General features: G+C 32.5%; 5 protein-coding genes across 7 annotated transcripts; 2 read left to right on the top strand and 3 right to left on the bottom strand.

Moving 5' to 3' along the window:
- Positions 1–21,588: 21,588 nt before the first annotated feature.
- On the top strand, positions 21,589–24,171 carry LOC113874881 (myb family transcription factor EFM). The gene is made up of 4 exons (XM_027513116.1): positions 21,589–21,947; positions 22,335–22,946; positions 23,127–23,203; positions 23,431–24,171. Exons 1-4 carry the CDS (start codon positions 21,758–21,760, stop codon positions 23,905–23,907), a joined length of 1,356 nt encoding a protein of 451 aa, XP_027368917.1. The 5' UTR covers positions 21,589–21,757; the 3' UTR covers positions 23,908–24,171.
- Positions 24,172–25,430: 1,259 nt separating this feature from the next.
- LOC113874882 (serine/threonine-protein kinase prpf4B) lies at positions 25,431–29,240 on the bottom strand. Of its 2 annotated transcripts, none has more exons than XR_003506101.1 (9): positions 28,983–29,240; positions 28,725–28,823; positions 28,159–28,613; positions 28,003–28,069; positions 27,811–27,864; positions 27,438–27,531; positions 27,254–27,319; positions 27,072–27,140; positions 25,431–26,372 (listed from the first exon to the last, which is right to left on the bottom strand). XR_003506101.1 is itself a non-coding variant. In XM_027513117.1 (9 exons), the coding sequence occupies exons 1-9, from the start codon at positions 29,091–29,093 to the stop codon at positions 26,286–26,288; spliced, it is 1,077 nt and encodes a 358-aa protein (XP_027368918.1). In that variant the 5' UTR covers positions 29,094–29,240; the 3' UTR covers positions 25,431–26,285. The 2 variants fall into 2 exon arrangements, 1 of the variants encoding a protein (XP_027368918.1); XM_027513117.1 differs by having other exon boundaries at positions 27,438–27,506.
- Positions 29,241–44,039: 14,799 nt separating this feature from the next.
- LOC113874880 (protein argonaute PNH1-like) lies at positions 44,040–53,746 on the top strand. Of its 2 annotated transcripts, none has more exons than XM_027513114.1 (23): positions 44,040–44,123; positions 46,918–47,455; positions 47,570–47,778; positions 47,891–48,037; positions 48,155–48,288; positions 48,491–48,600; positions 48,808–48,914; positions 49,005–49,143; positions 49,234–49,350; positions 49,745–49,852; positions 49,939–50,010; positions 50,118–50,240; positions 50,415–50,574; positions 50,854–50,975; positions 51,135–51,272; positions 51,342–51,484; positions 51,834–51,896; positions 52,025–52,088; positions 52,177–52,312; positions 52,519–52,592; positions 52,840–52,934; positions 53,015–53,046; positions 53,353–53,746. In XM_027513114.1, the coding sequence occupies exons 2-23, from the start codon at positions 47,216–47,218 to the stop codon at positions 53,517–53,519; spliced, it is 2,700 nt and encodes an 899-aa protein (XP_027368915.1). In that variant the 5' UTR covers positions 44,040–44,123; positions 46,918–47,215; the 3' UTR covers positions 53,520–53,746. The 2 variants fall into 2 exon arrangements, with proteins under 2 accessions (XP_027368915.1, XP_027368916.1); XM_027513115.1 differs by lacking the exon at positions 44,040–44,123 and adding an exon at positions 46,651–46,684 and having other exon boundaries at positions 47,198–47,455.
- Positions 53,747–56,267: 2,521 nt separating this feature from the next.
- LOC113874782 (DELLA protein GAI1-like) lies at positions 56,268–62,151 on the bottom strand. The gene is made up of 2 exons (XM_027512996.1): positions 62,090–62,151; positions 56,268–57,517 (listed from the first exon to the last, which is right to left on the bottom strand). Exons 1-2 carry the CDS (start codon positions 62,149–62,151, stop codon positions 56,353–56,355), a joined length of 1,227 nt encoding a protein of 408 aa, XP_027368797.1. The 3' UTR covers positions 56,268–56,352.
- Positions 62,152–62,597: 446 nt separating this feature from the next.
- LOC113847303 (GDP-fucose transporter 1) lies at positions 62,598–66,669 on the bottom strand. Its single transcript, XM_027476315.1, has 2 exons — positions 65,365–66,669; positions 62,598–62,681 (listed from the first exon to the last, which is right to left on the bottom strand). Exons 1-2 carry the CDS (start codon positions 66,416–66,418, stop codon positions 62,605–62,607), a joined length of 1,131 nt encoding a protein of 376 aa, XP_027332116.1. The 5' UTR covers positions 66,419–66,669; the 3' UTR covers positions 62,598–62,604.
- Between the last annotated feature and the right edge of the window lie 5,420 nt (positions 66,670–72,089).

Genomic DNA, 72,089 nt, shown 5'->3' with positions numbered 1-72,089 from the left:
TTGATTTCGAATGTACGTCATTAATTATAAATATGATATATTGCTTCTTTCTTCTTTTTTTAAACCATGTCCAACAATTTCAGTGCACTAAATTCCAAATTTACGTTATACTTGCCATATGTTTTAACAAAATACATTTCAGTTTTTTCATGAATGTAAATGGTAAACATATTAAAGTTGGAGAAAATTAATTTGGATTAATAGGAAGCTGGACTAAACTTATAATTCTGTTTAGTAGTTTGTTATTTTGTTAATTATTACTTAACCATATTCTGGTAGGATCTTAGGACTTAGTATTATATATAGGTTATTCTTGTTTTTGTTTGTACTAAGTTTTTTATTCAACAAATAAAGTATTTTTTAGTTTCTTCTTCTTCTCTCTTCTCTCTAACATGGTATCAAGAGTCTTATTGTGACCATGACTTCTGCTTCTGCTCAAAAATCTCTCGTCCAAACTTTCTTCACTCCTATTCTCTAGAGTCTTAATGAAGACAACTATCTCACATGGAAACATGAAGTTGAATCTACCATCAAGGGATACAGATATAAGAAATTCATTCATGAAGATGCATCAATCCCTCCCAAATACGATTCTATAAAGCATAAGGTCAAAGATAAAGTGAGTGAAGCTTTTGAAAATTATGAGCAACAAGATGCTCTTCTCAAATCATGGCTTCTTGAATCCATGGAAGCAGAATTCAAGATTTGAATGGTAGGTTGTGAGTGGAGCTATTAGATTTGAAAAACCCTTGATACTTATTTAACTTCCCAAACGCGTGCTCGGATCATGCAACTCAAGATTCAGTTGTGATCTATTAAGAAAATGTCCTCGATCACTCTGTATCTTCTAGAAATCAAAAAGGTTGTAGATACCCTTGCAGTAATTAGTGCTCCTTTGAGTGTTGAAGAACATTTTGATGCAATTGTCGATGAGCTTCCTAATGAATATGATGGCTTTGTCACTTCTATTCTATCTCAAAAAATCCTTACACCATTAAAGAAATAAAGGCTCTGCTAATGGCTCAAGAAGACAGATTAGAATCGCGAAAGAAAGTTGATGGCACCAACATGCAAGCCAATCTTGCACATGGAAATCACTCAAATAACCATGGTCGTGGTAACAATCAAGGTCGAGGTGAAAGATTTCAAAGTCGTGGCCATGCTCGAGGAGGTAGATTTCAACATACTGGTGGAAGGAACAACAAAATTCAATGGCAACTGTGTGGCAAAATAGGCCACTCAGCTTATAATTGTTGGCACAGGTATGATAAAAAATTACTTGATCCAAATCAAAACTTAAATACATTTGTTTCTTAGAATATAAGTCAAAATTTGGTTGTTATGCAAGCCATGAATACTTTGGCCTAACACTTCCTCTATGATGATAGTTGGTATCCTGACTTAGGAGCCACTAATCATCTAACTCCTAATGTCAATAATTTTCAATAACGAACTGAGTATTCTGGCTCCGAGAAGATACATATGGGTAATGGCTCAGGTATAGGTATTTCTAATATTGGTACTTCTTATATTCAGTCAGATATTACTGATCAAAATCCTATCTTGAAAAATCTCTTGCATGCGCCTTTAATTATAAAGAATTTATTAAGTGTTTCTCAGTTTGCTCGGGAAAATAATAATTTCTTTGAGTTTCACCCGGACACTTGTCTTGTTAAATCTCAGGAAACCAAGACTACTCTTCTTCAAGGGAGACTTAGCAATGGTTTATATGAATTTTAGCATGTTAAACTTGCCAATCCTTCAACATGCTTCTCTACAAAGTCACATGGTTTAGCTTCTAGTAATAGGCCCGTAAATAATTCTGAAATTCTTCCTATACAATCTTGTGTTTTTAATGTTGAAAATAGAGGTACTGTGTTTGATGTTTGGCATGGTAGACTTGCTCATGCTTCGAATAAGATTTGTGCTTATGTCATAAGATAGTGTAATATCCCTATAAAAAATCTCAATAAAACAAATATTACATGTATTTCTTGTTGTATTGGTAAGTCTTATGTTTTTCCCTTTCTTAATTCTTCCACTGATTATACGACTCCTCTTGATCTTATTTATACTGATGTTTGGGGTCCCTCACCTTTACCTTCTAGACTAGGATATAAATACTATGTAAACTTTATTGATGCTTACTCTAAGTTCACATGGCTCTACTTTATGCATAATAAATATAAAGTTTTTACACACTTTAAACATTTCAAAACTCTTGTTAAAAATTAATTTCAAAGAAAGTTTAAGAGTATGACAACACTGTATGTAGACTTCACAAAGCTCTTTATGGTCTGAAACAAGCACCACGTGCTTGATTTCAAAAGCTTGGCTAAACTCTCCATAGACTTGGCTTCAAGGAAACCAGAAGTGACACCTTTCTTTTCACTCTTTGAAGAGAATCAAAGAGGACCTATTGAAGACAAAGACTTGAAAGCATTGGGAGGACTTCAAGGGCCAATGACAAGGACAAGAGTAAAAAAATTAAATAGAGATTTAGAAAAGATTGTTGCTGTCTTATTTGAAAGGGAACTCAATTTAGAGTTAAAAAAGTCCAAGATGGTCAATTATATATACTTAGAAAATTTGAACTCTAACAAGTTTTATTATGATTTATTATTATGTTTAGTTTATTTATTTTAATATTAGTCATTACTTATTTTGAGTTTTTATCTAGGATAAAATCTTGTTATTTTATTTAGTTTATTTGAATTTAGGCTTATTGGTATAAGAAGCCCATTAAGATTTGCGTTAGTATTAGTTTACAAGCATTAGACATATATAAGCTCTTGTAGACACACTTTTAATTAGTTTTGAATACAATTTGAGATTGAACACTCTTGTGAGAGTGTGTGGCTCTAGTTTCTTGAGTAAGTCAATTTTCTTTGATCTTATCAAGAGGCCAAAACTCTTATAGTGACCGTTCCTTGGCTTATTAATCTTGCGATTGTGGCGCCATTTTTCCATCTCTATTCTATTTTCACTTTTTATTAATTTTATTCTTATTTCAATTCCTATTTGTGTCCTAATAATTTTATTTTTATTATGTGAAATCCAATTCAAGGTCGTTTAATTCGGCGACACAATTTGTAGTTGTCAACAATTGGTATTAGAGCTTGGTTAGAATTGGATTGAAAGGTACTGTTCATCGTACACTATTAACGTAGTGCTCATTAAAAAAAAAGAGAGAGAGAGAAAATATATACTACAAAAAAAAATTGTAACATACAAAAGTGTGTTTTTGATATATTTCTTCCAATCTTCTGTTTATTTTGCTTGATTCCATAAAAAAAAAAGGTTGTTATTTAACGTTCCATAATCTTTTTTAAATTCTCCAATTTTGTCTTATTTGCAATCTACTTTTGAGTGTGTTTACTTCTTATTTAGTCCTTTTTTTTCCTATTGTCTTGTTGGCTTCTTTAGTTTTGTCTTAGAATTTTCTTTTGTTAGCTTCACTTGTTTCTCATTGATTGATTATCTCTTGGTTTTGATTAATTATGTGGATTGGAGGTTGACTTCCTTAAGAACTCTTGAGAGCACTTGAGGGAAAAAAAGGCAAGAGAGAAATCCTTATACAAGAGCCAATTTATAGTGAAACACGAGTGAATATCTACTGAGTGAAAATACTTAGCAAGTGGAGAGAACCTTTTCTTTTTGTATTAACTTTTATTGTTTTGTAGAATGTCTCAAGAAGGAGGATCAAGTAGAGAGCACTTTTGTCTCGCAAATTGAAAGACTTGCTCAAAGATTTGAAAGAATGTATGAGAGGCAAAATGAAGTAATAAAGAATGTTCAAGAGGCGTTGGCAAATAATGCAAGAAAGCAATCACGTGATCGTTCTCCACATGTCTATGGAGACTCTAGTAATTTTTCAAAAGAAAGAAGAAGAAATAGGAGAGATGATGAAGAAAGGAGGTATGATAGGTGGAGAGATAATAGAGAGAGGAGGAATCAAAGAAGGAGAAGAGAAGGTGTAAGAATAAGAAAAAATGAGAGAATTGGTGGAGTTAAAATAAAGATTCTTAGTTTTCATAGAAGGAATGATGTTGAAGCATATTTAGAGTGGGAATTGAAGATAGAGCAAGTATTCTCATGCCATGATTATAGTGAAGAAAAGAAAGTAAAGGTGGCTTCCCTATAGTTTCATGACTACGTTTTGGTGTAGTGGGATCAAATTCAAAGGGAACGAAGGAGATATGATGAGGAACCTATAGATACATGGATTGAAATGAAGAACCTAATGCGCAGGAGATTTGTTCCTACATACTACAATAGAGAGCTTCATACAAAACTTCAAGGTTTGAGGCAAGGTGGCAAAAACATTGATGACTATTATAAAGAAATGGAAGTTACCATGATAAGAGTTAATGTATTTGAAGAAAAAGAAGCGACAATGACCCGTTTCTTGAATGGGTTGAACCATGACATCAGTGACATAGTGAAACTTCATCCCTATGTAGAACTTGAAAATTTGGTTCACCAAGCTATTAAAGCAGAAGCATAACTAAAAAGAAAGGGTATTTTGAGGAAGAGTGTCTCTTCCTACAATTTAAAAGGATGGAAAGTAGAAGTAAAGAAGGAGGAAATATCAATTAAGGATATAGTTGTGCAAAGTGGTAAACCTTCCTCTAAAACTTCTTTTAATTCTACTAATACTTTTATTTCTCTTACTTCTCAGCATAGAGCAATCAAATACTTCAAATGTCTTGGAAAGGGTCATATTGCATCCCAATGTCCAAATAAGAAAACTATGATTTTGAAGGAGAATGGTGAAATCTCAAGTGCAAGTTCATCTCAATTATTATATGTTTCAAGTGAAGAAGATAGTGAGTTTGAAGTTTTATGCCATGAAGGAGATTTGCTTATGATAAGGCGTCTCTTGGGTAGTATAGCTAAAGAGGATGATACTACACAAAGAGATAATATTTTCATTCAAGATGCTTGGTACATGGAAAGATTTGTTCTCTTATTGTTGATGGTGGTAGTTGTACCAATGTAGTTAGTGTTAGACTTGTTGAAAAATTGAATCTTACTATTACTCCTCATCCTAAGCCCTATAAGTTACAATGGTTGAGTAATGAAGAAGAGTTAGTTGTTAATAGACAGGTTTTGATTACTTTTTCTATTGACAAGTATGAGGATGAAGTCTTATGTGATGTAGTGTCTATGAAAACAAGTCATATCCTCTTGAGAAGACCTTGACAATTTGACAAGAAAGCTATTCATGATGGTCATTCTAACAAGTTTACTTTTGTACATAAAAGGTGCACAATCACTTTAGTGCCCATGAATCCTAGTCAAGTACATGAAGATCAAAAAGTCATGAAGTCAAGAAGAGAGCAAGAAAAAAAAAGATGAGAGAAGAAATGAAAAGAAAAAGAGTGAGTTTGAGGGTAAACTTAAAAAGAAAAAGGGAAAAGTGAAGACACTTACAAGTGAGAAATATAAGAGTGAAAAGAAAGGTGAAGAGAAAAATCAATGTGAAAGGAGAGAAAATTTATTTATGAGAGGAAAAGAAGTAAATAAAGTTTTGTTGGCCTCTCGGCTTATGTGCCTACCTTTGTATAAAGAAAGTCTTCATAATAAATTTATGGATTCCTTTGCTAACAATATTTTGCCTAGTGGTGTTTCCTCTCTTCTACAGAATTTTGAAGATGTCTTCCCTAAAGAAGTATCTTACTGCCTACTTCTAATTAGAAAGATAAAACATCAAATTGAAAAGAAAGTGGAGCAACAAGCAAAGTATATCAATAAGAGAAGGAAGAAAGTATAATTTGAACCTGGAGATTGGGTTTGGATACATATGTGCAAAAAAAAGTTTCTCATGCAAAGAAATTCAATGCTTCAAATAAGAGGGGATGAATTATTCCAAGTCTTAGAGAGGATTGGAGATAATGCATACAAAGTGAACATACTAAATAAGTATGGTGTTAATATTACTTTTAATGTATTTAATTTATCTCTTTTTGATGTAGGTAATAAAGAGTCAAATTTAAGGACAAATTCTCTTGAAGAAGTAGGGATTGATGAGAATCAAGGAAGGCTCATTGAAGACAAAGACTTGAAGGCATTAGAAGAACTTCAAGGGCCAATGACAAGAGTAAGGGTAAAAAAAATAAATAGAGATTTAGAAAAGATTGTTGCTGTCTTATTTGAAAGGGAGCTCAATTTAGAGTTAGAAAAGTCTAAAATGGTCAATTATATATACTTAGAAAATTTGAACTCTAACGAGTTTTATTAGGGTTTCTTATTATGTTTAGTTTATTTATTTTAATATTAGTCATTACTTATTTTGAGTTTTTATCTTGGATAAAATCTTGTTATTTTATTTAGTTTATTTGAATTTAGGCTTGTTGTTACAAAAAACCCATTAGGGTTTGCGTTAGTATTAGTTTACAAGCATTAGACATATATAAGCTCTTGTAGACACATTTTGAATTAGTTTTTAATACAATTTGAGATTGAACATGCTTGTGAGAGCGTGTAACTCTAAGTTCTTAAGTGAGTCAATTTTCTTTGATTTTATCAAGAGGCCAAAACTCTTATGACAATCGTTCCTTGGCTTATCAATCTTACGATTGTGACGCCATTTTTCCATCTCTATTCTATTTTCATTTTTTATTAATTTTCTTCTTATTTTAATTCCTATTTATGCCCTAATAATTTTATTTTTATTGTGTGAAATCCAATTCAAAATCGTTTAATTCGGCGACACGGTTTGTAGTTGTCATCACTCTTCATATACAACAATTTACAATATTCATATTATTATATGTAGATGATATTATCATCACCAGCAGCTCCGGTCAAGCAATTTCCAACTTAATAGCTAAACTTAATGCAAAATTTCCCCTAAAAAGTCTAGGCAAGTTGCATTATTTTCTTGGTCTAGAAGTTCAACTAGCTTTAGATGGTGGCGTCCAACTCTCTTAAACAAAGTACATTTCAAACTTGTTAACAAAGATTAATATGTCAAATGCAAAGTCAATAAAAACTCCTTGCTCTTTCAACTAAACTTCTAGCTGATGGCACTGATCAAGCTCAAGATCTTGAATTATACATATCTGTAATAGGAGCTTTGCAGTATGCTACAATCACTCGACCAGATATTGGTTACTCTGTCAATAGATTGTGTCAATTCATGCATAATCCTCTTGAAGTTCATTGGATTGTTGTAAAGAAGATACTTAAATACTTAAATGGCACCATTGATTATTGTCTTCATTTTAATAAAACAAATTATCTCAACATTTCTGCTTTTTGTGTGTTTAGGCAATTTTTAACGTGTAGCAAGTAGACCAAGTCTATTGTAGTAAGGATAAAATGAGGGTTGTCAAACCACAAGGACTTATAAGATAATAGTAGGGTTTAATATCCTATTTAAAGCTTAAGAAAAGAACTATATACGTTATATATGCACATTTTAACATAAATTAAGTTAAACAGTGTAAATAAAATTAAGAAACAACAAGAGAGAGAGACTGTTGAGATTGAATTTCATCTATCTAACTCAATTAATTTCTAATGTCATATAAATATGATTCAATTAATCAATACTATTGATTTCTCTTAAGTTACTCTAAATTAATTTCTTGCATTTAGAGTTACTAAGGATTATAATATAACAACGATTTCTCAGTTTATTAAATCATGATCCTTGCATTAAGTTCAAGAAATAACCAACTAATAACTCCAAATCTATTCCTGGCATTTAGAGCTATTAGGTGATATGATTCAAATTGGACTTAGAAAATATTTTTCAATTACAATCAAAGTCAAAAATAAAAAAATGCTAAAGCATTAAAAGCAGAATTACAATCACTAACACTGAATAATAAATATCATAAATATAATAAAAAAGAAATACAAGAGATTTTGATGGATTACATTCAATCTCAACAGAAAAGTGGTTTAGCTACTCATTGTGATGAGTGCTAATCTCAAAATACAAAAGAGAATGGAGTAGAACGAATCTCCCTCTTTCCCAGCTAAAAAATCCAAATTCGCGACCTCTATCTTCGTGTTTTTCTATTTTTCTTTCTCTCTATCGTCTTTGTTCTGTCTCTGTTTTCTATTTATACTACCTAGAGAGAGAGTGAATCGCTCAGCGTTTAGGGAACGGCTGAGCGGTTGAGAAAATTCTTCATGGTTAAGAAACCTAAACCACTGAGCACTTGGATAAGCGCTGGGCACTTTAAAGGCTGAGACTCCATCATCTTTGGAACCAATCCGCTCAACATTTGTCCATAGACTGAGCGGTTGAAGGACTTCAAATCTTGCAAACATCTTTTTAAGTCCTGCAAGGTCAAAATAAAAGAAATTAGTTCCAAAATCCAACAACTCTCAACAAAAGACAGTGTTTACATATCTTTTTAATTTCTTAAAGAAAAAGAGTCAAAAACAAAATTTTCATTTAATTCAAGTTCTTAAGTGTCTAAATACTTAACAGAATTTATACAAAATAGACACTTAACACTGTGACAGTGATTGGGCCTTAGATCCCAATAACTTGAGGTCAACTTCTGGTTACTGTGTGTACTTAGGAAACAACATTGTCTTCTGGAGAGCAAAAAGGCAAAGAGTGGTATCCAAGTCAAGTACTAAAGCTGAATTCCGATCCTTATCAGTAGTAGCCTAAAAAATTACTTATATCTAAAATTTGCTATTGAACTGCATATTCTCATGACTAGAGTTCCACTAATTTGGTATGATAATCAAAGAGTTGTGCTTCTTTCTGCTAATCTAGTTTTGCACAACAAAACCAAACACTCTGAATTGAATTTATGGTATATCCGAGAGAAAGTTGCTAGAGGAGAATTGATTGTTAAACATGTACTAGCTCGTTTTCAAGTTGCAGAGATTTACTCACCAAAGCACCTTCATCAAGCATTTTTTTGGAGTTAAGACCCAAACTCAATGTGAAACAAAAATCCACATTGAGTTTGCAGCGAAATAATAGAGAGCAAGACCAAACTTATAATTCTATTTAATAATTTATAATTTTTTTAATTAGTATCTAACCATATTCTGTTAGGATCTTAGAACTTAGTATTATACATAAGTTATTCTGGTTTCTGTTTATACTAAATTTTTTATTGAGCAATAAAAGTACTTTTTAGTTTCTTTTTCTTCTCTCTAACATGGACATAAAAGATTAAAAACTAAAAAATGTAAGTTTATCCTACCGAATACTTCCTAAACTTTTCCTAAAAAAAAGCCTAAATACATGACAAGTGTAAGATGTTACTCACGCAACTCCAAAACACATAATACCCCATTCATCGTCATTTGATGCTCCTCTGTCCTGTTTGAAAAAAGGGGTTTTGAGGGCATCATCAACCAAGACAGTACAGTAGCTTTCTTGCCGTTCAAGTTCATGTTTTAGCAACATAGACAATAACGGTTTTGAAGTTTGGCTATCGGGATTGGAAAGGCCATATCTGAGTAAAGTAAATTCGAACTAGAAGGATTAGTAGAAGGAAATACACGGAATTATTAAAAATCAAACCCGTAATTGTGCTTAGTAATGTGTTGTATGGTAGTTGAATTTAATACATGGTAGAAAAGAGAACCCTTAAATACAAGGAATCTATTTTAGTCATTACAATATGATTATCACGAAAACATGATGAACATTTATTTTATAGTAACATACTAACAGCATAACAACCAAAGTAGCATATAGGGTCATCCTACGTTTGAAGTGTGTATTAGTGTAAGTGTGCGTGAGGTTTGTGGATCTCGGGAAAGTTCAATGCCTGGATTGAACAACAGCCAATGATTTGCATACAGAATTCTTGTATAAATTTAATGGCTTTTAATGTATATGTACTTTAAGTTAAGATCCGATACAATTTTAAAAGTTTAGAACCATAAATGCCAGCCTGTGGACTTTGCTTGCACATGAAACAACCTGCTCGCTCAAATTATTGGTGGACCTTACTGAACAAATTTTATTTATTTTTAAAAAGTATAGGGAAAGGAGGTATTATTTCATTCCAAAATGCTGAATACTTGTGATTTGATCATGGCAGCAAAAACACGTGTCTTGGTTCACCACCAGGCCAAGTCTTTGTTCGTGCAACAAATACTATTTCATACGATATATCACTTATCTTATAATTTTCTTGATATGGTGAATTTAAATCAATATTTTAGATTTTTATTAATCCTTAGGCTTGATATATGTTGTATTTTGTAACTTGAATGTAAGATATGTATTTTGTACAAGATACTACTTTTATATATAGAGAGAGGGACACACACACACAATACTCATGTTATATGTTTTTTTCACATAGTTTCATAAATCTATAAAATACAGAGGTAGGTAATCCCAAAAAACAAAAAAAGATTTGTATGTACAAAATTAGAAAATTCAGTAAATTTATTCTTGAAATGGTATGGGCCAAACATTTTTTCTATCGAGATTTTAAAAATTATGTTAATAACTCGTTTTAGTTATTTTTTATTGTTATTTTGTATTAAATTAAACAAAAATGAACAAAATTTACAAAGCCGAGACTTAATTAAGAGTTTTTACAGTCTAAAAAAATAAATAAAATATGTAACTCGTACAGTTTTAAAGATTAATTTAAGACTTTGCACAATTCTCAACCTTGGTGCAAATTTTAAATCTAAAACAACCCTTTTTTACCAGTTCAAAACTTACAATTAAAAAATATTTATATACTGTTTGGTTTAAAAGAACAAAAAATTAATTCAATTTTAAACCTTATCTTTGCTAACTGATTTGTTAGAGAGACGAAAAAAGAGTAAATTTATTTATTTATTGATTATATCTTTGCACAATTTATAACTATATAAAATAACATATTTATAATTTAAAAAGAAATCAAATTGAAAAAGGGGACGTGGCCAGCATACTTTCGGAAGGTGTACATGCTCTTCAACTTCAACACTTTAGATAATACTAATTATGTCAAATTTATACTCATGGCATATAGTGCTAAACATTATGAATGGGTAACCAAAGGGTTCATATACTTTATATCAACTAACTTGTTTGAGACTCTGTGTAAGTTTTGTTATATATCATTTTAGCCTATTTGGGATATATGTTATTTTTAATCGACATGTTTTGTGAATTTTAGATTTCATATTTTGACATTTACTTTAGCAATATATCAGTAATATTATCGTGTATTGCATTTCTATTTTTAAATACATGTAAAACGTGAAAATTATAATTTTTTTAAAATAGTTAAAGAAAATTTATGTCATTGATAACGAAAATACAAATCAAAATATAAAAATATAGCACTTGAAATCTTCAATTTTTTTAAAAATAGCCTAATTGATAAATTATTTCAAATGTGATTTTCAAAAATCTACTTATTAATCCATGTTTTGTTAAGTCATCCCAAACCCATATAAATAAGAGCAGTAAATTAAGTTAACCATTGATAAATAAATAGATAATCAAGATAGTAAGGTGGAATTTGATTTGGATTAAGTTCAACCGAAATTAACTTGGGTTAAAAATTTTCAAACCCAACTCATATTTTACAATGGGCTAAAGGTTCAACTCATAACGAAAATGCTTGTGCATCATGTTCATTCTCATATAGAATTCTGGGTATCAATTACAGGTTACGAGCATACAGCAAAATAATGCAAGTGAATCGAAAACAAAATGTGGGTAGAATTTCTGAACATCACATAAGTGGCACGATAAGTTAACTTAAATTTGACAATTTTAGTCACTAGAAGAAGTCAGAGAGACAAAGGATGGGACAAATATGTATATATTTTAGGGAATGTTTAAAATTCAGGCATGTCAAGTCGTCAATTTCAGAAAACTGCAAGGTTTTGTCCCTACCCATCCGTTTGCAGTCACTTCCGAAAACCAATGCTTTGCAAAACAGTCTTTTTCTGCTTGAACATGTCCTTTTCTCCGGTGTAGCTAGATCACCTTCTTTTTCAAGAAGACATTGTCATTGTGGGCCTAAACTGCATTATAATTTATACCAAGCAATTTTGGAGACATAAGATTCTCTCAAAGGGAAGGAAGGATTCTTAATTAGGGTGTTTGGATTAACATTTATGAGTGTGTTTGATTTATGATATGTATATATGTACTTTATAAAGGTGGTGATATGAGGAGAGAGCAAGAGACATGTCAAGCCATAGAATTTATATCCATGAATTGCTTTTCCTATATTGTGGCAATAACATTAACATATTTGTGCAAATGTAATCCATTCTTTCACATCTACTTGAGACAACTAAATCCCAAGTTGTTCTAATGCACTGGCTAACAAAGATGAGAGGGCAACAATTAATCACACGCATCCTCCTAAAAACAAACTATTTCAGCCCCACAATTAAACTAACCGTGGAATAGAAGTTTACAATGCAATTGCAAGCATTCATATTCAGTGCTCACTGGTTGAGATAATAGAAATGCGGAAGGAAATAAATGGCAAAGATGAAAGTATGTAGCTTCTTCATAGAAACAATGTTATGAATTATATGCACAAAGTTAGATTTTTATTTTTATTTTTTTGGTCAAAACAAAGTTGGAATGTAGAAACTAGACTTCAACGAGGGCATTTTTTTTATGGTCAGTAACGACTGCATAGTTTGAGACCAAAATTTCTGCTTGCGGCCTGTGTAGTGTCGGCCCCAGAAAATGACTCAATAATATTTGATTCTATTCATAGGACATTCTTTGATTTCATGGGCCTTACTATTTTTGTTTTTGCTTTCTGAGTTGGACCAAGTCGCGTCAGTTTAATGGACCCATTTCAAATATCTAACAATGCAATCTATTAAGATATCAGTAAGTTGGGGGATTATTTATTTATATATGAGATTTAAAAATTATATATACTAAAATATGATATTTTTGAAAAAATTATAGAAATATAAAATTCAAAATTACTAGTAACAGTTTTTGTTGCACATGATAATGAATAACGAAAATTTATAAAATTTTTAATTTTTTTATATGAAAAAAATATCTTAAGTTGGGTATTTCAAAGAAAAAAAAAAAGATGCTTATTATGATACTCATAAACTTGAGAGAGTATTTTAATACTTTTTTAAATTAACAGTTATGATTCATTTAATACTATAAAGACTAAAAGATATTAGCTTTTTTTAAAATTAAATCATTAACTTTATTATCTATTAATATAAAATTAACGGTTAGTATTATTCTACATATAAAAGAGGTACTAAAGCTTCTTAGTTATTCGGAATATTGTAAATTTTACCAAAAAAATATTATGCACAATAAAGTTTACTTTTCTCTCTTAATTAACCTAATAATAATTCAATAAGAAGAGCAACAAACTATCACGGGTCTAAGTAATAAGGAACTTGATTTTCCGTAAGTTTTAAGTAAGATGTTAATTCAAATGAAAAAAAAAAAAAGTTAAGAGAGTTTCGGAAATCTCTCACCAAAAGAAAAGAAGAGCAATTACCTGTAATTGAAAAATAAAAGAGTAGCTATAACCATTTAAATATGCTATGTAATGAATGAACCTCCTCAATATGAAAAGCATATACTTTTAAATATCAACATTTTATTGTATCATGATTGAATATTACTGGCGAAAACAAAAATGTGATTTTCAACATGCGCTTTTATTAGCATCCCAGCTTTATTATTTTTAAATGACGGGATTACAAAGAATTACTACTTGTTCTTAAGGGTTTTCTTTTTATCCACCTAAATATATTATCGCATGATATGATTTTTCAATCCATCTATGCTACTATCACACGAAACCTTTCGTTAATCATTCTGACCTTTACCCATCTAAGGATAGGGTATATATAAGAAAACTTTTTATCTTATCCTAATCATATTCATATTTACAGCTTCAAAAAACACATCAAGATTGACAATAGATGCACTCAAAGCTCCTAAATACAAAGGGCTAAAAAAGATACATGAACTTTCCCACAAAACTCAACCTCATTGTAAGTGCAGAATTTTGTTTTGACAATGATGTTGGATGTAGGCAGTTTACTTTCTGTTGACACAAACAATAATGGTGAGTCAACAATTATTTTAACACAATGTTCAAAATTCCAGTCTTCGCCAATACTCTGAATTAGTGTAGCTTTTCTCTTTACAACAAGTTCATCTTTTCAATAGAGGCCGACCAACGTGATTCTATTCCATCCTCCACTCTCTCTTATGCTTCAGATGCTATATATTTATTTATGTGCTCATTTTATTCTTATCTATGGTCAAACTTAGGAGCTCATTCTCTGTACAACTATGAAAGATACGCTGGTTTTCTGTCGCCATATTTGCCGTGTGATTAATTCCTCTGATATGATGTACAATATTCATCTAATTTATCCACCGTATATAGTTTTTAAAGCATTTTTGCTAGTTCTTGATAATTAGAATCAAAATCTGTCGATGGATATCCTAATAGAAAAACTTAAATACTTCCTACTCTTGTAATTTGCATGTTTTTGAAATCTTTTTTTTTTTCCGAAGTATTCACGAATTGAATCTCAATAGTTTGGAAGGAAGTTAGTAAAATGTTCAAATATTGTCTGATGATAAATTTTCCAATTCAAATATCGCAGACCCAAATTGATTTGGTGGGCTATTTATCATTTTATCAAATCAACAGCAAACTAGAACAAACTTCATGCTCTCTTTTTTTTGTTTATGATAAAAACAAAATTCTTTTTTTTTTAATGGAACGTTTTCTTTTTCATTTTGGTCAATTAATGGAAGGTTTCAGTGACGCATAATTTGAATCTTATGTCTGATTGGGCTCTAAAATTCCAAAACCTTCAACGGGCTTTGTTAATTAAATTGTGCTTGAATAATATTTTAAAAGTGACTTTAGAAGAGCTTATTTTGTCTGAATAGTAAAGCAAAATTATTTAGAGAGTAAATATAAGTGTGTTTTTTTAAAAATCAATTCTGATTAATAAAATATATATAACTTTTCTCAAAAACAATTGTAATCACTGAAACGGATCAGCCTTCTGAAATGTGATTTGAATGGCTATATATCCAAAATAGTCACTAATTAATTTGAGGGGTTATTCGAGCTAAGAGGGTTTGAGCTCTAATAATCCAACACTGACCTTAAATAGAAACAGATGAAAATGAGGTGATTAAGAAGCAGAAAAAAACGGGGTTGAAGATCAATGATGCAGAAAGTTATGCACTCTCCCACATGGGAGCATAAACAAAATATGCAAACAGCTGGCAAGGATTATAAAATAAAAACAGTGAATAATAATTGAGTTAGTTTGTTTTTAAGATGCCTAAAAGCGCTGAGAATCAATCCTCAAATGAAACAGAGAATTTTTAGTAGAACAATTCTGTTGGTAATATACTTTTAATTAAATCAACAAGTTCAGTACTCAGTGATTCTCATCTCACATATATGCAAAATCCTTCGACCCGTAGACGTACCTTTCCTCGGCTTTCCGCAAAGCCCATGAGAATATCTTTCTTTATATAATGTTTACTTAAAGTCCATTCGCTTATCCCTTTTTTAGTTCTCATATTCATATAATACCATTCTCTTTTTATCCAAGTTGAATAGAATTTTGAAATTGAATATGTTGATCATTTGAAGACTATATTGCATGAATTATAACTTTTGATAAATAATTGGATTCAAGAGAATAGAATCTCTTATTTTCTAATATTCATGCTTCTAATTAATCAACTTTAATTTGTTTCTTATTCCAGTATCTTAGACCGCACTTGCATTTGCAATTTAGTTTCAGTTAATTTATGAGCATACCTGTTTATTTATTTTGTAGGCATGAAACAATGGTTTAGGAGGCTTAATGTCACTTTATAGGTGCCTGTTATAAATACACATGTACTTGTGTTGATAAATCAATAAAAAGAAATATAAGATGAAAAACGAGTCAAACTTGAAAAATGATCGCAGACCATTTATCTTAATTGGTAGCACTATTTTCTTCTTAGTTATTGCACGAAAATTAGATAATATTAGATCACGTGACGAGTCTCTTCTACAAGATTTGGAGCAATTCTTACACCAAATTAGAATGATGTGAATAACCAAAAATTATATATATATATATATATATATATATATATATATATAATTTTCTATCAAAATTCTCACTCAACCTTAGACAAATAAAGCAAAAATCATACACCAAAAGTAATGTGCAAAGATCAATATTCCAAATCAAAATATACAAAGAAAAAGCATGTGGGGTGCGTACTATATCTAAATATCAACTTATATTATCGTGTTTTCGTTCTAGTTACACTTTTTTATTTTGTATGTCTGCCTGCATAGTGGGTGTAGATTGTAGAAAGGAAAGCATATATTTTAAGTAACATTGTAAGTGCTATTCTTCTTATTATTTTAAGCTTTAGAAGTGTAACAATTGTCGTTAAAAGGTAGCATCCCTTCGTTCACCAGTAGTCATTCAGAGACTTCATTCGTTACTATGGACCGATGATCTATCTACACCATTCTTTGTCTCAAACTTGCTGTTATTTCGCCTTTCTTTTTTTTATAAAGCTTTTGACGCAAAGACAAAGCATCATTCCCATCTCTCTCTCTCTCTCTCTCTGTTTTGCTAAAATTTAAAGAAAAAATAAAAAAATTTCATACAATATCTTTTCTATTTTTTTTGCCAATTTGATTGGAGGAGAGAGAGAAATTTTGCAGAGGTTAGAATATTTTTTATTTGGAGGGGTCAAGAAATTGGTTAAAGATTGAAAGTGGTGTATGGTGGTACTGATACTACTACTACTACTGTTTCACATTTGAGAAAAGCACATCAGATTAGATGCGGTTGGAGAAATAGAATGTGGGTCCACTACTTATGGCTTGTGTTTGGGCTTCCAAGGCCCATTTATAATTTCTATATAATAACAGTAATTAGCCGTTCGGCCCAGCAACCTGGCTCAGTGGCTGAGCCACCGGAAGGGGTGGCTGAGATGGTGGATAAAATAATTCTTTGATACCAATTTTAATGTCAAATGGGTAGAAGAGAAGGGAAATAAGAAGAAAAGAGAGAAATAAAACAAGATATGATGGATGATGTGATATAATAAGCAAAAAAAAATATAAAAGAAAATGAACATAAGAAAAATAAAGATTAAAAAAATTAGCACGTAAGATCCAAGATTCAATTAATCAGGATTCAGCGTAATAATATAAATAAGTTGTGCATGGAAGGATAAAAATTAAGATTGAACTTGAATTTTTATAATTCAATTTACACCATAGTAGTTGACTTATCCGAAAAAGTAGCCTTGACTTAAAGAGTATAAAATGTCATGTGAAAAATAAGAAAAAAGTAATCAAATAGACATGTATTACTAGGATTAAATTTGCAAAACTATTTTATAATATTTTTTATGTCCGAATTTGTAGTCAAAAATTAAAAGGAGATATTAGAGTTTTAATATGAAAAAGAGAATAGATGAAGAATTATGTATATCTATCATCAAGTAGTGACTTCAAATAGAAAATATAATTTTAATTAACTTTAAATTATTAAGACTTTTATAGCTATAGGTTGGTTTTCTTATTGCTGAGATTACGTGTAAAGGCAAGTAAATTACAAAACTCAAGCGTAAACTTAACAAGGCCGGTTCTATTATTTGGACTTGTTGTTTGGTTCCCTTTTATGGCTAACAGTTGATTAATTTAACACAAACGAAAAATAAGGAAATTGAGTAGAAGTTATATTTGATAAGCATAATTAAAATATATATTTAAATTAATATTAATAATAAATCTTACATGACATAATAATCCGAGGCATAACCATACAATACAAATTCTTAAATTTGATTCTTGAAGTTAAACTAAGCAAAAATAAAGAAAAAAGGGTGAAATATGAGATGTATAGTAAAAGAATATCGTGATACAGAGCGATAAGAAGAATGGCAGAAGGGAGGAATATTCTGACAAGTACTGCAAATAGGCAACGCAAAAGGGATATTCAGAAGAAGGATGATAGGGAAGAATATTATGGACACGTGTCTCGAGGATAATCCCTCTTTGTTATTATGTGTTTTTTCCCCCTCTTCTCTTTATTCATTTTTCTTTTTTAACAAAATAAAAGAAAGAATCCGAAGAAAAGTTGTGGGTTGGAGTGTAGCTTCTACACCAAGACTCAACTTAGAAAGCAACCAGCCATTTTTATTGTAGGCTCAGGGAATTCGATGCACTCTTCCTCTCACTTTCACACACACAAACACACATTGCTTTTTCCTTCTTCTTTTTTATTTTTAAATTGAAAATCACATAATCTTTTGTTTGTGCATCCTATGAAGCACGAGATGTAGACATTTTTATCGTATTATTTGCAAGATAATATATATTACATATTCTCACATAATATTTCGGATTTTGAGGATAGGTTTTTAAGTTTTTGAAAAATTCGCGGTAGAAGTTTTATACTATATTGATCAAGACAATCTCACTAATTCATTCTATAATGTTCTCGGCCATGTGCCAGAATGATATTCGTATATACGGGCAACATGTATGCATATGTATCATCAACAAATTAAAGGAAGTTAAAAGATGTTAATGAAGAATCGAGACAATTTATGAACTTGCTACTTTTATTTTATTTGTTGTATGTTTATAATCACGAGGGGTAGTTCATCGACCAAGTGATTTTTATGCAAACTTTATGAAATATATGATGACTATCGTTTTGCCAAAACATAATTAATATGAACCCAAATAAAATATACATTATTTAAGCTAAAATAAGTTGTCTTTTTTTTTTTTTTTGTTAATTAATGTCCGTGATCTATTAATTGAGGTGTAGTGAATGTTTGGTTCAATTTATTTTTTAAAAAGATAGGTACTTATTTTTACAGTTTTATGAAAGAATTATTAAAATATGAGCAGTTATTTAAGGCATGTATTTGCTTGTTGAAAAGAACCAAAATACATTTTGTATGCCTACTTTTAGATTAATTCTTGCATTAGGCACTCAACGCCCTGTTATTCATTATAGATTACCATTGATTCTGTAACTTCTCTTAATATTTTATTTTTGAAAAAAATGCTATATATATTAACTATATCATGATATTTAATGATGACAGAAGATCAAAGTATATTAATACAAAATCACATATGTTTAAAAAAGAGTGTAAGTACCGGAACTCACCCACATAGTAGCATCTATTATGTATTATTCAATATATAAAAGCTAAACTGCCGGTTGTGACATTGATTGATTGATTAACATCTTAGCTGTCGAATTGAATCAAAAATTTTTCAATGTTTTACTTAGCTCATTGATTTTTTAGCACGAGTTGTCTTCTTGTAATAATTTATTTTTCATTTATTTTATACTTTGTGGGTGAGTATAGTTACAAAATTTACTTTATTACCTACATTTATATACACTACATTAATTTATATTATGGATTTAAAACAAACATCATACATTTCATATTCCTTTATCTAAACTTGTCCAAACACATTGATGAAATTTGTTCAGCGTATTGTCGAGGATGTGATACAAAAACTGACTTAAAACATCTGTATCATTTTAAAAATAGTTGACTTCTTATTATATGTCACTAATTAGTCATTTGTGGCTTAAATAATTCATTTTTTTCATAAAGTTATGACATATATTAGATGAAAGATTTGAAACGAAACAAGTTTCATAAATTCTTTTGTTGAGAAACTCGTGTTTTCTTTAATGAAAAAAATAGCATAATAAAAATTACAACTAATGCACATTTTAAATATCACTAAATCAAATTCACACATACCATAAAACATTAAGTAAGTTTTTGGATATTTTCAATGGTAAACTTACTTACTATATACAGATACTATATACAGATATGTGACTTGAGTTAATCTGAATTAAATTAAATGAGAAAAAAAATTAAGTAAAAACATGGTATATTTTATACTTGTAATATTTCTTCCTATGTATTAAGGTTAATTTTATAAAAAGGCATTAAGGTGAGGCAGTCCATATCTATTTACGAATGATTTTGGGGGAAAAAGTACATTGATCTTAATTGCTTGAGTGAAACCCGGAAGGAATCAAGTAAATTAAACGTGATCCAATCAATAAACTAGATGGAATTAAAAACTTTTCATCGATCAAACCCCTCACTGGACCCTATTGTATTTGATATTTTTGCAACTGGCTTTCTAACCAAAATAACGAAAATTCGCTTAACATGTAAAAGAGAATCTTCTTAGCTTCTTACCCACTTCACTAAAGATAGTAGCAGAAGAAGATTCTCCCCTGCTAGGCTCCTTTATCACTCTTTTGGAGGGTGATTTATTTTTTTTCTCCCCTTTAAGCTTCGTGGGTTGTGTTCCCTTAATTTAGAGTCGCAGAATTGGAACTAAGATATTCCTTTCTTGGAGGCAAATATTTTATTCTATATGGTGAATGTCTCGTCTTTTAGATTAGATATTCCTCCCCTTCGCTGAATGCACTCAAATTCATGACAATTATGCAACTTTTGGACTCAAAGAGAAAGTTGCAAGGTAGATTGATACTAAAACCTATTTGAATATGTGCTTTCCCTCTCCCTCTTTCTCCCTTTCTCTTTATTCACTGTGTTGGTAAAAATTATGTTGATGGTATATGCTCCCCCACAATTCGAAGTCTTCCAATTAATTAATCATCATAGAATCATTAATTATTGCTGCTGCAACAGCAATAGCATACACTGCTATGTACACACCCACAAAAACTAGCTTGCACAACACGTGGCCAACATCTGCATCTATGTAGATTTCATAAAATGATTTTTTTGGTCATTCCTTGAGCATGAGCTATATATATCAAGTGCAACCAATAATATGCCATAGTTACTCCCTATACTCCTTTCCATCCATTTAAGAACTATATTTGATCCTAATCTTTCCCCAATCCATAAAGGCATTCATATAGATAAATGATAGTACTGGAAGCCTACATAAAAATGAACCCTTGTTTTCTCTGTTGAAGATGGGGTAAGTAAGACCATTGGGTAACATGACATGTATGCATCCTTATCCTTGTACTTAATTCCAAAGACTTTTGAACAAAAAATTCATGAATATATCCGGTAAAAAGCAAAATAAATCCCATCAAACTAAGAAAGTTTAGAGCGGAAGAAAAGAAAAGGAACAAAGATAATACACCGTTAATGAGGTTTTGATTTGAAATGGTTGGAGAATCTGAGTCTCATTTGCACATAGCTCTTACGAAAAGAAAGCCAAAAATAAAAGGGGTAAAAAGAGAGAAAGGAGTAAAAGAAAAAAAAAGGGGGGTAACAGTAAGAAGAATCGTCTTTTGTAGTGATTTTGAATTCGTACAAAGAACACTGAGATGTTCTAAAACCAGGCTCTAAGCACATGACCCTCTAATGTCAGACTCTCTGATTCCTTCTCTCTCATTTTTTTTTACACTTTTTTAGCATTGGTTCTTTGTAGGAAGTTACTTCCCTCTGCTTTATCCCATGCTTTTTCTTTTTTCTCTCTCTTAAACCCACTTTATTCCCATTGAACTCACCTCTAAAAAGAAGACGATCCTCCCTCGATCCTCCTTGTGTTTAGAAACAACATTAGCACCCTTTCTCTGTCTCTGTCTTTCTCTCTCGCCCCCACAAGAACTAGAAAGGAAGAAGCCAAACACCCTCTTTTGCTCTTGTTTGTTCCCACATACCACCCTGTTCCTATTTTGGCATGAACATATCTTAATCACTGTGCTTGTTAGTTGTTATAGTTATTTATTATTATTATACGGGAAAACAATGGCTTCACCGTCCGAACTAAGCCTCGATTGCAAGCCACATAGCTATTCCTTGCTACTCAAATCATTTGGAGATCAAACTGATCAGACCTACAAGCTTGAAGAATTCCTTTCTCGCTTAGAGGAAGAACGTCTCAAGATTGATGCCTTCAAGCGTGAACTTCCTCTCTGCATGCAACTCCTCACCAACGGTACTCCAAATTATATCATCCTTTAACAAATAACAACACCCCGATCGATGTATAAATTAATTCAACATACAGAATCAGAAACCTTAAAGATTCAAGCTAGCCATGCTAAATTAAATATATATATATATATATATATATATATATATATATATATTATATTATCGAACTCGATCATTTTTTTTTTGTTATTCTGATTTTCCTAATAAACTCTGATGTTTGTGAATAACCTTTATCATCATCTTCTTCTATTATTATTTCTTTGAATGCTAATTAGGTAGTGATTCAAAGTAATCGTTCAGTGTAGAAATAGCATGCAATATGTAGTAATTTTTTATCAATAATCATTTTCTCACACCAAACAATATATTTCATTTTGCGTTGGAATAGCGATGGAGGCTTCAAGGCAGCAACTTCAGGCCTTCAAAGTAAGTCAAAGCACAAAGCCAGTTCTTGAAGAATTCATACCCATGAAACACTTAACCTCTGAAAGCTCTGAGAAAGCAACAAACATGTCCGACAAGGCAAATTGGATGACAACTGCACAACTGTGGAGCCAAGCAAGCGAAGGAACCAAACAACAAGCTGCAATCACGTCACCAAAAGAAGCTGACATGGGCTTCAGCATGAGCCCAAAGCTAGCTCTAGACAACAAACAAAGGAATGGTGGAGGAGCCTTTCTCCCATTCTCAAAAGAGCGAAACTCTTGCCAAGGCTCCACATTGCGACCTCTCCCTGAACTGGCTCTTGCTTCTGCAGAGAAAGAAATTGAAGACAAGAAACGTGGAGAGGGAGAGAAGGGTGTTTCATGTCAGAATAAGAAGGAGAATTCAGCAAGTGATGGTGCTGTAATTGATCAAGGAAAAGGGAATAGTCCAGTTGCATCATCTCAGGCACAAACAACCACAACTACACAAACTCATAGGAAAGCAAGAAGGTGTTGGTCACCAGACCTGCACCGTCGATTTGTTAATGCTCTCCAAATGCTTGGTGGATCTCAAGGTATATTTAACAATCTATGTTCAACTAAAATTTATTAGGTGATTATTTTTTTAAAATAAATAATCAAGCATGCACTAATATATAAGGTTGGGCAGACTCAGAAATAACAAAAAACAACCCTTTTGAATCTCATGTATAATAAAATAAGTACTTATAACTTTTTATGTTTTTTTTACTCAGTGGCCACCCCAAAACAGATAAGGGAGTTGATGAAGGTTGACGGTTTGACCAATGATGAAGTTAAAAGCCATTTGCAGGTAAATGTTTCCTATTTTCACCACTCCACTGTCTGCATGTATGTACAAACAGAAAGGCATGAAAGAGAACCTTTGTTATTGTTATTGTACCATGATCATTGCGACCTGACAACCTAAACGTACCATGCATTGCCATACCAACTTTTTGTAGTTTTGTTTTATGGTTTTATATTATTTATTTTATAAAAAAGGAAATTTTATGACCCCATTTTCTATTTTGTTAACAGAAGTATAGGCTTCACACCAGAAGACCAAGTCCAAGTCCTCAAACAGGTGCAGGAGCACCACAGCTTGTGGTCCTAGGAGGAATCTGGGTCCCACCGGAATATGCCACGGCGGCTGCCGCCCATACAGCCACTCCTACTCTCTACGGTGCCCACCCTACCTCCCACGCGCCGCCGCCACACTATTGTGCCGCCACCCCAGTTCCCCAAGAGTTCTACACTGCAGCGCCGCAGCAGCCGCTGCTTCCGCCGCCTCCGCCGCACCACAACGCTCTCCATCACCTGCACATGTACAAGGCGGCGCACCACGGGCACAGCTCGCCGGAATCTGACGTTCCGGGAGGCGGGAACCGGTCGGAGAGTATTGAGGATGGGAAATCGGAGAGTAGCAGCTGGAAAGGGGAGAGTGGGGAGAACGAAGGGGAGAGAAAAGGGTTGGCTGAGGAGAGTAATGGGAGTGAGATCACTCTCAAATTCTAGGGTTTTTTATGAAAAGTGTTTTTAGAATTAGGGTTTTTTCCTTGCATGCTCCATATTATCTCATGCATGTTCATTGTTCAACGAGATTGGGGAAAAAAACAAATTAAGAAGAACAAAATATCCCTGGCTGTACTTTTTGCATATATTTCAGTGGTAAAGACTGTACTGCAGAGGGTAAAAAGGGCATAAAAGTGGGCATTTGTTTTGTTTTGTTTTGTTTTTATTGCGTATGCAATCTATTGATGCTGTTATATATGTATCGGATCGGTATAATAGTGATAAGGAAGCAATGCAATTTTAATTTTTAACACACACCCATTTTGGATGTTAAAATAGAATTGTTCAGTGCTCTGCTATGGAGGGAAGAACTCGATTCTCACTCTTGAAATTTTCTCAGTTACATATTTGCCCTTATATTTCATATACAATAACAATGTCGAAGAGTATTCTCTCCAAAAGTGTTACGGATGATTTAAATGCCGAGGGAAAAGCCTCTAATACTAAAGCGGAAATAAATAGTGGCTGCCGAGACCAGCAATTTTTGCCCTCTCATTCTCTCCTCTTCAATCTTTTGAATTAAATAAGTGATTTCTATTAAGAACAATGTTACTTGTACCATTAGTAATGCATATTTAAAAGCGCCCTCTTTTTATATTTAGATGTATTTTTAAAATATGTATGTATAATAAGATAAATAAAAAGAAATATTATCAATTCCTAATGCTCAATTTAAGTACTTATCAATAATTATATTTTATTAAAAAGTTATTACACTTTTATATCTTGAATATAATAAATATATTTTTTAATAAAACTTACTGCCTTTAAATACTTAAACTTAATCCTAAGGTTAAAATTAACCAAATCTAAAATAAAAATAAGAATTATGTTAACCTTAGTTTTTAAGATTAAGTTTAAGCATAAAAGTAATAAACTTTTATTAATTTTTATTAAAATATAAAAGTATGATAAATATTGTTTATTTTTAATAAAATTTTATTATTATTAATTATTTAAACTCAACTCTAAAGATTGAGATTAACATCTTCCTAAAAAATATACGATATTACACATAATCAATTTTTAATGTTTCAATTGTGAAACTGTTTCAGTAAATATCTACTCGCCCTCGAACCAAGCAAAATTAACGATGCAGTCCCAGTTCGTTGGTCATTAATATTTAACTGGGATTTTCGGACTCCATTGGAGTTAACGACACATTGACAGTTTAATGTCCAGCAATTCTAATGTCACTAATCATTTTTTGGTAACATACAATTTGTAAACTGAGCCCATACCCACTATGAGTGAATTAGAATATCTAAATTAATTAAGTATTTGTTCAATAAACTCTTCCTGAATAATAACATATTATAAATTTAATTATTAAATTTATTAAAATAATTAAACTGTACTAAAATCTTGATAATAAACTACTTATAAACTCTTACGGTTAGCACTATATCTATTTTGTGCAGTGAAATATAGAGTTTCAAATTTTAACCAAAACGTAGAATGTGCCACTAAACCAGTAAACTAGGAAGGCCCAATTTATAATTCGCCCCAAATCAAGCAAATATTTTACAATCGTCGACCCAAAACAAAAGAGTTATACTGATTCAAAATTCAGATTACGTCTTAGAATAACGTTCCAGGTTTGTGACGGTAATTTACATGTTTCAAGTTCAACCTTGAGTATTACCGTTGTATCATAAACACACACAAGTAGATCGAAAGAGTTAGAAAAAAGAAAAAAAGCAAATATCTTTCTAGATTGGACAGTATTCTGCAAACAAAGTTTTGAATGAAGGGCATATTAACTCGATCTCTATTTTTCGTAGTGTCCGAAATCGCTGATGTGTAGTCCATGCCAAGTAGCTAACGGACTCGGAACCAATGCACCATTCGGAAGGAGGGGGGCTTTGGCAAAAGGAAGAAAGCGGGATAGTCAATATATGATCAGTACTGCGCAAGAGAGTGAACTAGATGGCCCCAAATCCCGACCACAGAAGAGCACAGATGGCAAGTGAGCTATATGCTAATCTGTACGTCCTTTAGGCCGAGATCCAAGCTGGTGGATAAGAAACATCAGGTTATGCAATAAAGTCGAGTGAAGGAGCTTAAAAAGTACCACGAGCAGCTTGGTTTTCTAGTGAAATTTTTTTATAAGTTACAATGACCAGGTTTACCATCAAGTTAACAATATAAACAAAACTCTATTGATGTTATTCAGTAGAGACTAGAGAGGAGTTGAAAGGAAAAATAAAAGAAGATCCTTAGGCCAGCCCTTTTTCCTTCTTCATATAAGATAAGCTACTGTATGCTAAACCCATTTTTAAGCATCAATGACACAATCTGAACCTCCCAAAGATAAATTACTATCTACCATCAACACTTCCATTTGCAAGTTGTCCATCCTTTAATCTATCACCATCAATCTCTGACATTGCTGCATCAATTAGAGCCTGGAGACACCAAAGAAAAATAAACTTAGCGCATGCTGCCAGCACTACTTCATCATATCCATTTGGGACACATCGAGATGGAAAAAAAAAGCATGAAAGCAACGGGAATTTTAGGAGCAACTTAACTCACTAAATTTAGACACTCTCCAAACCAGACTATATTCACACCTGCATTTTAATTACCCCATTTTTTAGCTACTGCAATTTATGGGACAAAATAGCTTTCTATAGATCCCACTATGAAGCTTAACTAATAATGACTATAGTTTAAGTTTATGTTTCTTGTTTTTTCTTGCCTTTCGCAGCATGACATATCCTCTACATTTGTACTTCTCTAACTTCCTTTAATAAAATTTCCCTTTTAAAAATAAAAGCACTTTGTTAGCTTTGTGGAGGTAAATATCCAGTGCAACAACTTAAAAATAGTAAAAAAAACACCTAAAAGAGAAATACTGAATTTAATTTTAAAGATACCTCCCCCCACCATGTAATTCTATGTTGAGAGACAGAAATGAAGGAGGCACAACAATGTCAACATAAAATTTTTAATGGGAGCATTAGTCACACAAGTCTACATAAAATTCATTTATCAGCATGCACAAGTTGTAAAAACGGAATCCAAAATCCCAATGTATAATGTAATTATTTTTAAAAAAAGAAACTGAAGAAAAATCAGAATTATAGTGTTAAGACACAAACCTGAAGCTCTTTTTCACTAGTCTTAAGTCTTTCTGTGTAATCTTTCACTTGCAGAAAACATTTATGTAGCTGAAGATAAATCACCCAAACCCAATGTTAGCAATAGCATTCATGAATTTGATATTAGTATAGAGACAACAAGTACCTAATGTATGATTGAGTCTATGACAACTATTTAGTACCTTGGTCAACTGCATCTGACGATATGAAGTGTGTTTTTTCGCATTGATCAGCGCATCTTCCAGTTTCTGCAATAAATATCTTCTAGGTCAGAATAAAATATAAATTGTGTTCAAAGTGAGAACAAGCGAAGAACTATGGTAAACAAGTTGAAAATGTGATGCATGGAAACAAGAGAGAAGGTACCTTAGATTGCTTTTGTAACTCCATGACCTGAAGCCTTTTCTCTTCCAATCCCTCTTCCATCTGAGAAACCTGACATGCCAAGAAATTCCACTCTCTAGCATCATCAACACAAAGCAGAGGTAAAAATATCATATAAAGAGGTAGAGGACTTGTTAGTTGGAACGGAAACTTTTAAAGTGATATTCTAACTCAGCATTTAGTAAACATCGGAATTCTTGCAAGCCTTTGTATGTAAACCTATGCACCTCCAGAAAATGCAGTTCTTCAGAACAGAACATTTGTCACACTATCATGAACTAGCATACAGATGCAGATTTTATCATTTTTAACAACTTTCAGTATTCATTCATGTTAGCTCAAAAGAGATACAAACCTCCCCTTTTAGTTGATCAATCTGTTGATTTGACCTCTCTAATTCATCTTCTACCTGAAGTACACAGAAACAATTAAAAACAAAATAAAAAATGTAACACAATCAGCTTCAATTTATTATATGCCATTTTGCTATCTGAACAAGAAATTCGGTAATGCTCACATTTCACAAATTCACACATGTTCACATTACCTGATCATTGTCAGTACCATTTGAATCCGATGCAAGATCCATGCTATGCTGATTAGTGACATTCAAACTGCAGGTAGAACAGTAATAAGTCCTGAACCAAAGAGGAAAAGATGAAAATTAACTAATGTCAAAGAAAACGGATGGAGGAAATCATACTCATTGTTTCTCCTTGGCTGTTCTTCTGTATCCTCATCAAAACTTCTATCAGGATCACTGACCCTATCCATCTTCCCGTCTGTGTCCAAATCTAAGTCGTGGTCTCTATCCACATCTCCATCATGATCCCTGCTGTTTTCTTGTTCAGTTTCAGCCCGATCATCCTCTCGACCCCAATCACTATCTAACATAGGTTCTCTTGTTTGATCATAATCATGCATATGTTCAAATCTTCTATCCCTGTCCTGGTCACGAGACCTATCACGGTCTCGAGTCCAATCACTGCTCCGATTTCTATATCCATCCTTATCGTTATTATCATGATCATAATCTCTGTCTCGATCTCTACCACGATCCCAATCACCATTATGATAATAATAACGTTCTCTGCCAAAATTTGACCTGCCCCCACGACTCCTCACCCCATTAACTTTAACTACACGCCCATCAATGGTCTGATTCAGAACAACGATGATAATTGATAAATGATAACCAAATATTAAACACCCGTCTTTAATAACACCACAACAAAATAACAAACATGTACAAGAAGATAAATTACATACTCTGCCATTCATGTCGTTGATGGCATCAATTGCTGACCTAGGATTAGTGAAAGTAACAAAACAATAGCACTTGCCCCTAGTGCGTTGGTCATTGATAATCTGCGAAAACAAAAAAACCACTTGGCGGTTAAAATGGAATCCCAATGATGGAAATAAAAAAATAGTGAAATGAAATAAAAGAAAAAAAAAAGGTGGCGAAACCCTAAGTTGGTTAAAACCCTAAAAATGATAAAATTAGAAAAGGGAAAAGAGAGAGACCTTGACATCAAGAATGGCGCCATACAAATTGAAGACAGTGCGAATGGTATTTTCGGTGGCGTCGTAGGGAAGACCCCCAACATATATGGAACTATCGTCGTCCATCGTCATTTTCCCTTTTCTGTTATCGCTCTTAGCTTTCTCTGCTTCAACTCTTTGCGTCAAGACTCAATCGTGAAACCTCACTTCTTTCCTCTCCACTCCCCTAATCCTTACTCTGTCAACCCCAACTTTCTACTTCACTAAATTTCTATTTCAAATAATCGGCTCTCTTTAATTAATTAAGAAAACAATTAACATTAGCCTTTCAAATTAATTTTAAATAATTTAAAACAATATTTATTTATTTAAATATATTTATTAAGTTAAAAGGATAATAAATATTTTTTAATAAAAAATTCTCTCTCTTTATGTAATAGATTTTAAAAACACTGTTATTAACCAAACTAAAAAATTAATAATGCCTTCAAATATCATTAAAAAAAAATACTTTATACTGGTAAATAAACTTTGAACACGTGTTTTTCAATCAAACGTGTTATGAAGTGCGGTCAAAAATTAATATAAGAAATTATATACGATAAAGAGATGAAATGATTTAGATTATACACAAAAGTTATGTTTTTTTATTACATAGTTTAATAACATTTCATTATATATTTTTATTTTAAAATTATTTATTAAATTAAAATTTTAAAATAATTTATATTTTATTTGATATATTTTTCTATTCAATTATTTGATATTTTATTTATATATCAAAATTAATAAGATATATTTTAAAAATTATAAAAATAATTAATATTTCATTACATTTTTTAAATGTTTATCTTTTATAAAGTTTGATGCATAATATTATTATTTAAATATAAAATTTGATATAACTTAATTTTCAACGTATATTTTATTCACGTTATATTAAGTTTTAAACTTCGTCTTTTAGATTATTATTAAATAAAATGTGAATATAAGAGCAACTTTGTTATAAAATGTTTGTATGATATAATATTTTTTGGACTATATATATATATTGATTTTGGTCAGAATATCTACATCTTCGTTTGGGGTACAAGATAGGTGAAGGTCTTAACTGATGACAATGGGTATCATTTTTGTGCTGATGGACTCTGTATATTTTTTGGGTCCAAGATGGACTGGGTATCAATTCCTGGTAAGATTGCTCTGCAGTATGGGCTATAGCCCGTTTGTCCAAAGAGAATAAAAATGGACTCAAGAGAGCTGGGATTTGTCGACCAAAAACAAAAAGAGAAGATCACTGTCCAACAATAAAAGCTCTCTATCTACCAAATAAAAATATATATATTTTTTCGTTTGCTTGAAAAAAAATTCTCACTAAAATAAAATATGGATTTTTATTTTTTAGTGAGATTTTTTTTTTCATTTTTTTTCCCATCTATTCTTCATCTTCATCTACCTTAGTTATCATCTTTTCAATTTTCTCACCCAAAGTTCAGCCATCTATTCTTCATGACTTTCTTCGCTTCTCGTATGTGAATTATATACTACTTGCTTGTTTCTCCAGGACAAAGGGAGTGTTGAGTAGAAATTAACTTGTTGCTTATTTATTTTAATGCTGTATAAATATAAAGTTTAATGTTTTGGTTTTTTTTTCATTTATTTCAAGTGTTTATAATATTTATTTTCCAATGCATTATAGAATTTCTCTTCTTTCACTCTCAATTATTTGGTTAAAGTGCATTTAAGCTGTTTCTTTCAGATCTTAATCCAATAACCTTCTAACAATTTCAGGAGTGTGTTTTGATATTACAAAATACTATCTAAATAACTGATTATAAATGTCATAATTAATATATGAAAATGATTATTGTATTTAAATATATTAAGTGAAAGGTAATTCTAAGATATTTTCACTAAATGTCTTAAAATTTACTTTTGAATAATAAATTTAAAAATATAAAATTATTTGTATAATTTTATTTGTATTTTAAATATTTAATCGCTAGAAATAAATAAAAAGTTAGCGAAATAATAGTATAATAAATGTTAGTTATAAACATCAAAGTTTTAGTTATGACAGTGAAGTTTTTTAACATACATGAGAATCTTGCCAAACACTTTAAAGGTAATTTAATTAAAATACAGTGTAACATTTGGTACATTTTCATCTAATCATAAATTATTATATGAGTCTTCTACTTTTGACACAATTAATATAAAAATTGTATTTATCATAAATTTTAATTGATTGATAATATAAATACATTGACAATATATGAAATTTATTATTTGTATGTCCTATACTGTATTCTTTTAAACCCTTTTTATCCATTCTAAATGCTTTTTTTATCCCAACAATAATCATAACTAAACACACTCTAAACAAGTTAAACTATTAAGCTTGTTGAATGTTCAATCAATACAAGTTGCAAGTAATTCATGTTTATGGGAATTATCTAAAAATTTATAATTATATTCCTTATATTTGTGTAAAAATTATTTTTTTAATATTACTAACCTAATTTGAATTTTCAATAGTAATATTTTAAATAAGAGACTGTCACTTTAAAAAAAATCTATCATCTTCTTCATTAAAATTTTCATCTTGTCTTAAGTCAATTTGGGAATATTAAATATTTATTTATCTTTTTACTTCATCTTTTAGCATGAAATATATGTTTAATATTAAATTAACGAATTAAAAAAAATAGAGAAATTTTAAAAAATAATTGAATGCACTTAAAAAGAAGTTTATTAAACTATAAGTCTTTATTGAAGTCTCAAGTCTACTGTATATATAGTTAAATAAGAGCTTATGGAAATTAAAATGATTTTCATTTTGAATTAGTATATAATATCAAAATTTAGAGTAGATATGATATTAGGTCACTGTTGATTGGAAAAGAAATTCAATGCAACTTATATTTATAATCCAGGATTATATTGTTAGATCCATCGGCCTATAATCTTAGCCACACTATTCCACCTTCTAAATTTAATGTCAGCCACCCAAAGTATAGTAACCTTAAATTTGGAATATTGTTTTTGGTGAAGAGAAAATCATGGGAAGCCTTTGTTGATAATTGTTGCTATGCATACACACATGAATCCAGCTTCTATAAATACTCATTAGAGCTGAAGGAAAATTCATTCTAACGCAATGAGTGCATTTGAGAGTTAAAGAAATTTTCTAGTGTGAGAAAAATTTATGAGAGAGAAACTCTTGGTTGTAATTGGGTTGTGGGTTTGTGAGAGAGTGTGAGTGTATGTAAACACAGTGGATATTTCTCCTTTCTATAAAAGTTCTGCAGCAGCCTGGAGACGTAGGCATAATTGGCCGAACTCCGTTATCAATTTGTGTGTGCTATTACTCCTCATTTATTGTTTCCACTAATCTAAACATGGGAAAAATTTGTGTAGTTTCCTAACAACTGGTATCAGAGCTAGTTGGTACTTTATGCTAAACTTTGGCAAGAGTACTGTTCACGTGAATAGTATTTTTTGTGAATAGTAAAAATTGGCAGACGTTACCAATTTGTTCACGGTGGTTTGCAGAAGTTATCAGAAGCGATTCAAGAAGTTAGAATCAAGTGGGAGCTATGGCGGCAGACGAAGGAAAGGTGAAAATTGAGAAGTTCGATGGTGTAGACTTCGACTTTTGGAAGATGCAAATAGAGGACTATTTGTATAAGAAAGACATGCATGAACCTCTAACAGGCAAGAAACCAGAGTCTATGAAGGAAGAAGAAGACTGAAAACTTCTGGACAGAAAAGCTCTTGGAGTCATCCGATTAACATTATCCCGTAATGTTGCTTTCAATATAGCAAAAGAAAAGACTACAACGGATCTTATGAAGGCTCTTGAAAGCATGTACGAAAAGTTGTCGGCCTCAAACAAAGTTCATTTGATAAGGCGGTTGTTCAACTTACGAATGGTAGAAGGCGCCTCAACGGCACAACATCTAAACGAACTCAACACTGTCACAACCCAATTGAGTTCAGTTGGAATCGATTTCGATGATGAAGTATGGGTTTTAATTCTCTTATCTTCCTTGTCTGAGAGTTGGAATGCTACTGTCACAGCTGTGAGTAGCTCGTCGGGAAGCAATAAGTTGAAATTTGATGATGTTCGTGATTTAGTTCTCAATGAAGAGATCTGGCGTAGAGAGTCGGGTGAATCATCAACCTCTTCAGTATTGCATATAGAGTCAAGAGGCAGAAGTTCAACCAGAGGAAGAGGACGCAGTAAATCAAAGGTGAGGTGTTCCAAGTCCAAAAATCATCATAGCTCCAACAACTCAAAGACTATTGAGTGTTGGAATTGCGGGAAGACGAGACACTACAAAAACCAGTGCAGGAGTGCACTGAAGAATCAGAAGGTGAAAGAAGAGGCAAATGTTGCTTCAACCTCAGAAGGAGATGTACTGATATGTTCTTTGGAGAATAAGGAAGAGTCTTGGGTGTTAGACTCTGGAGCATCCTTTCACGCAACTTCGCAGAGAGAATCCTTCGAGAATTATGTCACTGGAAACCTCGGTAAAATCTACCTTGGTAATGAACAATCTTGTGAGATTGTGGGAAAATGTGTAGTAAAGATCAAGTTGAACGGGTCTGTATGGGAACTGAAGAATGTCAGACATGTTCCTGACCTAACGAAGAACTTAATCTCAGTAGGCCAGTTGGCCGATGAAGGCTACACAACAACCTTCCATGGAAGTCAGTGAAAAATCTCAAAGGGTGCGATGACGATAGCTCGTGGCAAAAAGAGTGGTACTCTTTACAAAGCAGCATGTCATTTGATTGCAGTTGCATCAAATGAAAATCCCAATCTATGGCACCAAAGACTTGGTCATATGAGTGAGAAAGGGATGAAGTTCATGCATTCAAAGGGGAAACTTCCAGGTCTTCAGTCAGTAGAAATTGACATGTGTGAAGACAACATATTTGGAAAGCAGAAGAGAGTCAGCTTTCAGACAAGTGGAAGAACCTCAAAGAAGGAAAGACTTGAGCTTGTTCATTCTGATGTTTGGGGTCCAACAACTGTCCCATCCATTAGTGAAAAACGATACTTTGTGATTTTTATTAACGACCACTTTAGAAAGGTATGGGTATACTTTATAAAACAAAAGTCTAAAGTATTTGAGGCTTTCAAAATGTGGAAGGCCATGGTGGAAAATGACACAGGGTTGAAGGTCAAAAAACTTAGAAGCGACAATGGTGGTGAATATGTAGACACCAGATTCAAGAAGTTCTGCTATGAGCACGGGATCAGAATAGAGAGAACTGTGCCACGTACGCCTCAACACAACGGTGTAGCTGAGCGTATGAACCAAACGTTGATAGAGAAAGCCAGAAGTATGCGTGTGTAATCAGGCCTACCAAAGCAATTCTGGGCAGAAGCAGTCAACACAGCAGCTTACCTGATCAACCGAGGCCCATCGGTACTATTGGAGAATAGAATACCAGAAGAGGTATGGAGCGGAAAAGAGGTAAAACTCTCACATCTCAGAGTTTTTGGTTGTGTAGCATATGTGTATATTAGTGATCAAAACAGAAACAAACTTGATCCCAAATCAAAGAAGTGCACTTTCATCGGTTATGGTGAAGATGAGTTCGGCTACCGCCTTTGGGATGATGAAAAGAAAAAGATGATCCGCAGTAAAGATGTGATCTTCAACGAAAAAGTGATGTACAAGGACAAGCAAAATACAAGCGCCAGCAACTCAGAACCGAGTGCGCCAGTTTATGCAGAGGTGGACGATGTCCTAAAAAGTCCTACAGTTGAGAGTCCTCAAGAGGAAACAACTGAAACAGGCAGCGGGCAGCAGTCTGACAAAACAGAGCATCATACTCCAAACCCTGAATTAAGGAGGTCTTTTCGAATTCCTGTGCCTAACAGGAAATACATGAACTACATGTTGTTGACAGATGGAGGAGAGCCTGAAGATTATGCAGAAGCATATCAGACTACAGATGCAAGCAAGTGAGAGCTTGCCATGAAAGACGAGATAAAGTCTTTGATCTCAAATCAAAGATGGGAACTAGCAGAGTTACCTATGGAAAAGAAGGCACTTCACAACAAATGAGTGTATCGAGTGAAGGAGAAGCATGATGGCTCTAAGAGGTATAAAGCTCGACTAGCTGTAAAAGGATTCCAGCAAAAGGAAGGAGTCGACTACACAGAGATTTTTGCACTAGTTGTAAAGCTCAATACTATCAGATCTGTGTTAAGTATTGTTGCCAGCAAAGAGCTATACTTGGAGCAGTTGGACGTGAAGACTGCATTTCTTCACGAAAATCTAGATGAGGAGATCTACATGCACCAACCTGAAGGTTTCTTAGAGAAAGGAAAGGAGCATATGGTGTGCAGATTAAAGAAGAGTTTGTATGGCCTAAAACAAGCGTCAAGACAGTGGTATATGAAGTTTGAAAGCTTCATGCACAAGGAAGGTTTCAAGAAGTGCAATGCTGACCACTGTTGTTTCTTCAAGAGGTATAACTCCTGTTATATTATTTTGCTACTTTATGTTGATGATATGTTAGTAGTAGGTCCAGACATGGCCGAGATCAGAAACTTGAAGATGCAGCTGTCAAAAGAGTTTGACATGAAAGACTTGGGTCCAGCAAAGAAGATCCTTGGAATGCAAATCACGAGAGATAAGCAAAAGGGAACTTTGCAATTATCTCAAGCGGAGTACATCAACCGTGTTTTGCAAAGATTCAACATGAGCAATGCCAAACCGGTTAGTACACCTTTGGCTAGTCATTTTCGCTTATCAAAGGATCAGTCCCCTGAGACGGATGAAGAAAAAGAATTAATGGCTAAGATCCCTTATGCTTCAACCATTGGAAGTTTGATGTACGCAATGGTCTGTACAAGGCCAGACATTGGCCATGCAGTGGGAGTTGTAAGCAGGTTCATGTCAAATCTAAGTAAAACTCATTGGGAAGCTGTGAAATGGATTTTAAGGTATCTACGAGGCACTCAAGAAAAATGTTTATGCTTTAGTAAATGTGAGTTAAAGGTACAAGCTACGTAGATGCAGATTTTGCAGGTGAAGTTGATCACCGAAGAAGCACCACTGGTTACATATTTATTGTTGGTACTACAGCTGTTAGTTGGATGTCGTGAATACAAAAAATTGTTGCTCTATCCACTACAGAGGCTGAGTATGTCGCAGTAACAGAAGCTAGCAAAGAATTGATATGGCTTCAAGGATTGTTAACAGAGTTGGGATTCATCCAAGAGAAGAGTGCTTTGTACAGTGATAGTCAGAGTGCAATACATCTGGCAAAGAATTCCTCATTTCACTCCAGAACAAAGCACATTGACCTCCGTTATCACTTCATCAAATCTTTGCTTGAGGATGAGGTACTAATGCTGAGAAAGATTCTAGGAAGTAACAACTCAGCATACATGTTGACAAAGGTGGTGACTATTGACAAACTGAAGTTGTGCTCAACTTCAATTGGCCTGCTAGAATGACAAACCGGAGAAAGCTGTTGCATGATCGAGGTGTGAAGACTGACTGAGTCTTCAAGTGGGAGATTGTTAGATCCACCGGCCTATATTCCTAGCCACACTATTTCACCCTCTAAATTTAATGTCAGACACCCAAAGTATAGTAACTTTGAATTTGGAATATTGTTTTTGGTGAAGAGAAAATCATGGGCAACCTTTGTTGATAATTGTTGCTATGCATACACACATGAATCTAGCTTCTATAAATACTCATTAGAGCTGAAGGAAAATTCATTCTAACGCAATGAGTGCATTTGAGAGTTAGAGAAATTTTCTAGTGTGAGAAAAATTTATGAGAGAGAAACTCTTGGTTGTAATTGGGTTGTAGGTTTGTGAGAGAGTGTGAGTGTATGTAAATACAGTATATATTTCTCCTTTCTATAAAAGGTCTGCAGCAGCCCGAAGACGTAGACATAATTAGCCGAACTCCGTTATCAATTTGTGTGTGCTATTACTCCTCATTTATTGTTTCCACTAATCTAAACATGAGAAAAATTTGTGTAGTTTCCTAACATATATTTCTTTTGCCTTAACCATAGCAAAGAGAACATGATACCCAATACAAATAGATACAAATGGCTCAATTCATAGATCCCTAAAATTGTAGAATGTACCAGACCAACACTTGCGGCCTGTCCCACAAGTACTCTTGATTTTGTTGCGTTGTATCTCTTTTCTAAAAGTGAGAAATGATGAGCTTAAAGAAAGGCCAACAAGTTGAGGTAATCAATGCAAAGCAAGGCTTTCTTTAACTCCATATGTAATTCAAAGCATGACATTACCAGAATGATTGCAAATATGAAATGGATAACCACTTACCAGATACTGAGAGCGATTTTACATAGATGCATGTTGCCTTGTTCGTATGCTCGATGTAAATCCGAACACACTTTACACATAAATTAATCAGGACAAAAAGTTTAAAAGATCAGTGCCTTTAGCATTTGTCCTTTATATAAGTACATCTTTCGTTGCTCTCTTACTAGTGTAATATTGACATGATGTTGGTAGGGATGGTTTTAAAACTTGATCCTAGTGGAGGATGAACCAAAATAATTTCAATTAACATTACAACTTTGCAAAAAGTAGCGAACTTAGAGGGCCATAGTAAATTGAACACCAAAAATTAATTTTGTTTAATCCAGTCTCTGAATGTTTTCCATAGCTAGCCATCTCATAATAATATTACAATAAAGTAAACTCTAATTTTGCACCCTCTTATTTATGTTACCTGCTTTTACTTTTGACATCTCAAGTTTTTCTCCACGTCTAGCCAGTATCCTTTATGTTTATTCTAGGTACACGTACTGAAGATAGTTGGTAAATATGAGCATAAAAATGTTGGGGACAAGAGTGAGGCTTTACCAAATTCAATTTTCCATGAAAACCAAGTCTACAAGTTTTCATTACCAAACTTCTGCAGCAACTGACTTTACATCATATATAGTCAGTATCTCTAGCTAGTCAATGGCAGTGCCATCATTTCATCATGATCAGTTCTTAGATTTTAAACTACAGATTCGGTTTGTGTTTATAGTTTCTTGTTTTGCATTTAAAATACTTTATAATTATTTTTTTTAATTTTTTCTGAAAAAAATGATTTGCTTCCTAAAACTTAAGTGTATTTTTATGTATTTTAGTATTCTTTTTACTTAAAATTAGAGTTACACTTAATTAAGTGTGCTTAAGCAACCGTACGTATCCGAGTTTTTTTCTTTTTGAATAGTTTGCATTATGACAACACTCGTGTTTTTGTTAACATTAATATTTAGTGCTAATTTTAAGCATTTAAAAGTAAATTTTTAAAAAAATATTTATTACATACTTATACTTTTAATAAATAAATATTTTTAATAAAGAATTATAACTTTTAATTACTTAAAATAAACTTATACTTTTCAAAAATTAATAGACTAAATATACTACCTCCTATGTTTAGTTGACCAGCTAGGAGGCAAACAAAATCCAAGTTTATGAAGAGATGTGCACTTATAATTCTGATATGATCGCCAAAGCAATGACCCATCAACATTCATTAGTTAACACAGAGGTGCCCCGACATCATCGAAAGGGCGAAAAGAATGTCGGTGAAAAGGAAAACGATTAAAAAAACTATAATTATTTGTCTAAAATGTAGGGATATATGTCAATTAACTCCAAATCTGATAGATATTCATAAAAATAATATATGAATAAGACTGAATAATATATTGCTTATACCAGCATGATCAAGTATATGTTACCACTGTAAATAGGATGTTTTAAAATATTTTTAATTAAGTTAAAAATATTGTCTATAATATTTTATAATTAAGAATTTTATTATTTTTAAATGTTTTAAAATTAATATGATAGTTTTATTTTTAATTTATTAATTTTCAATATTAATATTATGATTATGTTTATATTTTATTAGTTCATAAAATAAATACAAAATAACAACCCATATTTAAAATACTTAAAATATAGTAAGTACAGATACATAAATATCTAATAATATGAACATAGTTATTGATGTTGTTACTTACGTAAATGTAAGTCTGGATATAGATATTTTCTTTAAAAGACATGGATATAAAAAGAAACGTTATAATGACTTGTCCATTGCCTTTGCCTTTGCCTACTAAAAATTAGATCATAATACGTAAATTGTCTTTACCCATTAAAAAAGTAATGATACTTTTTAATTAATTAAGAGGCAAATTACTAAATCAGAATTCAAACCCTATTCAGGTTAAGAACACAACCCCGATAACTTTACGTTAAGTACTGAGTGATCTTTGATATTTGAACCCTTATCACTCACTCAAGTACTGCTATAAACGAAAGAGCATCTAAATATCTGTTATTGTGAGATTGATGTATCCCTCGATAATCATTCTTACCTTTATGGACATGCATGCTCCTTTTGATTGTAACGTTTTGTCAATCATTCTCACGTTTTGGTGGGGCAAGCTGTGCATAACATTCCACAACCCTTTAAAAGAAACACAATGATTTCTCCATTTGACTTCAAAATTGCCAATAACATATATTGAGTTTTTTTGTGTGTGTATAATTTCTGTCCATTGTCATTTTTCACTTGATTTTATTAGATATCATTATTGCATTTTCAAGACTTTTTACTTACTGGGTACGTACGCGGGATCATTCATCTCTCACAAATTCTATTATAGCTTCGTTTTTTTGTTATAATTTCTATCATAAAATTGTTATTCCATAGTCCTTATTTCAAAAGAAATTTGAACTAGTACGCATTTGTGTGTGTGTGTCCTTAAAACAGCACTTCTTTTTCTTAGGCCAATTCTTAATACGATAATACAAAACTAGAGTTATATATCGAATTGAAGATGCCAAAATTTTAGCCGATAACTCCCATTGCACGGAATAATCTAACCGGTCAAAGAATGCAACTATATATTTTATATATCATCAGGGAATATAATCTGGCTATTGACATTTGAGTTGAGTCTCGTCTAATCCTCCTGTTTATCTGACCAAAGAAAATGTAAAATATTACACATCATGCATATTTTACGTAACATCCTTTTAATGGAGGCAGTGGACACTGATAGGAGGAAAAGAGAGGAAATTGGAAAAGGGGTTTGGTTCTTACGATACCTTCATGGATAATCATCCTCTCTAGCTAGTTCTAGTGATGTTATAAGAATGAAAGATGCAATTATGATACACCCACCATTATTTGTGTAAACTTTATTAGTTTTGTTTTTTTATGTATTTTTTCCTTACAACATCATATTGTCGTGTTATTTGTTAGAATGAAAGGATCTAAGGCTCTCTTACCTCACCTCTATCCAATTAATTTAATGATTGCGAACAATTATTTCACTTAAATAATAAAGATATATTGAAATATAAACAGACTACTACTGTAAAGAATGTATAAAACAATACATTACCCATATTTCTTATTTCCGATGATTATTAATTAATCTCTACATATTTCTTTTCGGATTTATATCCTTTCTTGTCTCTTTAGTAATATTTTTCTATAATGAAAATTTGAACTATCAATACATATTCTATCCTTTTTAATTGTTGCGTAGAGTATATTTTAAGGACTATAATTTTATAACATCTCGCTAGACAAATGTTTTGTTGGAAAGAATTAAAACACTTGAATTTTCTCTCTAACTACCCCTATTTTCTTTCAGTGCACTGATTGCAGAAGAATAAATTGTTCTACCTATCTTAATATATAGAAAAAATAACATAATTAATAATGAGTGCTGTTAATTTTTAGAAACTAGGCTGGAACAATTTTTTGAAATTATTTAAGTGATGATGAAGATAAACATGTCGGACATTTTGTGTGAATAATGAGAGATGCACATGATTCTTACATATTTTACATTAAAAGACTTTTTTTGATAATTTCAATATCTACTGTTAATTTTGAACAACTCAGTTCCCTATGAAAATATTCGATGTCACCTAATATATAGATATTTTATATGCATATAACAAATCACATGTACAACTATCATCATCATTTAAGTTGTTTGGTAAAGATCTATATAGTCATAAGGCCAAGGATATTATATATACTTTATAAATTCACACTGATCAATATTTAAAGTTAAGAAGAGCAATTTTAATTTAATAATAATAATCGTCGTAGAAAATCATGTTTTTGAATAATTCAAATATATATATTTCTTTTAATTAACTCTTGTATTAACTAAGCATTGACAAAAATTAGCATACAATGTATGTATATTTAAAAATAACATATTTACTTTTCTTTGTTAGCTTAGTTCAAAATAACATATATTTTAAAAATAATAAGATTTTAAAACATTTTTAATTTTAAAAATATAATTAAATATAATTTTCATTTTTTAACAGTGTTTTTAATCTTCATAATTTTAATTTTTTTAATGTGGTTCCTGTATTTTAATTTTATTTTAAATAATTCCTACGACCGTTTAGTAGAAACGTATTATGTACACGACACAGTTGATGTGACATATCACAAGATATTTCTAAATGTATGCCACGCTATTGACTAAGCAGTGATAAAGAAAATTAATAATAAAATTAAAAAATGTCATTTAAAAATTATTTTCTTTAATTGTCAACTTTTTCTTAATGGAGTGTTGATTTTAAGATAAAAATTAATTTTTATTTTTATTTATCAGATTCATTATTTGTTTTTATTCTACTCCTTCATGTTCATTTTATAAGAGTATTTTAGAGTTTTTATCTTTAAAATAAGATATTTATAAAGTTTTTAGAGCAATTATTTTTTTACATATTTAATTTTTATTTTAAATTTTTTTAACAATTAATATAATAACAAGTCATGTCTGGTGTATTTTTAAAAATTTTAAAAAATATTTAATGTATTTAATATCTCTGAAATATTCTTAAAAATATTTCACAGTATTTTTTAAATATCTTGATATCATTTTTATCTAAATATTATTATTTTTAAATTTTTTTTACTTTATATAAAAATTAATAAGTTTTATGTGTGTGCATATAAAAAAAGTAGGTCATATTAAAAATAATATGTTATGTGTGTGATAGTATTAAGGGACATTGTAACCTAAACTAATAAATATGAGTGATAAGTATTGCTAAATTTCAAGTTAACAATAAAAATTTTGAATATACGAGAAAGAGATAAAAAAAAACATAAATTAGATTTAGGTTTAAAATATTTAAAATATTATTATATTTTTATATCATAAAAATATACCACTTTCATAAAAATATACATTTTTTTATAAAAATCTTAAAAAATTTAATTAATAAGAATGTTAATTTAAAAAAAAAATTCATATTAAATATGTAAATTTAACTTTTAAATTTAAAGTTCATAATATATGTATATATATGTATATATACACTAAATATCTCCTCAAAGTAAAATTAGAGTAATATAGTCATTTTTTTAAAATTAATAAATTACTAACTTCTAATAATTTTTTAATATATAAAAAATCTGATTAAAAATAAAATATTATTATTTTTTATGGTATAGATGGTGGACAACTATTCTCCTTTCTAAGAAATCAAAACAGTATTTAAAAATTTATAAAATAAATATTTTAACTTTGTAAAAAATTAATCAGTCATGTGAAAATATTATATATATATATATATATATATATTTCTAGCATTTAAGAAAAGAAAAAAAAAACAACTAAAGAACCAATGATTTGAGTCCAAATAAACGAGGGAGGGTGGGGTGAGGCCCTCGTACGCAGTGCCCAGCTGAATTGGTTTCTTCCTTTAAAAAAGTTGGACCCATCATCATGTGCTTCATTCACCTCTCTTCCTCTTCTTCTCTCACTTTACTGACACATACTCCCCGGAATCTCAAACTCCGACCGGTCATATTTCCGTCAAACAAGCTGACACAATCTCTCTTTCCCTCCTTTAATTCTTTCTTATATACAATACACAATCTTTTCTAATCACTCACATAACCTTTGCAGCATAGCAGACACCACTTTCTTTCTCTTGTGTCTATTTATGGAATCTCACACCTTACCATTATTATTATATCAATAATACTCATCAAAATTCTCCTTCTTTTATTATATTATCATGTTACTTTTCTTTCATGGTTCCCAAAAAGCCCCTGTCAAAACTCGTTTCTCTTTTCAACCCCCTTTCTTAAAGCCAGTCAAGACTCTTTTCTGAGAGTACTAGTCTTTCATGCATGTTTCATCAATCGCAGAAAGGGAAGCATTCCCCATAAGCACCTTCTCAGGTCCCCAAAATCTATGTTTCTTTGCACCCTCTTCATTGCAACCTATATGTTCCTGCTTATCTCACCCGAATTCATTCGTCTTCATTAACAATATTTGTCATAAATTAAATTATCAAAGTCATGCATGGTGTAAAGTACACTTATGTTTTAATTAAATTTTTCTGCTTTCTCATTAATCAGCTTTTTGAGGCTGATTCTATTCTGCTAGAAAGGAGTTATTTAGATTAATAATTGGAAGCAATATCCTCCTGCTTGTACATATAGTTTTACTTTTGCTTCATCCAATCTAGATAAGAAACAAAGCACCCCAGTTGCCTTTGTCTTTGTATGAATGAAGTTTTCTGCTCTCCTTCAGCTTTGGTTCAGACTTTAGAGCTATTGAACTAGTAGCATGTATAGCTTCATTGCTTCACCAGTCCATGCCCATGTATTGTCCGTGTCTTCAAAAGAAGCTAGTGTTGGAAATCAACTTTAACATGATAAACCAGATTTAGCTTACTTTAAATGTAATGTCATCCACTATCAATCTGTGGCAGCAAACAATAACTAAAGCATCGGCTGGTGCATGTGGCTACTCTAAACATTTTGGTGGCCTAAGTATATTTTAGTTGCAGGCTATAGCTAGTTGCGATTCATATATGCTCGTGTCATGTCTTTCAACCCTTAATTGAAAGGCTGTTTGTTATAGTATTATCCACTTACAGTATTATGTATTGCAAGCAGGGAACCTATAGAAGGTGGTAAAGGAAAAGGGGAGGTTTAGTCAGTTCATACTTCAACTCGGTGTAGTTGGGGTTCACAGAAACACGAGTCATAGGCATTAAAAGCTAGCAAAACCAGCAGTTATAACAATCCGCACGGATACCTGCATAAGATACATGGCGTAAAGCACAAGGTTTGCTTTTCTACTAACTACTCTCTCCTTTCTTTCACATTCAGACTACTCATATATCTGTTAATTTACAATGATTCTTTTAAACATTTTGGCACTCTAGCTAGCTATACCTGCCTCGTGTCGATGTTTTTACCCCCCAAAGTCCACAAACCAGCATTTAGCAACACACTTCTGGTTCTATGTATGATTTTCCTGAATGAATTCTTTTCTTTTTTCTTGTTTTTGTATATGGGTGACTCGGTTCTCACTTTGACATGATTGCCATACATGTCCATTTCATTATCATAAGGTTTTTCTTAGGTGTGACGTAGGACATACATGATAAAAAATAAGTAAATAACATATTTGTTTACTTAAAATAATAATATCATTAAATACACATTAAAAGATTTGTTCATATGTATGTAATTTTTACTATTATTTTTACTGCATATAAAATGTGTAAAAATATGTAATGATAATTAAATTTTGGTTAAAATACCCATTTATTTTTTATAATTTATATTTATAGTTCATGTATTTAAAAAATTTATCTTTTAATCTCTATATACATATTTTGTCAAGTTTTAATTTCTACCGTTATAATGTTATTACAAAAATGTAGTTTGATTATATTGCTATATTTGAATATTATTTAAAAAAATGGAAATGATAAATAAAAAAAAGGTACAAAAGTCATTATTATTTAAAATCTCCGTACTATTGTACAGAGGATAACAAATAGTTAATTGGGAAGTTGCTTGTTATCCTACCAACACACATCCAAAGTGCTGGATATGTATATAGAGACAGCGCCAGGGCTCATAGACGGGGCCTTTCCCCATACTCTCATTGCACCACTCCTGTAATTATTATTATTTTCATAGTTTTTTTTTCCCTGCAATTATTAGAATATGTTTGGTAGATAGAGTTCCTATTTATTTATAGAAGTTTGTATAGCTATTTAATAATGATTAAATAAAAAGAGTTTATAATTTTTAAAAGTTAATTTCTTAAAAATTATTTTGAGTAACGTTTAGTTTTTAAAAATTAGGTAATTATATTTTTATTTTTGTTATTTATTTTTATTTAAAGACAACTTATCTATTACACTTAAAATTTCACTTACGAGAAGGTGCGGGTGTTACTTGGTTTACTGTTTAATAGAATCAGAGTAGGATTATGAAAAACACTTTTCCTTCATTGGTCTTTTTTTTTTTTTTCAAGTTGAATCGGAGAAAAAGTCAATTCAAGAGAAATTCGATGTTTACTCCACTTTGTTTTTTTATTTTTGTTTTTTTATTATTTAAGAAACTAAAATATAAGGTAATGTTATTGCTTTTTATAAGAAAAAAAGTAACGGTTGAAAAATTGTAACATTAATTATACAGTCATAAAGTTAAAAAGAAAGTTGAGGTTGCAATTGAAGAAATTACACTTAAAATTATATCTAAGTAAATGGTGTATCAAATGGAGTACGTCCCATCTTGTTTAGCTGTAAGAGCCTTAAAAATATACTAAAAGTTACATTAAATTACAAAGAGTACGCAAGAAATAGACTTAGCATCCACAAATTTGATAGAACAAGGGTTGCAGGGGGGGCCTCCCATCCTAGTGGAAAATTTTACAGCTTAGATGTGACAAAATTGGAAGAAATCACATTGACCAAAGAAGCAGTCAGAGGGCTTCGGCCACAACATCGATATGCAAATTAATGCCTCCTACCAATCCATTCAATAACATTATTATTATTACTTTTTTTCCAATTAATACAACAATATTATCATAATAGAAAGAAGGAAATGCTAACAAGGGCATGGTGTCTTGCCTGCTTTCAAAGTTTTCACATGGGTAGTCTAGTTCATTTATATTCAAAATTTGGTTTTTAAATTTCTTAGTAAAATGTTTATTTCTTTTGTTGGTATGTTCTATCTGTGGTGTGAAAGGGACAGGACACATGATTGTTCTTTGTGTCTTTGTAATGATCCCAAATAGTTGAAGAGCGTTACCATCACTTGTGCCATTTTGGGATATCCCTAGTTCCCCCATCTCACATCCATTAAGACCAAAAACAAAGAGAAAAGGGTTAAAATGCAATTTGTGTTTTTTGGGCAGGCATAGCATAGTTTGCAGCATTTACCCTTGGGTACACGTACAACTGACATTGGCATTTGGCAGCCAGCCATCATGGCAACTTCATACATTGCATTGCACTGTGCGGATATCTAAGCACAAGCAAGCTTCAAATTTTGTTTGACCCTTTTTTTTTTTTATGCCTCTTGTCTCTGCTACACTGCTTGTGCTGTGTGGTGAACATGCCTTAGGGTCCCGTTTTGTCATTGTAATTCAACTAACTTTGTGGTTGCTGAAAAGGGGATTTATACATGCAATCTTACAAGATGTCCTGCCACGAACTTGGAGTAGGGTAAAATTCAAACATCCCCTGCACCTTTTGGGACCACCTAGTAAACCAAATTAAAGTCCTTTTGGACTTGTAGTACTCAAACCCCACAAACAATTAACTATAGCAGCACATGCATTTTATCTCGTGTACAACAACATCTTTTGCCTCCCCTATAACTGTAAGCTTATGGAACATTACTTAATTTTTTTTTTAAGGAAAGTAGTGGTGTAAGTGTTGAGGAGAAAGTTTATATTATTATGCCCATAACCATGAAAATTAGGCCATAACATACTGATACATTGTTCCAAAGAGCAAGTAATAATGGTCATTAGAATTTTATAGGAGATTACATTGTCGGTTGTTTTGCATGTATGCATGTCACTTTATTTTTCTTCCCATCTTTTCACTCAGTTGCAGAGAATGTACAGCACCTAGGAGAAGATGAAACACTGTCGAGATTTGATGCCATGCCATACCTTTCTTTTCAGCTTTCAGCCGTTACAAAGGCTTCTTCTGCCTTTCCCACTCTTGTCTTCCTTCAAGACAAATGCATAAGCTAAGCTATAGTTCTGACTAAAAACGTGGAACTTTTTGCCATAAACCCCTCAGTTTGTCCTTTATAGGAATCTCTCATCTTTGTGTCTCACTCTACTTTAAGTTAAAGTGAAGGTTCCTTCCTTGTTTTGTTCAGAACTACTTGGCAAGTGCAATGAAGGATCCAGTGGACGATCAAGTGAAATCTAGAAGGGCTCTTCAGAAAAAAAGAGAAAGAAGAAGAAGCCAATGTAAACAAGAACCCGGACTTGACTTACAATTATGTTCCTCAGCTTCTTGCGAAAGTCTTGTGTTTCCTTCCAGGCCTGGTTATGGCCAGCTTGGGACAAAGTGTCTGGTCAAAGCTAACCACTTTCTGGCTGATATATCAGTATCTGACTTAAGCCATTACAATGTAAGTCTAATCTAATAATTTAGAACAACAAAGTACAAACTGATGCAGGGATTTTGTATAATTTGATTTGTGTTAAGGGTTTTTTTGCTAAGTTATCATGTGTGGTTTGTGAAGGTTAAAATAACACCTGAAGTTACTTCTCGTAAAACAAGCAAAGCTATTATAGCTGAGTTAGTGAGACTTCACCGAAACACTGACTTGGGAATGAGGCTTCCTGTTTATGATGGAAGAAGAAACCTCTACACTGCTGGCTTGCTTCCTTTTGCATACAAAGAGTTTACCATACTATTGAGTGAGGATGATGAGGGTACTGGTAGTACCAGGTGATTGTTCAAGTAACTATATCATGTTTGTTATCTTTAAAATTATTATTGTATTTTGAAATTGGTCATTCGGGTAAGAGTAAACAAATGAGTTCTAATTGGTTTCTGTCAGGGAAAGAGAATTTGAAGTGGTAATAAAGTTTGCAGCTCGTGTTACAATGAATCAATTACGTGAGCTTCTCAATGGGAAACAAGTGGACACCCCACAAGAAGCGCTTACTGTCATTGACATTGTGTTGAGGGAGCTTGCTGCTCAGAGGTGCATTTGTGGTTGTTCTTTCAACATTGTATCCATCAACTCCTTTTTAATTGAATGAGGCTATTGTAACTGACAATATTCTTGGTTTTTACACCTTAAATTGCTTTGCATGTTTAGCTATGTATCAATTGGAAGGTTTCTATATTCTCCGGATTTAAGAAAACCACAACAACTGGGTGGTGGCTTGGAATCATGGCGTGGCTTCTACCAGAGTATAAGGCCTACTCAGATGGGATTGTCTCTTAATATTGGTGAGACTTCTAATTTCCTGGTAAATATCTTGAAAAATTTAGTTTTTGACTGAGCTCAATGATCCATGTAACTGATTTCACTTAATAAGTTTTTGACGTTTGTTTGTTGAGATTCTTCAATCCTTGTCATTCATTTTAAGTTGTCAATTCTCAATACTAAAAAATTGCTTTTCTTTGTGTTTTCTTTTGATTTATATTTCAGATATGTCATCAATGGCGTTTATTGAACCACTCCCAGTAATTGACTTTGTTGCTCAAATTTTGGGAAAAGATGTGCTTTCAAAGCCATTGTCAGATGCAGATCGTGTCAAGGTATGAAAATTTCAAATTTGGATTTAAAATGGGAAGTTTATATGTATATATATATATCCTGTAAGGCCAAGATCTCTTTTGCTCCAAAGATATGCCAATAAATGTAATGTAAAGAAGTTTTATTGTTCTGTTCTAAGTGTATCAACCAAAGGTTGAGTTTGATTAAATATCTTAAATCAAAAAATCTTTGTGGTGTCACTCATGCAGATTAAGAAAGCCTTAAGAGGTGTGAAAGTTGAAGTTACACACAGAGGAAGTTTTCGAAGGAAGTACAGGATTACAGGATTGACATCACAGCCTACAAGAGAGCTTGAGTATGGTTTAATGACTTTTGCTTTGCGAAATGGATTTAATTTTTTTTAATATACTTCTCAAGAAACTAATGTCTCTTCTCCACCTCACAGTTTCCCTGTAGATGAGAAAATGAACATGAAATCAGTAGTTGATTATTTTCAAGAAATGTATGGATATACGATCATATATTCTCATCTACCATGCCTCCAAGTAGGAAGCCAAAAAAAAGTGAACTACTTGCCAATGGAGGTAAATTCTTTTTCAAATTATTATCGAACCTATTTTTTTTTTCTAAGAACTTTATTTTTCAATGAACAATTCATGTGAATCTTATCCCAGGCGTGCAAGATAGTTGGGGGTCAGAGATATACAAAGGGACTTAACGAAAAGCAGATAACTTCTCTGCTAAAGGTCTCATGCCAGAGACCACGTGAACAGGAGACAGATATTTTGCAGGTCATTGTCATGGATTCTTGATACTACCCTCCAACCTTTATTTTCTTCCCTTTTTATTTTGGATTGAAAATCGAATAGCCATGATATGTATGATATATTGCAATCGTTTTAACAAGTCCTTTTCATTCAGTCATTTATTCTAAAATTTCGATCCTCTCCTATAACTGAGTAACAAAATATAATCATGTTAAATAAAAAAAAAGGCATAATTTTTATTAAATGAGCCTATTATGATTGTTGTAAGTTATATAAATTGTTAATAAAAATTCTGTCTTTTTATTTCCAGCATGACCATTTTCAAATTTTGTTCTCTTCCTCTACAAATAAAAAAATTGTGCTTCATGCTGGTTTGGCTTAGTTTAATTAATCTATTACTTTCCCAATAAACTGGCAGACAATTCAACAAAATGATTATGAGTATAATCCCTATGCAAAGGAGTTTGGTATCAGCATAGACAGCAAGCTTGCATCAGTTGAGGCTCGGGTTCTTCCTGCTCCATGGGTAATTTGCGTATAGTTATATTGGTCAATTGTTATTGGCTTTTGGCATTTTGGAAATAATACATTTTGCCTCTTCTTTCTTCATAGTTGAAATATCACGACACTGGAAGGGAGAAAGAACACTTGCCACAAGTTGGTCAATGGAACATGATGAACAAGGTTGGCTTAGACATTAAAAGACTATAGTTACCATTTTTTTTAAAGCTGAAAAAGAAAAGGTAAACTACTCGTTCCTAGCGGAAGTAATGCTAGTTATTTTAATGCAGAAAGTTATAAACGGAAGCACCGTAAGATATTGGGCATGTATCAATTTCTCACGAAGTGTCCAAGAAAGTACAGCTCGTGGGTTTTGCCAACAATTGGTTCAAATGTGCCAAATCTCAGGCATGGTAAAGTTTCAAATTTTTGTTATACCTTGTTAAGAATTTATATATTAGAGATAGAGACTATTTGCTTGAATATCAGTCCACGTCATTTTTCCAATTATGACTACACGTTCTTGTTATTTTGTATCTATGTGATGTAAGCTTGTAGTATACGTTTTTTTTTTTATCCTTTCTCAGGAATTTAGTCAGGACCCTGTGATTCCTATATATTCAGCAAGACCTGATTTGGTGAAAAAGGCCTTGAAGTATGTACATTCTGCTGCACTAGATAAACTTGGTGGGAAAGAACTAGAGTTGCTGATTGCCATTCTTCCGGACAACAATGGCCCTCTTTATGGTATGATTTTTAGTCACTCCAATATGTCTAGTCCATTAGCATTACTCATGAGTGTAGCTATGGTGGTAGAGGTGTATAAAGAAATGCTAAGAGGTTCTAGTACCTTGCTATTTTATTTTTAGCTTTCTTTGTTTCACATTCCTATGAAAATGGGAATGCTTGAGCTTAAAGAGGTTCGAGTATCTGCCTACATTATCTCTTGTCCACATTTCATCCCACTTATTCTGCAGAGGATAACTCCATATGTCATGCTTACTAAGAAACAAATTCTTCATTCAGGTGATCTCAAAAGAATCTGCGAAACAGATTTGGGGTTGATTTCTCAGTGCTGTCTTACAAAACATGTATTCAAGATTAATAGACAGTATTTGGCAAATGTGGCTCTAAAGATCAATGTCAAGGTCTGTTATTATATAATTTAAATCATCTATCAAACATGACAATCCAAAGTAACAGTGGTTAGTTACTAAAGAATATTTACTTCTATATTCAACCTCTTCCTTTTATTTTCATTTTTTGCTTAATCATCGTTTTCTTAAATAAATGCAATATACTTTCAGATGGGAGGAAGGAACACAGTACTTTTGGATGCTCTAAGTTGGAGGATCCCATTGGTTAGTGACATCCCAACAATAATTTTTGGAGCTGATGTAACTCATCCAGAGTCTAGAGAGGACCCTTGTCCATCCATTGCTGCTGTAAGCATTTCCAAACTCCTATGATTTATACCTTTCCTTATATTTGGTCTTCTGATTACCATTATTCAGGTTGTAGCCTCCCAGGACTGGCCGGAAGTTACAAAGTATGCTGGATTGGTATGTGCTCAGCCTCATCGTGAGGAACTCATTCAAGATCTTTTTAAATGTTGGAAGGATCCACACCATGGTATAGTTTATGGTGGCATGATCAGGTATTTAGTAGCAACCTAATCATTTTCATTGTTGGATTAAGTGGAAGGTTGTGTTTGCCTCTAAACTTTATATCTTGTTTATTTTATTTTAGAATCATATAGACTCCCTTTAGGTATTTCCTTGATTTATTTTAAGCCTGAAAATCTCATCTGTTGGCATTTTTGAAATTGCCTAATGAGAAAGGTTTTCATTCTTGCTTGCTTTAATTTTTTCCTCTTCACTCGAGTATAGATTGTTTGTGTTCAATCATTGACTACTAGGGAAACAATTATGGTTTTGCATTTGTTACCTGCAATTATTAAACATCATAGTTGCCTATTTGGATCATACTATAATGTGCTACTGCAGAGAGCTGTTACTCTCTTTTAAGAAGGCAACTGGACAAAAACCTTGGAGGATAATATTTTACAGGTAGGAGTGTTCTGTTCTGGTAATTAAATATATATTTTTTATTGCAATGCAAGTTAGGGATGAAAGGCATTGAATATCATTATAATGGGGAACTGAATTATTTATAATTCAATCCAATATATTTACAGGGATGGAGTAAGTGAAGGACAATTCTACCAGGTTTTGTTGTATGAGCTTGATGCCATCCGTAAGGTACTTGGACATATTACTGTTATCTTTGTTTATATAATTATATATGCACTATGACATTTTTAGGTAATTAAATTCTTAATTTGGGTAGGCTTGTGCATCTTTGGAACCTAGTTACCAACCTCCGGTAACTTTTGTTGTGGTTCAAAAGCGGCATCACACTAGACTCTTCTCAAGCAATCATGATGACAGAAATAGCACTGATAAGAGTGGGAATATTTTACCTGGTAAAAGTTTTTAAAATTCATCCAATTTCTATCATTAGCACATGTCATCAACCTAAGGTTATCCATGAAAATCCAAGAGGATATATGCTTAGATAGGCTGAAAATTGTAGAATATTTGGAATACCCTCCAATTCCTTCTGCTCGCTATGTAATTATTATTAATTTATTAGTCTCTGAGTTGAAACTTATCCGATTGGTAAATGTAGGTACTGTGGTGGATTCTAAGATCTGTCATCCTACTGAATTTGACTTCTATTTATGCAGTCATGCAGGAATTCAGGTATAATAATGATATCTATGTTGCTACATTAGAATTTAGAAAGGATATGTTGGTATCGGATTGACTTTGGTTTTTCCAAACCTGAATTTTCCTTACACCCTTACTCCTACACCCCATTAGTAAGTTAGAAAGGGGAAATGGAAATTTTTTCTTTCTCTCCTATTGTAACCATACAAATAGGTATAGGGGTTAGACCAGATGTGGAAGAATTATTTTTGTATCAGACTTAAATTAATTCAATTTACAGGGTACAAGTAGACCGGCTCATTATCATGTTCTGTGGGACGAAAACAATTTCACTGCTGATGAGATTCAATCTCTGACCAACAACTTATGCTACACGTAAATAACTTCTCTCATCCTCTCGAAGTTGTTTGATCTATTCTTATGATGAAATAATCTCCTCATTACTTTGATTGTAGCTATGCAAGATGTACACGATCTGTTTCAGTAGGTAAGTCTTTGGCTCTTGCTTGACACAAGTACGAGTATAATCTACCAAAAAGTTAATAGGACATAGGGCCACTAAACGCTCCTTATATAATACACACTTATATTTTAATAAAAAGAAAATATTTGTATCGGGTATTAATTAAAAATGAGTTAATACATCAACAGAAAATATTTACTGAGGAATGCTAGTGCCTGCAACTAACTTTACTGATCAATATATAATGAGCATTTAATGGATTTTCTGTTTGCCAGTTTTATATAATGCAAATTGGTTACCCCTATCGAATTAAATGTGTGCTGTGTACAGTGCCTCCTGCGTACTATGCTCATCTGGCAGCTTACAGAGCTCGATTCTACATGGAACCTGATGTTCCTGAGGTTGCTAAATCTCGAGGTGCAAGATCAAAAGATGAGTCAGTTCGACCACTACCAGCATTGAAAGAGAAGGTGAAGAATGTAATGTTTTACTGCTAAGAATGAGGCGCATCAGGGAGATTTCCAAGAAGAGAAACAGATGTGATGAAGTTCAATATGTAAAACCTAAACTGTTCATAATTTTCTCTGCATTGAAATTTTTGACAAAGTCTAGGTTGTTTATCAGTATCTTTGGATAAAGAATTTTAGATTTTTTTGGAGAATATATATGAAATCAATAATGAAAATTATTTAAGTGAGACTGTAACATATGGGGGGTTATTAACATAATCACAAGAAGTTAAGCATAAGCATAGTTTTTTAAATTTTCTCTGAAAATTTTACTGTACAAATTTATAAAATCAAGTAAATTAGAATTATTTTATTCCAAGAAAACCTAAGTGTCTAGCGAAAGTTATAGAAATTATCGGTTGCTTTTAATGATAATTCTTTCAACTTTGTGTTAGCCTTCAAACCTGAAAACACGTGCTGGCCCCATCTCTTTATTTAACATAAAGTCAAAGGTTTGTTGAGCACTCTCGATCGGATTGCAACCCTTCTTAGCTCATTATAGTCCAACCATTCAGATGTTCGTTGCTCAAGTGCAACAGTGAAGGTTCATTTAACTGATACTAAACAAAATTTTTAAATTCATTTAAATCAAGGTATTAGAAAACTGAGACTAATCCACTTGTAGAAACTAGTTTATATACAGGAGGAGGATTGTCCAAGTATTATAAATAGTATTCTCAAGTGCTTACAGTGATAGCAGCATATTTTTAACAAATGTAGGATATCTTTAATTAACACAGAATTGCATAGTTGCTTCACATTCTCTAACAAATACTACTCATTTTTCACAAAGTAAGAAGGGCATTCCCGAAAGGTGAATAAGTGAACAGCTATATTATTATGTTCCACGAGGCAAGGTTGACCACTTGACGGTCTGAAAGGCATAACACGAACTCCAGTCCCAATCTTTGCCTTGCATGAATGCATGAGGCTTCCTTGGAGGGTCCCTTCCCATACCACCTTTTCACTCTTTGTTGGGCAAACTCACATGCACCATCTTTACCAATGTAACATCAATTCTCTTACTGTCTTACACACAACCCAGATTCCTTAATCCTTCCTAATTGAAGAATTAGTAGGATGCATGCTGATTTTTATCATTTGTTTGCGCTAGGCACGTCCAATAATTGACAGGATTACTCATAAGTTATATGAAAATATTATAAAAAATGTGTTAGATGTGTGTATATCATGCTAGGTGAAATCAGTTACAACACAACGCAACTTAATTTGGTCAAAAAATAAATTTTAAAAAATGTAGTTAATTAAAAAGTACTTTTTAATAATTTGGTTGAAGATTTTTTTTGTTTTTCTCAATTTTTTTTATATGCACTCTTCTTACTAGTACTTTTAAAGATTTTCTTTGCATATAACTAAATCATATGAAATGATTTTTAATTATTTTAATATGTTTTTGTATATTATCATTTTATATCATATTTTTTTTATGTGTCCACCCGTAGGATGTATTCTCATTTCTACTGCTTTCACTTTTTTTTTAGTATTGTTCCTTTAAGATTTAATACTTAATACTATATGAGATAATTGATTATATTGCATGTTAAAACTTTTCTTTCCAACTTGACATGTTACAAATAATGTTTTTATTTTATTTTATTTTAACTACACAGCTTATATTATGCGAGTAGCGTTTTCATTAATTTATTTAATATTCAGTATAATCAATTCTCTGCACCAAAACTTATAAATTTATAATATAATATTATTTTTAATTTTAACTTTTAACACGTTATATTCTCTTCATTTTTTTTACTAAATTTACCGTACTGTTTTATAAAAGAATGTTTATTTTTTTCAGCGTTAAAATCCCAACTCTCTTCTGGTTAAGAGCAAAACAGTTTTGTTACCACTCACAAGATTTACAAAGAATCAAATATGCTTTTTCACCCCATGCGAATACTTTTTCTCGATTTACATTATTATATGTTATTACTGATTTTATAATTGAACTCAATGCCTCGCTGATGAGTCACATGTTCACTGTGAAGCTCAACGAGAATGCATCATAAACGCAAGGCTATATGTGTTGTCACAGTAAGGAAATAGTTAATATCACTGAAAGTGCATGACAACTTTAGCAGCCTAAACTCATTAACACGCTTATTTTATTAAGATATTAATTTGTAAGTAGTTTGTCTCTCAAAAAGCTAATTTTTATTGATGGAAACTTTTAAAAATTATAATAGCACTATTTGTCAATTTTAATGGCCAAATTGTTGATTAACTCCAAAATAAATAAGTATAGATTTTGACTAAGAAGTAAGCAATTGATCTACGTAAAGTTACGTGAGTCACGAATGTCGCCAGGGAAAGATTATTGGTTTATGAGAAGTCAGATGTAATGATAACAATTTGATTCAATATTATATTGAAAATAAATAAATAAAACGGTGTAAGAATAATATAATTAAAAAAAAGAGATAATTGCAGCGCATAGAATAACAAATTAAGAGTCTCTTTCTAGAAGAAATTGGGTAAATTAAGGGTTAATGGTCCAGAGAGTGATAATGCGACGTCTAATCTAATGGCAGAAATAAGATAAAGAGTGAGATGGTAATTAGGGGGGGGGGGGTGTTAAGTAGTCAATTATGTGTTGACAAGCTCCCTTAACAACCTATCAACATTGATGGCATATTTCTACCGAAGCAATATTAATCAATCAATCAATCAAGTTTGTTAAAACAGGAACTCCACGACTTCCCCCAATGCATGAAAAGTCATTTCACATAATATATGCAAAATGAAGAAACTTATTATCAGGTAAAAACCCAAAAATACAAGAATGTAGAAGGGGTAAATTTTAGTCACAATCACTGTGAGCAAGTTGCACGGCTCGCCAAGCCGAAGCCGCAATCAGAGGTCGGTTATGCCAACATAACGTTAAACAACCTTCATTCTCCTCCACGCTGTAACCCTCTGCGGAGAACAGGCTCAACAGCATGCTCGCTTGCTTAAGCGCATTGGAAGCCAAATGCACGCCCTCGAAGCCGGCTTTCCCAAGGCGAGCCTTCCACTTAGCTAGCGGCTCGTGCCTCTCAAGCCGAGCCGGTCCCTCACAGCACAGCACGTTGCAAATCTCCCTCTGCACGTACATCTCACCCAGACTCTTATCCGGCTCCACGGGACAAGCCTGGAGCGAGTCGAACACAGCCGAGTAATAACACAACGCTTCCGTGAACCGCTCTAAAAACCCGTTCTGGTTGTGATTGGCTTCTTGCTCCACTACCGTCATAACTCTCGGGTTCATTTTCCGGATCCAATCCAACACCGCATCGATGCTATGCTCCGACCCGAGAACACGGTGGAGCTGCATCACGGAGTTCACAGCCACCGCTTCCTTCGGGTTCACCTGCAGCATCGACGTGTTCACGTCCTCGAGGCGCGACGCCGCCACGACACGGAAGGAGAAGCGGAGGTTGACGGAACGAGCGACGTCGGCCAGTCGGAAGCCGATTTCGCGGTGATCCGAAGAGGGAGGAGCGACGGCGGTGAGGCGGAGTGAAGGAGGAGCGCCGGGCCGGATGGCGAGAGCGTGGATTAACGGCGGCCATTGGAGGCCGTGCATGAGGTGGAAGTCGATGACGTGGAGGCAGTTGTGGTCGGTGAAGGCTTGGAGGATTGCCTGGTTGGCGGTGAAGTGAGCGAACTTGAGGTAAGGGGAAGCCTCGTAGAAGTGATGGTAGAGAACGGCGTCGTTTTGGTGGTAGTGGATTTGGCTGTGCGGCGGCGCGTAGATTCGGAGGGTTAGAGAGTGGATGAAGTGAGAAGCGACTTTTCCGATGCCGGAGGCGGTGGTGAGGTGTTGGAAGATGGATTGCATGGTATGAAGGAGTGAAGCTGCGAGGGAGAGGTTGCCACGTTGGAGAGAATGGGCGCATGAGATTAGCATGTGGACCAGTCTTATTCCTGATTCTTCTTCTTCCGTCAAATTCAATTCTGAGGCTGAAGAAGAAGAAGAAGAAGAAGAAGAAGAAGAAGAAGAAGAAGAAGAAGAAGAAGAAGAAGAAGAAGAAGAAGAAGAAGAAGAAACGGTGTCGTTGAAGGTGGAAAAGTTGAAGATGATGTTATCGTTGTGAACTTGATGGACCTTGGTTACCCAATATTCATGAGAATCCATCTCCATCTAGGGAGTGGTATTGCTATTGCTGTGTGTTAATTGCACGAAATTGAAGTCATTTATTATATCTTTAAAATAGAGAGAGATGTGTTGTTGTCTGTGTAGTAGTCAGACAGTGGGAGTGAACAGAGGATTTGTGTTGAGAGGGAAAAGGAAAAGTGGGTATCACCTTCACTTCCACTCCAATGTATGAGAGAAAATTAACAAATAATGATTTAAACAAACTTGAAAAAACAGATAAAATGTCTATAAAAAGGTGACAGGTAGGGTACGTACGTGGATGCTGCGATTCCCGTTTTGGGATTTGGGAGGACACTGACGCAAACAAGTGGCGACTGCTTCTGTTACCCCTTTCACCTTTTCATTTGATACGGTAATTTTCAAGGACAGCTCTCCATCCTCTAATCAACACACTTCTAAAACCACGCAATAGTCAAATTTCAAAGGTCCACGTTCACACATTACATAAACCAATAATACAAAATCATTCAATTTAAATATTATTTCCTTTTTTTTTTCTGCCTGTAAAACCATTCTTTTCTTTTAATTTTATGATTGAAAAATGATTTTTTTTTAACCTTACAAGGCCTCTGTAATTTCTGTTTGTGTATATCGATACAAATCTTTTCCAATGAAATTTCAAAATCATTTTTAAATGGTCGGATTTAAAAACTATAAATTCTTTTATACTTTATTTTCATTACTTAAAATTTTACGTTAATTTAATTAAATAATTTTGATTCACTCTTTATTAATAATGATAGTATTTAAATTTTACTACCAATAAGTACTATATATTGAAAATGTTTAATATTTTTTTTACAAAAAATACAAAGTTACATATTTTTACGTCAATTTCGTTTTCTTTATTTTCTTCACTCTTGTAATTTTATATTTTTCTGGAGTTATATTAGAAATGAAATGTTTAATTCAACTATAAAAATCAACTAAAGTTTGCTTAAATCTTATATAAATTACTTTGGTTATGGTGCTGTTTGAGTAAAGAGAACAAAAATAGTATAAAAAATTAATAATTTTTTTATAAATTAAAATTTATTTATAATTTTTTTTTACAAATTAATCTCATTTAACCTTTAAAAAAAGTAAAGAAATGAAATATTTTTAATTTATAAAAAATTATATATTGTTATATTATTTTTTTTCTCTCATAAAAACTTATTCATAAGTTTATCCAAACAAAGTCTATATCCTTAAGTGATAAGGAATAAGCTTAGCAACTTATCTTATTTATACGATGTTTGAACAATGATATTTTTGTACCTGATCCAAATAAATAAAAAAGAAAATATAATTTTATTTTATTATGTACCTATGGATATGCAATAAGACATAAAAAATTCAAATATAAAATTTATTTAAGACTTATTTTTAAAATAATTTAATAAAATATATTTTATGTTTTAACACCAGCTCGTCAACACACAGTAGATGACTCCAATAAAAAATTTCAACGATTGTTCACATCATGTAACATTTTCTGCACCAGCTCAATGACAATATTAGGCACTAACTTTCTGTGTCATTTTCAATGTGAAACACAGATACTCACATAGAAATAGTACTGAAATAGCGTGCGGGAAGAAAAAAGTGTCCAAAGTGTTTTATTAACTCAAAGTATAACTATAAAACAATGATTGAAAGTTTTATAATAGAATATATGAGGGTCTGTGAGGTTGCTATTAAAAAGGAACCTTGATGTGCGCATTGCTACATGAAATATCAATAAATTTCTTTTGACATTGTTACCGTCTATACCTCAAATCTTAAGCAAACCAAGTTAAGAGGCACGTACAAAATCTAATCCATGCCCAAAAATTCCTTTATAGAGCTTAATGAACTATAAGATAAGTTGTCATTGTCCAAGTGCTAATTACTGCATGTCTAAATTAGATTCCCCTTAAAAGCTTGTAAATTTAAAATATACTGTCGTACAAAATCACTGAGTATCGCTTTTAAAGGTAAATTGAGCACAGAACTCTTCAATTCCATGCTTGTCTTTAACTTGATTATGCAACTAATAATTTGCACGCTTTGTTCAATTAATGCCCTTATTCACAGAAGCGAATTGTTTTAGTTTTGTTTTTTGGTAACTTGATCAGACTTTATCCAACTTGCTTAATTATGAGTCTCGTCACACTCAAAATGGATAAAAGATTAAAGCACTTTGTTATTTGTTTGTTAGGTACCCCAAAAGTACAGCGTTGCTTTCTATGGGCATGATGTCACTTTAATTAGAGAAGTCCTCTTTGGAGCCGCGTCCATGTGTCACTGAAAGGCATCAAAAAGTGCCACTGCTGCTAGATCATTTAAAATATTGCATCCAACCTCATATAAAGTTACATTTTACAGTATATTAAGAATTTTATTCAAATATATTGAGAGAGTGTAAATATCTTTTATATTAACATTTAAAGTGTATACTATAATTACATGACGATGTAAAAAAATTAAACTCACACATTAAAGTGGAAAATCAATGACGAAGTTGCTAAAAGAACAAAATTTGCGACTAATATAATTGTCATATTTATAATCTGAAAAATGTTAATACGTTAATTGAGAAATAAAAATAGAAATATTTTGTTGAAAAACATAAAATTACGCATAATATGTTTTTAACTAAAACCCTTGGTTAGTAATATACTTGCAACTTAGCCAGTTAAAAATGTGGGTGCCCATAGATTAAGAGCACTGGAGTGAGATTGAGAGAGACAAGTTATACTTTAAACTAAGAACACTCAAATATCAATACTTTCTAGCGATCTTAGAATAATGAAGAGTTATTTATCTATCATGAGTAACGTTTTGGGCAGATTCCGTTGGTTTCCACTTTACAGACACTAATTGAAGTGTTTTATTACTCTGGTTTTTCTTTAAAGGCCAATAATTGGGAGACAGAAACAGAGATATCAATGGATTTGGATGCATTAATTAAAAGGGTTGCAGCGGGAAATATTGGTCACGGCAAGATGTATTCGCATGACGGCATGATTCAATAAACTACTTACGCCGTCTACGTGATGGTCCACAAACCCGTTATCATTTTAGAAGCCCAAAAAGGCTCAGTTAGATTCTTCCGAGTTTGAAAATGAAAACCATTTGGCAGCGTTGTAACTTGCTGATCATTTAAACAAGGGAACTATACAAAAATGATAGAAGCTTTTTATTATTCATTTGCTCTGCATAAAAAAATGAACTTGTTGATAAAGTTTATTTTCTTGATTTCTTAAAAAATACTATAACAATGTTATTATCTTTTATTATCATTAAACCTATCTCCACTCATCTAACTTCACTATCAATATATACTCTTATTAACCTTTAATTCATGTTTTCATCAACTTCATTGTTTAGGACAAATAAGAAAAAAATTAAAAAATTATTCATAAGTATAATAAAGAGTATTAAAAACTTTTTAAAAAGTGCCTCATAAAAAGGATAAAAAAATAAAATAAGTGTTTTTATTAGTATAAAAAATAATAATAATAATAAATAATATTAACAAAATAGTAAAATTAATTAGTGTTACTTAAACATGAAGGGAGTTAATGAAGTATAAATGGTGGTCCAGGGTGTTTAACGTGGACTATGGACCATTTGGGACACGGGTCTAAGTGCATGAGCAAGTGGAAGTACATGCAGTGTGGAAATCAAAAGCGTTTTGAAAATAATTTATGTAGCGCAGTGTGGGCGAGGAGGGTGATGACAGGGTTGGGGACCGAATATGATAGCACATGCTTCCTGTTTATGAGAACCCATAGAGTTTGAAATAGACAAACATGTATCTTTACCTTTATTTCGTTCTTTAAATTGAACACAACAATTATTACTTCTTATAGAATGTTTGGTTACGAAGAGCAATGGAGGTTTTACGTTTTTCATAATAACAAAACTCCGTTCTAGTTCAATTTTGCGTAACCCCGTTCACACGGAGAACCAGAATTAATATTGCAGGTAATATTATATATCATTTTTTATTTTCTTTATATTTTTATCGTTCTTATGCATATGTTTTTAAAATAACACAGTCCAAGTGTAAAAGATGAAAAAAAATATATTCCGAACCCCCGCACTATTTAAAATTACAATTTTTAATTTATCACACTACCTACTACCTTATGTAATATGGTTTTCAAAATATTTGGACTTGAATTTCTGAGTTATACTCACTTAATAAAATTATTAAAATATTTTAATCTGAGTTTTTATCTTGAGATTTTTGGAGTGGCATACATGCGGATGCTCAATTAATTCGTGGCGTATAGGGAGGCACACTATACTACTACTAATACTAATACTAATACTAATACGAAGACGGTCACTCATTCAAGTACGGAGATAAGATGTTTTGGGTGTCTTGGATCAAGCAAAGTCCAGAGAAGAAGCTTATTTCAGCCACGCTCCAACCCCATTTCGCAAAGAGGCTGAGGCAGTAATGTTCGAGTCCTCTCCACTAGCCATTTATCCCCTGTATGCAGTAAGCATTCCATTGATTGGAGATTTGGAACGATCTCTCTCTAGGTCCATGAATCAAGTTCCTTTCCAATGTGCCATCCACATGGAAACAGATTGTGTAGACTTTGACCCGAATAATCTTTCGGTAAAAAAGAAAAAGGAAAAAGAAAAATCAAGAAGGCAATCACACATGAAACCTATGGATGACTGAATAGAGAAAGGCACATATAGATGGATTATCCATGTTCTCTTCAATAAATCCTCCTACGTGTTTAAAACAAAAAGTACTAAATTAAAAATTCAATTAAGAACTTTAAAAGCTTTTAATACTATTCCTTTAAGCAATTAACAGAATTAGCATATATAATTATTCAGTAACTTATATATGAAGTCACGTTCAAAAAATTTTTACTGCAAGTTCCAAATAGTTGAATAAAACAAATTTACTTACAGAAGATGTTAATAGTACTTTCCTGAAAGGCAATTTGTAACTTTAAAGCTTGGAGTCTTAGAGAACTGCATCAAACCTCTCCTCCCTATACAAGAGGGAACAATATTAATTGGTCTACAAGATTTATGCACAAATGCAAATAAGGCCAAATATATATTTGCAATGTGATTTTCATTAATCCAGTGGTTCATGAATTGGTGATTAAGTATATCGGCAAATCCTTAAACTCAAAATTAATTAATTATTTTGTAATCTGGTTATGCTCTTGACATGCTATAATTGATATTTACTAGATGTTCTGGACACTGCTCGGGGAAAATTCAACTTAAATTAAAGTACTCATGTAATTTTGAGGGAACTGCAAGTCATGTATCTGCTGTGACCAAGAGCAGAACCAGTACTGCTTATATTTTTTATTCATGTGACATGTTGTAGTACTACATTATCCTACGATTTTATGATAAATAGAATACTTTAGGAGATAGGAAGCTTTTGCATCCGAAATTACGAGGAAATTTTTCAAGTAAAAATGCCTGTTTATTCGTTGACTGAACCCAATGACATTGTACGGTCCGTAAAGCTGATCATATCTAATAGATAAGACTTTTGGTGGTATCATCTATTTACTTGTATTTTTCAGGTCGGCTAAAGATGCGGAGAGGTAATGTCTGGGTGACTTTGGTCCAAGTTACAGTATATGGTCATGCCTCCACAACTTCCAAACCAGCTTGTTATTCCTTTTAACGCCCTCAACTTGACAGCTCAGCAAGAAATGCATCAGCCCATACAGAAGTTGATATTTCAATCCGAAATGAAGAAAAACTGATTACGAGAACGTATAATCATTAGAGTGATTGAGGACAGTATTTCTCATGTCCTGCAGTAGATGAGATAACAGAACAGAAGCAATTCGAAGCTGGAATCTCTAATGAGAAAACCTTCAGGTCAAATAACAATTTCGGGGTATTATTTTCACTATACCAGTGTAAACTCGCAAGAGAATAGGGCCGGTTCCAGCGGCTTGTCACGGGGCTATTTTTTCGCCAAAGTAGTAAGATTTGAATAATAATTCAAGCAGCCAAACTCTTTTCTGAGAAGAAAGTATTTTGGCTCAGTGATTTATTTTCAAGCTCCAAACCCTTGTTCACTAGAGATTCAAGGGAATCACTATGATAGTAGCAGACATCCCTTTCTAGTGAAATACTTTATGCTTAAGGTCATAAGACTTGACATTAAAATTTGATAGAATTCTGGGAAAAGACTGTTTAAGTGATGGGAATCTATACTTGCTTGTGGTCGTCCGATCCATTGCTTTTTAAGTAACCATATTTCCTTATACTTCCCAAGCAAATTAGAATCTTGATACTGCTAAACAATATCATAGAAGCTTGAATAATTTTCATCGAGAATCATTTCTTTAGTAGCTCCATTAGCTGGTGATTAATATAAATTTCATCTGAGATACTTTGAAAATGCTTTCAGTTCAAGATTGATATCAGTTTATGCACATAAATAGAGGATGGTGCTGTTTCAAGAAGAAATTAAGATTGAAATTTCACAATTCATAGGTGCTGCCCACTCAAGCATGCTTTTCATGGATTCTCTTACTTCAAAATAGAAGTATCTAGTGTCTCAAAGTCCGTGAGGATTTGTCCAATGACTATAAACTAAAAAGAATTAAGAGATTCTCGATTATAAAGCACTTGCCAAAGGTTTTGTTGTACATGGTATGGGAAATGGAGAGCATACTTTCACTAGAGTTAGCAATTGATCAAAACTCTATTTAAAGTTAAGATGCGGGTAGCAACTTCAATGGTAAAGTCAGCGGCAGCAATAGAACCAAATATATTGGCATTGGCTGCTGGGTAGAACAAAAGACAGCAAAAATTTACACTATATATGTGAATATGTCATTATGTAGTCCCTGAACCGGGCTTATATTCTGGCAAGCCCTCAGGTAGATTCCCCACATGTTTACGTTTTGTTTGTCTTAACATAAGAAAAAAGAAAGACTACCTACTTTTTGCAGCTGGTTATACTTCTCTTAAGTTGTAGATTGCAGCTTAACACCAGGTCGTGTTGAATCACATAATAGAAACTCACAAGCAGCTGTATATTAAATCACAATCCTCAGAAAACAAAATATATCTAAATGGCTAAACAAAATCAGAAGGAAATTACAAAATCACTAACACAGGCTCACCATACAGACAATTTGTAGCCAGTAATGGACAGGAAAAATGGTCAAATTTGGTTGATAAAAGAATATGAAAATGGAAAATCAGGTTTCAAATCAAAGATGAACTCCAGAAGACACGATCTATCTAAGTTGGTTCATTATTTGTGACGAAAGATCTGATAACCCTCCCTTCACTCAACAAGAATGATCCAATAATAAATTCAAAAGTTGAAAAACAGATAAACACCTTCATGGTAACCAGATAACCTTCCTCTTACATCCGAATACAACAGTTTGTTAAACTATCGCATAAGGGTACGGCCAACCCCATATCAAAAAGTTACAATCATCTTTCTAATGTAATCTAGGGTTATGGAAACCAAAGAGCCACTTGTTGGAAATCAAGAACAACAACAGAAAAACTGGGCGAGGAAGCAAGCAAAATTGCAACTTCATAACCTTCTAGATTGCATAAAATATTTCCTAAGGTTGTTGAGATAAGACAACAATTATACAGCATTACAGCTTAAACATCAAGCAATGACTACATAAATAAATAGTACAAATGCTCATTAAGAAGTAACTTTACCCTTTCCTTCTCTCTCACTTGCCAAATCATCATCATAATCATCACTGCCACCACCATTATTACTTTCAACATCTGACTGCTTCGGCACCAGAGCAACATCGCGCTGCGCGGGAGCATTCCCCGGCCCAGTCACCGACTGTTGATAAAGAACTCCACCAACAATAGTAAACAGCAAACAGACCAACCCAACAGGGCTAGCATGCTTGTCCCAAATAACCACATTGATAGCCACAGTCAAAAACTTATTAACCACTCCGGTAACGGTAAACGCCGTGGCGGAAACGGCTCTTCTAGCCGCAAAACCGAAGAAACTAATGAGCAAACCAAACAAACAAGACAGAGCCACAGCAGAAAACGCAGTCGGCTCGAACAAACTCCCAGAGCCAGATCTAAGAGCAGCGAGAACCTCAACATTCTCTCCAGTGAGGAACCAAAAGAAAGGAGCCATCATGAGCGACAACAGGTTGTTGTAAAGCACAAAACCCCAAGTGTTCAACCCTAGATTCATGACCATGTGCTTAATGTAAACCATCTCAGTGGTAATGGTGACCAAATAAGCGAAGGCCCAGGAATAAGCGGTGAGGGTGAAAGCGGAATCGGTAGCGACGTAGCCGACGGCGCCGGCGAGAATGACGACGAGAGAGAAAAATGTGAAGTTAGAGGGACATGGCTGGTTGCGGAAGGCGGTGTCGGCAAGGGCGACAAGGAGAGGGGTTAACGATCGGAAAACGATGAAGGTATCGACGTTGGCGTGACGGAGAAGATTGGTGTTGGTGAAGATGGCGAGGTAGAAAACGAGTGCAGCGGGGAAGAATTTTTTGGCCGTGGGAAGAACGAAAGGATCGTGGTGGAGAAACCCTAATTTGCCTAAGAGATAGACACCGAGAGCAGAAGTGAGGTACTGCAATGCGGTTAAGAGGCCTGGGTAGTTGAATTTGGTTATGGCGTATTTGTTTATGATGGCGAGTAAGCTTGAGCATAGTGCGTAGCCTATCACCAATCCGCTGGTGCGGTAATATTGCTGCTTTGATGGATCCATTCGAATCGGCGACATTGGGATTGGGGATTTGGATGGATCACCGACACGAATGGGGGAAGAAGATAATGGGGAAAACGCGATTTGGGTGGTCGAAGAGATGTGTGTGTGTGAGTGGTATATGAGAAGAGAAGAGAAGAGAAGAGACAATGATTAACTGTTCCCACTCATCCAAACTGGATTTCTTCCTTACTTCGCTCCGATTCTGAGTTTGGATGGTACGAAGGAGACGGATGCTGGACCAAAATCAAAAGAAACCATCAACACGCCCGAGTGAAACCAAGGACTTCAAAAACAATAAAATATATTTTTCATTTTTAAAAAATTATATATTATAAATTTAAAGTGTATTTAAATATTTAATAATAAATAATTAAATTTATAATTTATATGTTAAATTAATAAACATTTTTAGGTGTATAGATAAAGGTGAATAACTTGTAATACAAATTAATAAATATTCATATGAATGGATAATAGGTGAGTAATTTGGGACAGGATCTCCTGCTGCAGATATTGTATTTTTTGCATTTTTATTACAATTCGCACCAAAATTGCATGAAATTCTGGTCCAAGTAATTTGATAGTATAAATTTTAAATAAATAAAAACATTAAAATGATTTAATAATCAGTATATATGAAATTAATTTTTTTATATTTTAAGAAAATAAAATAATTATTTCTTATAAATAGAGTCAATGAGAATATTTTTTATAATAAATAAATAAATAATTCATCAAATTTGTTTAAAATATTTATATAAAAATAATAAGAATGGTAATTTAAAATAATTTATATAAGTAAATTAAATAAGAGAGACAATAACAGAAATAGTAAAACAAGTTTGATTCAAATATAGAGTCAACGTTAAGAATTTTATTTATTTAAATTTATTACTAAAATAAATTCCAACCTTTACAGCTCAATTCTTTTTTAATGAGTGGAAAGAAGGAGAATGTAAAAATAAATGAAAGAAATAATATATTTGGATGTATAATTTATTGATATAGTCTATTTATTTTAATTTTGATAAATGAAATTATAATATTTTTAAGTTTTAATATGATTAAATTTATTGAATTTAATATGTTGAATTTTTAATTAACCCAAATATTATAAAAATTAAAACTAAAATATAATATTTACAAGTATAAGATATAAATATTTTTTTTTGAGAAAAACGTATAGTCTACTCTAAACATTATCGTTGTTAGAGCTAAATAATTTTCTCATCTGTGTGTGTTTTTCACTTATTTCTTTCTTAACTACAATATCAAACTAGGCCTTCGTGAATATCTGCTAAATTAATACGATATCGGGTTTGCCGTATTGGCTTGGCAACCTTACAACCTAGAACTGGAAACATTCTTATTTCAACGCTTTTGTGTTTTCTATTTTCAACAAGAAGAATAGGCCAAAGTACTATTCTAGTTCTTTGATACCATTGGCGATTTTGGGACACATTTCTTTTTTCTCTACATTATTATATTGAAGAATCGAGTCACCAAACCAAGATCAACTATCGTGTGCGTGTTATTAATGTCAGACACATCTGCAAAATTTTGTCATGTCTCCTTGGATTGCAAACGTTTTCTCCACTCTTTCTGTCCGTAGCAAAAACATTTTTCTGCAGTTAACGCTTATGGCGATAAATGACCTGTTTTTAATCTAATATAAGATTTTTTATAAATTTTTAAATTATTTTTTTTATAAAAGTAAACAATTTTAACTCATTAATAAATGATGTAATAATAAAATCTGAAAAGTCGTGAGTTTTGAGACAGTGATGCAAGACTTCATTGTATTCATACATGTATAATTACTATTTAATTAGAGATAATATATTTGAACGTTATTATGTGTAAAATTTTACTATTCAGATTAATAGGTTTTTTCTTTTTTAGAATAATAACAGTGTTTACAGTAGTATACCTAAATTTTGTTTTTATTTTAATTTCAATCTTTTACTTTTTAGGGTTTTTTTTTCAACTGTTTCAGTCTGATGGGCCATGTAGACTGACTTATCTCTGCTAGCAGGGGAAGGGCCCAAACTGACAGAAATCATAAAGAAAACTGAATACGCATGTGAGCTATTAAACGGGTCCTAGAAGTTGACTTGGGTCACCCACTCACCTGTGAAAAAAGACTGTGGGTTCAAATTAGGAATTTAGGGGACAGGACTAGTCTGCGACTAAAAACAAAGGACTGGTCACTCAAGGAGCAACTACAGGTGGACCCAAAAAACAAAAGAAAAAGAGCAAATAAAGGAAAAATAATTGAAGAAAAAAAGCAGTTTTGTTAACATATATCTAAAAATATAATAAATAATTTGTTATTAAAATTATAGCATTTATTATTATTAATGTATTAAATTCTATAATTTTTTAATTTACTGTATACACACACACACTCTCTCTCTTAAACACCTATTAGAAAAATTGAAGAAATAAATGTAAGAAATTCCTTGGAAAGCAACTTGATGCATTAGAAACAGAAACTAATGGTTGTAATGAAAGTAAACTAAACTCATTTATCAACTTGATTAAGACAACCAGTGGCGTCACTAGTCCCGGGATGACGTAGCATGTTATATGGTGGATGAGATAAATTAATAAACTACATTTCTCATTAGCAAACATACATTCTTAATTATATCTCATTAATTCTGCATAACAAAAAGCTCCTATAATAGTTGCTAAATAATTGATATTGCATGCCACCCTCACCATAAAGAAGTCACCAACATAATCGCATGCCACTGGGTACTAAACTAATAAGAATTGGAGCAGACACTCTAATTTGTCAGTCACTGCAAGTTGGGTAGTACTAGAGCAACCCAAACACATAGTTTAAGCTGCTGGAGCATAGTCATAACCACCATCATCGTCGTCATCATCTCCTTCCACGGATGCAACAGGAGCAAAATTTACAAAATCTCCATGCCCATTGTAGTAATTTCCTTCAATGCATGTTGCAGGAGCATAATCAAGCCCGCAAACACCATCATCATTCCTATGCTTCTTGCAACATGGGGCAATAACCTTGGAAACGAATGACATTATTTTTTGAGAGTAGGTAATAAGAGTGGTGAATTGGAACTGGGGGCTAGCGAAGAAGAAATGGGAGGTATAAGCGACTAGGGTGCTATGTTGAGTTTGAGTAGGGAAATGTGTGGATGCTTAAATAAAGGAAAGGGTTAGTGTTGAGCTTGCTTTGGCACGAGGAAGGCACGTGGGAAGTGTGTGGATTTATGGTCGGGGTGTGAGCATGACCCGGTCTCAAATGTGTGGTGCTATATTGTGAAGCCACATAGGAAGTCCAATTCACACAGCTCAGCAAACACGTTGGAGATACTAGGCAGGAATCACAACATGTTGGTGTTGTTGAAGGGTAACAATAACATAGCGAATCCTTCAATGCAAGGTTGGGCCATTTAAAGTGTAAGATTAGGGGCAGCAGAGGGATGATTTAATACAAGTGGTTTGGCTTTTAATTTTTCATTTAGCCCTATGCCTATATTAATCAATTTGCATGGAATCCTTATCGTTCTTTAGGTGAATTAGTGGGATCTTTTTTTTTTTCCCTTTTCGCTCCGTCCCTGTAGCCAATGGACTGCGGCGACAAGGGGAATTAGTTCGATTTCATCATTTGTTATCTTCCACAAAAGCATCGTGTTGCAATTAATTAACAAGAATCCTTTCTTAGTGCCTTTTATTATTATTATTATTATGTGTGTGTTTGAAAGGTACGTACAACCCGATCTTTAGACTTTCGGAATTATGTACTGGAAACAATGTTTTTATATCTTAGTGATTAAAGTAATGGAACTCTTATTAATAGCATAACGACAGAGGTCCCTCGCTTTTTGTTTTCTTCCTTCTTTTTCTTTTGGCACCATTTATTTGCAAATTATCATGAGAAGATAATGCTGTAGCTAGAGCTGCTATATATGGACCAAAAACTACAACTAATATTTCACGAGTTAACTTTGTCTGATCAGGAATTTATTATTACAAGTAAGTGATAATCACTTAAATGAGAAGAAATTTAGTTCAAATATTAATTTACTATGATCATGACTTTGTAACAAAAATTATCGTATTCCCGGGCACCACGTAAGCTGTGGACTAGACCAAGGAGAAAAGCCGGAGTTTTGGCATAAAAAAAATAATGAGTTGCTGCTGATGCATTTTGCACTGCCCATATTGGCCATCAATATGGAACATGCACAGTTCCTAAATAATAGGAAATTTTCGGACATATATGTGTCACGTTAGCATTTTTCCTAATACCCACAGCAAATATTCAATTCATATGCTAGCTTGAAACTGTGTTGCATTCATTATTTTGCAAGATCAAAGCACTTAGCTCAAAGATAATTAACTTGAAAAAGCATCAGCATATTGCTAAGAGGAAGGGAGGGGAAAACAGGAGCAAACAAGTTCCATTTCAGATCAACCATGGCGCAAACTGTAAAGGACAGCATGACTAGTGGTGCAAATTAAACAGTGAATTTGAAGAGAATTTGACTGCAGGCTGTAATATAGAATTGCATTAATACATAAACTGAAGCAAAAATATCATGTATCGTTACTACAGACATGAAACGAAACAGTGTATGTCCTGAGTGGTCGTTTAGAACATATATTTATACCTACAATGTATTATTTAGTTGTTACCCCGAACTCGGCAAATTTTCTTAGCATAATGCCATTACGAAGAATTGAGAACCGAACTACTACTGGTTGTTGATTTGAAGAAAAATAATAATATTCAAAACTAGTTTTGACAGGTTTTAACAACTTCACAAATTTTGGGATCACAGTATATATAAGTCACTAAATGCGGCACGAAAGATTATAGTCAACGAAATCAATTCGATATGTATACTTAATATTTTATATTCAAATTAATTTTTGACTTTTAAAATATAATTCATTGAACTCTTTTCTAATCGAATTCAAGTTAACTAATTTGTCAATCTAGTATTATATAGGATTTAAACTTAGGTGTTGTGGTAAGAATAAAGAGCATTTTTTTTTTATTCTACTAAGACTCAGTCTAAAATAAGTTAGTCTAATTTGAGTGAGATAACTCGATTTGCTAACTCTACTAAAATGAAAAAGAATTTGTATCTTAGATTCAATTTTTCACATCATTATGCAAACAAATAAATATTAATAATAAATAATACAGCTATTAGTATATTTGAAGAATTAAATATCCTCATTAATAAGCACAAACTATGTATCCATTAACAGAGATGATTAGTTGAACTTAATTACACATGCTTAAATTAAGTGTTTTATCCTTAAATTTGACCATGCTCAAATTTATTTATTTTTTTATTTTTGTGAGAACATTTATTTTGAGTTTCATTTAAACACGTACATTAGTGTAAAATGTTTTACTCTTGCTAAGTGATATTTATGTATTTGTTAATATAAAAAAAATATCAAATAAGAAGTAAATATATGCGAACTGCACTTACACAGTTGAGCACTAGATAACTGTTGAAAAAAAATTAAACTAATTAATACCATTGGATTTACATATATAAATAAAAGCAAGCTTATATATGATACACACAATAATATAATTCCGAGAGTAAAGAATGGAAAAATTTTGCTGTGGTTAAATATTTGAGATGAGTTATGAAAATTTCGTTAGAAGCTAGCTATTAGATTA

The sequence above is a fragment of the Abrus precatorius genome, unplaced genomic scaffold, assembly GCF_003935025.1.
Source record: "Abrus precatorius isolate BTA unplaced genomic scaffold, Abrus_2018 Scaffold8, whole genome shotgun sequence".
Classification (NCBI taxonomy): Eukaryota; Viridiplantae; Streptophyta; class Magnoliopsida; order Fabales; family Fabaceae; genus Abrus; species Abrus precatorius.
This window is presented reverse-complemented; position numbering and strand designations above follow the sequence as displayed.

What these genes read in the sequence shown, in the direction of transcription:
- LOC113874882 (XM_027513117.1), bottom strand. Translation starts at nt 29,093, where the DNA reads ATGACGATGGACGACGATAGTTCCATATATGTTGGGGGTCTTCCCTAC. An exon ending in CAGCCAAGGAGAAACAATGA is followed by an intron (nt 28,070 to 28,158) that starts GTATGATTTCCT and finishes TTCTACCTGCAG; the next exon opens with TTTGAATGTCACTAATCAGC. An exon ending in TTGATCAACTAAAAGGGGAG is followed by an intron (nt 27,507 to 27,810) that starts GTTTGTATCTCT and finishes TTGGCATGTCAG; the next exon opens with GTTTCTCAGATGGAAGAGGG.
- LOC113874880 (XM_027513114.1), top strand. Translation starts at nt 47,216, where the DNA reads ATGAAGGATCCAGTGGACGATCAAGTGAAATCTAGAAGGGCTCTTCAG. An exon ending in TGAACTACTTGCCAATGGAG is followed by an intron (nt 49,144 to 49,233) that starts GTAAATTCTTTT and finishes ATCTTATCCCAG; the next exon opens with GCGTGCAAGATAGTTGGGGG. An exon ending in CTTGTCCATCCATTGCTGCT is followed by an intron (nt 51,273 to 51,341) that starts GTAAGCATTTCC and finishes ACCATTATTCAG; the next exon opens with GTTGTAGCCTCCCAGGACTG.
- LOC113874782 (XM_027512996.1), bottom strand. Translation starts at nt 62,151, where the DNA reads ATGGCTAGTGGAGAGGACTCGAACATTACTGCCTCAGCCTCTTTGCGA. An exon ending in TTGCGAAATGGGGTTGGAGC is followed by an intron (nt 57,518 to 62,089) that starts GTGGCTGAAATA and finishes TTCTTCTTCTTC; the next exon opens with TTCTTCTTCTTCTTCTTCTT.
- LOC113874881 (XM_027513116.1), top strand. Translation starts at nt 21,758, where the DNA reads ATGGCTTCACCGTCCGAACTAAGCCTCGATTGCAAGCCACATAGCTAT. An exon ending in CATGCAACTCCTCACCAACG is followed by an intron (nt 21,948 to 22,334) that starts GTACTCCAAATT and finishes GCGTTGGAATAG; the next exon opens with CGATGGAGGCTTCAAGGCAG. An exon ending in AATGCTTGGTGGATCTCAAG is followed by an intron (nt 22,947 to 23,126) that starts GTATATTTAACA and finishes TTTTTTACTCAG; the next exon opens with TGGCCACCCCAAAACAGATA.
- LOC113847303 (XM_027476315.1), bottom strand. Translation starts at nt 66,418, where the DNA reads ATGTCGCCGATTCGAATGGATCCATCAAAGCAGCAATATTACCGCACC. An exon ending in AAGTGAGAGAGAAGGAAAGG is followed by an intron (nt 62,682 to 65,364) that starts GTAAAGTTACTT and finishes CCTCTTGTATAG; the next exon opens with GGAGGAGAGGTTTGATGCAG.